Raw genomic sequence first — 72,089 nt, forward strand, 5'->3', positions numbered from 1 at the left:
CATACATGTTTTTACATGGTACTTATATTTTAAAAACACGTGCATGTAATTACATCTGTAATTACTTTCTGTAATTACATTTATAATTACACTGTTGACCCATCCCTTACACCTTACCCCTACCCTTAAACCTACCCATACCAGCAAAGCTTTCCCTAACCTTACCCGAGTCCCACCTCAATAGCAGCTAAAGTGTTTTGCAATTCAGTATGAACTCAATAAGTACATTGTACTTATTTTTTTATGTAAGTACATAGTAGTTAAGGCCATCTAATATAAAGTGAGACCAAACATTCATTGAATTTAAATCAACCCAGTAAATTTTAATTGTGGCCTGTTTGAAAAGGTGAGCTTTGACTCAACATTAAAAAATAATTGAGATAATCTCTATCATGTTCAAAACAGACTTACAATTTTGAAGTCTGTTGTTAAAAACAAGAAAAGTGCATGATATCAGTCAGTTTCTCTGTGAACATTGTTTTCTGTTGAGCTCACAGTGATGATGCTGTTTAAGCTGCTGTTGCTCAAAAACACACCAGATGGCGCAATTTACAAGTTGAATCAATATCATGCAACTTTCTGCTGAAAATAGAAAGGTGTAAATATCAATCAACAGTATTGGTAAAATTAATTATCAGATGATTTCTATTAATAATGACTCTGTGTCTTCATCTGTTCCAGATTCAGGTTCGTCTTCAGCTGCTGCAGCAGGAATAAGTGCTGTTGTTGTTGTTGTTCTGCTGTTTGTGACTAGCAGCTTCTGCTGTGATTAAATATTGCCACACCAACAAGATAAAATGGCAAGTATAACACACAGCTGATTATACAAAATATAAATATGAGATTTATTGTGCAAAAAGAATCTTTAGAAATATGTTACAGTATGTATTTGTTTTCTAATTTACCAAAATAAGTGTTTGTGTTTTCAAACAGGAACTGGGAAAACATGCAAGGATTGTCAGGTGAGATACTGTAACGAATCATCATTTAGGCTGGGATCCATTTGCACGCTTTTATTAAAAGAGAGTAGTCGTACAGGCAGGGTCAAACAGGAGCAGACAGGTATAACAGGGACAGGCAGTATCATGGTCAGATAACAGGCTAGAGGTCAAGACAGGCAGATATCACTTACAGAACAGAGTACCAGGCAAGGGTCAAAGGCAAAACAAGACTTCGCGATATACTACTTCTTCTTCTTCTGGAGTTAATGGCGGTTGGCAGACCAACTTAAATGATGCATTCCCGCCACCTACTGGATAGGAGTGTGGAGCGCATAATGGTTGGGAAGTTTGAAAACAATAATTAAAAAAAAAAAAAAAAAAAGAATAAATAAAACAGCTCCGAATATAACGTCACGTGTTGTTATCTCAAGATTCCGGTAAATACTATGTGACGTGAACGCAGCATGGGTATCAGCTGTAGCGGTAATCAGTCCAAGGCACGGGATTATGGGAAGTGTAGTGTGTATGCGAGTGTGTGAGTCAGTATTCGGGAGACGGCTCCCTCCGATGGCCAGAGGAGGGAACCACGGAGTTCGTCTCTGTGACAGATACTCTGTGCACTAAATCTATCTGCAAAAAATAAAAAATAAAAAAAATAAAAATAAATAAATAATTTACAGCAGACTGACAACTGTAGAACTGTTAAAGGCCTGCAAAATTTTAAAACAAATTGGTGTGACATTATTTCAAACAAAATCAGGCCAAAACAAAGTTTGTTTGGATTTCACCACAGCATTATTAACCCTTAAATGCATGACTGTTTCGAAATTATAGTCATATTTGATTGCGTTCAGTACTTGCTCTGCAGTAAATCGCTGAGCCATTTCATGTTTTCCTTATTATTTTGTTTTCTGTCTGAACGAGTCGTCACTTCAGCATTGTGTATCAGACATTGCCACCTTGTGGAATAAAGGTGAATTGCACTTATTCCGTCATCTAAGATTCAATTATTGTTGTGCAGAAAAAAATATATGTACACTCATACACACCTCGGGTCGTTTGCGACCCTATACAATTTTTACAAAAAATGAATACAAAAATAGGCATTCTTTTATAATTTTATGATTTTTTTCTTGTTATATTCTATATAATGAATTGATTGAGGAATACCAAGAAGGTTGATGTCTAACTTTAAAAAATGAACGAGGAGGAGGGTAGTGAATGACGTCCCGGGTCACTAAAGACCCGAGGTATGCATTTAAGGGTAAAATCTGTAATAATTGTAATATTTTGTATAAGCATAAGAGTATATTTTTAAACATTTGGTTTGACAAGGGCATCCTTTTGGTTAGACAGTTGTTGAATTATCAAGGGTATTTAATGTCTTATGATGTATCCCCTAAAGAATTTGCCTCTGTAATTGGCGCTATTTCTTCAGGTGCTGTTTCTTTATGTAGAGGTATTTCATACTCATGTATCTTTATTGCATCAGCTGATACTTTCTGTGACAAAGTTTGTTTTTCGACAAGCAAAAATAATAATAAGGCTATACATTCCCTATTTCAAAAAGAAGTAGCAAGTAAACCACGTCATTTCCTATTGGTCAAGGTTTATTGTAACTATTAATTGTCTGGCTGTTACCTAATAAATATATTATTACAAATAAAGTCAAGGAAATTTCATTCAAGATATTACATAAATGTTACCCTGCTAAACATTTTCTATCCAAGTTTAACAAAGACATAGATGTATATTGCTAATTTTGTTTAATGCAGCCAGAAACTGTACCTCATGTTTTTTGGCATTGTCATTATACAAAGAGTTTACGGTGGGAGGTTTCTAAATTATTAATGTCAAATTGATATGCAATTTTCATTTGTTATATGAACATGTCATATTTGTTTGTTTGTTTTTGTTTTTTTCAATTATGAAAAGAGTCTGGAAAATGAGGCATTTATTAATAATTTGGTGATTATATTTGTTAAGTTTCATATTTATGGATGCAAATTTAGTAATCAGCAACCTATTTTTCTGTGGTATTGAAAGAATTCAAAACCGTTAATTTATTTAATATATTTAAGATTTTGTGAAATATCAAAGCCTTTTATTGTTTTATTTTTTTATTGAGAGGAAAGCGTGCAGCACATATTTACATATTCATCTAAACTCCACTCTCAGCGGTGCAGACGGCGTCTGGGTGATTGCATCGTCTGTACAGTATTTATCCTTGAAGTGAAGAAGGAAAAAGAACTTCATGAGTATATCAGGACCTTAGGTGGTGTGTATCTGTTTGTGTTTTCTGTGTGAATGTATGTGTGGTTTCATTCAGAAATCATCACATAGAAACACCAATTTTAATTCACATATTTAAGAGATCTTGTGTTGTTTCACTTCAGAATGAAGAACAGGGATCTTTACATTAAGCAAATATCAGAGGGAAAAACTTATTTTTGTGTTTGTGTAACTCAATAATTAATCCTAAACGTTTGTTTTAACTTCTATGAATTTGTTCTCTTTTTTCAGGAGATCTGTGTCACAGCACAATTTTTTCCTACCAGTAGAAATGGCTGGTGGTCCTCCCTCCGACTGAGATGGCCTTCAATACTGGTGCAGGTGCAGGACTGTCAACAGCAAAAACAAAAATGACATTAAACAAAGAAAAGAGACTGAAAAAAAAAATATTTGTAAAGATAAATGCATAAAACCCAGTACTAGTATAGATGAGATGAGAATTGTGCTTTAAAGGGATTGTTCACCCAAAATAAAAATAGTCATTTACTCACACCCATTCCCGTAAGACTTTTGTTCATCTTTGAAATAGCCTACAAATAAATATACTTGCATTAAAACAAAGATTTGTCCATCTACAGACACCACACAGCTACCACTTTGATGCTTCAGAAAGTTCATAAAGAGATTGTAAAACGATTCCATGAATTTTAGCAGTTTAATCCAAATTTTCTGAAGAGACACAGCCACCTTATATGATGAACAGATTGACTTTAGGTTTTTATTCACAGTGATCAGCACAAATAGTTATTGTAGATGCTGCATAACACGAGAATGAACCTCACTGGTTCTTCTGCTTGCGTTCATAAATGTTTATATGTAAATAAAAAGAAAAAGTTAAATATGTTCATCAAATAATACAAGCCTCTACAGAAAATACAGAATAAACCACAATTCATATGGATTAGTTTTAGGATTTCTTTATGAACATCACAATGGTATTTGTATACTGTCAATGAAGGGACAAATATCTCAGATGTCATTAAAATATCTACATTTGTGTTTTGAAGATGATCAAAAGTCTTAAGGGTTAGGAATGTCATGAGGGCGAGTACAAATTAGATTTCAGTAAGTTAACTCTAAATCTGCACTCGGCACATTTTTATGTCCTTATTTAACACCTGATTCAGATCATAAGCTCATTCTCAGGGAGTTCCATGACTTGGACTGTGGCTCCCCAGGACCACGATTGAAAAGCACTGTGTTATGGTATTTACAACGACAATCATAATTTCAAAGTTCAAAATTACATTGCAGCAGTATTTTAACCTATGGAAGAGCACAAGTCTGTCTTATCGTAGTCTTCTTTCTCGTCACTGGATTGTTTTTCCAGGGTGTCATGGACAATCTGATTAAACACGACAACATTACGGGCTACAACTTGAGACTAGTAAAATGATGGAAGGTAATTACATACACTGTTGCCAACTATTTTCAAAGGAAAGTAGCTAAAGCCTGCCCAAAAATGCGTAAATTAGCATATTTATGACGTCATCACGTCAGCTGTATTCTGCCTGCCTAAAGTGTTTTCTCTCCTAATCCGTGCTCACATACTGTATTTTAATACAATATAATATAATATAGCCGAATGTCAAATAAAGCTGTTCTCATTTCCTATATATATAAATATAATTTATATATAGCCTATATACATTTTATTTTTTTTTTGTCTGGCAACAGAACGAGTATGATATAATGAATGACATTTTTATATATTTGTAAATTACATTAATTCACATAATATAATTCTTTAAATATAAAACAAAGGAGAATCAGAAATAGTCTTTAGTCCGTGGCAACACTGTGTGCTCGTGTGTAGCTCGCTCATTCACGTCTGTCAGATGCTGTGAACTCGTGCTGCTGCTTCTCTCAGCCACTCACTGAACAGAGAAAACGCCGAGAGAGGTTTGTCCAAAAAGTCGCTAGATTTGTCGCTAGGCGCTTTTTTGAAAAATAGTCGCTAAAGGGGTCTGAAAAATCGCTAAATCTAGCGACAAAGTCGCTTTTGTTTTATACATTTTTGCAATATTACTTGAAACTGTCTTTACTAACTGATAAAAGACTATTTATTAGGTGCACTGAAAGGAATAATATTAATATACATCATCTGTACACGAGGTAGGGCCTTAAAAACATCAGCCAATCGTTTGTGCGATCATCGAGTTTTGGGAGGCGTTCCTTCGAAGTGAGCTGTGAAGGAGGGGTTGTTCTTACGCATGCGCTCATTTCAAAAACTCAGTAACAGTCTTTGGATTCTCAGTCGACGAAAAGATCCTCTTTAGCACCTTTAAATTCATTATTTAATTAGTTTAATTCATTATTTCAATTTATTTTTTCATTATTTATTTTAGTTTGTTGATTCATGGTTTTATTTAAAAAGGGAAAAGAAAGAAAAAGAAATTTTGATGTGGATGTGAAGACATTAATAATTGATTTAGTAATGTTTTCATGTATTTTCAAATGTCTTATGCAGAGTTTATATATATATATATATATATATATATATATATATATATATATATATATATATATACACATATATATATTAGATGAAAAGTTGTCTTGTGCCTTGGCCCCTTTAAGGGAGCGTGTTAGGCAGCTGTTCATGTTATACAAATACTTCTGATTCTGATTAAAGAAACGTGAATTATCACCATTGTAATCCTGTGTTTTATTTATGATTATCCACGCCGAAGAGACCGGAGTGTTCACAGCAGAAAATAAGGGTCACACATACATACCTGTTTGCCATAACATCCAAGCTAAATCTGTTGCTGGCCCTTGCTTGCTGGTTTTGCATTGCTCTCTCTTTATGGTCAGACAAAGAATGAGTACATGTGCTGGAGGTTGAGGATCTTGTGTGTGACTAAGAGAGAAAAGCAAAACAATTTAATGTTTCATGTCTATAAAGGCTACAGATAAAACATTTACACCATTATTTTAGGGAGACCTTAAAATAATGCCTGAAGTGTTAATATATTTAAAGTCACTGGTAGTGTAAAATAGGCACATAATATCAAAACATTGTTATACCCCTGCATCGAATCGTATCGCATCGCAGAACTTGTTTGAGGTATCGGAAAATATCGTATCGCTGGCTATGAGAATCGATATTGTATCAAATCGTGATGAACTGTCCGATTTACACTCCTACTATAGTCATTATAGTGATTCAAAAGTTATCCAGGGATAATGTGATGGTGTATTGTGTGTTTAAATACAGTTGTTTAGTTATTTCTCTACCCAAAATCTGTGCGTGCCAGTCACCCTTTAGCTTCTCCCACGACACGCCTCCAGGCACTCGGCTGTTTTCGGAAAGACTCGGTACTGTGGGGGCAGTATCTAGGGCATTTTTTTTTTTTTTAACATTCATGTAACAAATGTTTTGTTACCTGTAACATTGTGCCTTTTGTGAAGCCTTTAAGATACTGTTATGTTTATGCATTTGTGTGTGTGTGTGTTTACGAAATGAGAAATGGTCTTTTTGTGTTACCTTACACACTCCTATGTTCATGAACAACCCTGTAGATTTATGTGAATTACATTCTGTAATGTGATTTTTCTTTAACTTAAAGTGAACTAATTTTACTCAGGCTAGCTAGATGTTCAAATCAATACATAGCAATATGATCACATGAGTCTAATCAACTGATTTTAAAAGGTATTTATTATGTGTATTTATTTTAGATGAAATTGATGGCTGTTCTTGAAAAGGTGAACTCTGTTCTGACACTGATGACACTCTAGTAAAGTATACATATTTGTCTGTCAGACACTCTTTGAAGAAGATGCCAAATGAAATTGATTTTTTCATATGAACAATAACTGTAGTAACTAGGGGGAATTATATGTAAACAGGTCAAAGTAATCAGAAAAGAAAATAGAAGTAAATGGATAGCTGTAATTCACAGACACTGGAATCCATGCACCGAAACATGGTCTTGCTAAACTAGCCTATGTTGTTAACTAGCCTGTATATGTATACCTTGGTCACTTTTTAAGTATTACTAATGATATTAACTTCATCAAAGCAAGTTTGCACGTTTTTATTTGACACTTAACCACAAAAATACACCCAAAATGTCAAGAAAAAAATTTATTTTTACAAGAATTTTACAAATCCGGCTTCTGAAATCTCATCACAATAATTCAGAAAAAAACATATAATTTTGTTTCATTCTTTTAGCAGTAAACAGAACTAATCAATCAAATCTGTACAAAAACTGGATGTCTTTATGCAATTAAATACAAATTCACATACTAGTCATGAACACAGCGATAGGCTTGGTAGCTATTGCTATTATTAATTATCATCATCAGAATGTCATGGGGAAAAGTGACAGGGGTGAAATACAGGAGGAGGTTCTAGCCAAGAATCTGTGTATTTATTCCCTTGTGTTTCAGTCATTGATTGGTGGTCATTAGTTGACATGTTTCCATCCAAAGTGCTTATTTAACTCGTGCATAATATTGTAATATCTCACAAAATATTTGCAAATAAAACATCCATTTCCATCCATTGAGTCTAGAAGAACAAAATTGTCACTTCCTGATGAACTGGCATTAAAGATCTCTAAGAAAATTAAGTATGAGTACCAGTGTGTATTATAATTTTTGTATATAATTTCTTGCATCTCAGAGTGCACAGAAGAAACACAATAAACATGGCCATGTTTTTTTACTCCCAGGGGCAGATGTCTGTTTTTTGGGAACACAGTTGTGTAAGACAGTTCTGGGAAGTAAATATACAGAAACAAACACTTTGATGACAGACTTTGCTCAGTCATTTCAAAATGACCAAAACATTTCAGATGTTGTGCAACAAGATCCATCCACAGGTTAGTCCAATTATGCCGTCCCATCATGCAATTCACAACTTTTTTTGATGCACATCGAGGAATTTATTTGGGTAAATGTGTTTCCATCAAGAATTTATGTCCATCTTGGTGTTTACATCCAGGGATTTTTTTTTTATGTGATATTCCAAAATGCACATAAAAAATAGGTGGATGGAGCTATTGTCCTTACACAACTTTGTAAAGCTGCTAAGATCCTCACTTTTCCTTATCTCTGCTATACCAGTGACACCAGGAAGAATAACAAATGTTCAGCGACAAACAAAGAGAACAAATTTAACAAATGAACATTTTTTTTTTTTCTGAGGTTTACGGTTAAAGTTTTTATTATTGAAAATAAATTTACATCTGCATTTTAAGCTCAAGCTTCTGCTACTGTCTCCATCTGTAAATGTTGCCACTACTCTCAAGTGTTACAGTCTGGAGCCCTGTTCTAAAAAAGAAGTGTGAGATCAAGAACAGTTCCTCTTAAAAACTCCTCTTGCCAGAGCTGAAAATAACTACTTAAACTAGCAGAGCTTATCTGCAGGATTATATGACGCCATGGACATGAAAGTGATGACAGATCTGATTGATCATCTTCTTATGGCAACCGGTGCATACTCCACCTGATCCTCCACCCGATCCTTCACCTGATCCTTCACCTGAATCTCCACCTGATCCTCCACCTGATTCTCCACCTGATCCTCCACCTGATCCTCCTCTTTATTATCCTGTATAAAAAAGAAAAAGAAAAAGAAAAGAGATGAAAATTCTAAAAATGAGAAGTGTGACCCTCTTAGAATGACCTCTTGTGACAGCATTTGACTTTCTGACTTCAGTGATTTGCATGAATATGAAATGTAGAAAAATAAATTACTTGATTTTTTCTTGAACTATGTTCTTTGGCAGAGCAACTTGAACTAGGAATCTTACCGAGTTCTGTGCTTTTCTCTTGTGGAAAGCTGGTTCAGCATAAGTGATCTCTTCTGCTTGAGTCTGAACTGTGTCTGCAAAAACAATAACAGATGCATTAACAATAAAACTAGACCGGTTTATTTTGCAACATGTTATTATTAGGGTTGTCAAAGATTATGCTTTAATGTATGCATTTAAATATTATGTTTAGACAGCATGAACACATTTAATTAACTTATCATACACAGTGGCCCAGTTTCACAGACAGGGTTTAGCCTAAACCAGGATTAAGTCTTAGTTGAATTAGGATATTTAATAAATGTACAGGTGCTGGTCATATAATTAGAATATCATCAAAAAGTTCATTCAAAAAGTGAAACTTGTATATTATATTCATTCATTACACACAGACTGATATATTTCAAATGTTTATTTCTTTTATTTTTGATGGTTATAACTGACAACTAAGGAAAATCCCAAATTCAGTATCTCAGAAAATTAGAATATTGTGAAAAGGTTCAATATTGAAGACACTTGGTGCCACACTCTAATCAGCTAATTAACTCAAAACACCCGCAAAGGCCTTTAAATGGTCTCTCAGTCTAGTTCTGTAGGCTACACAATCATGGGGAAGACTGCTGACTTGACAGTTGTCCAAAAGACGACCATTGACACCTTGCACAAGGAGGGCAAGACACAAAAGGTCATTGCAAAAGAGGCTGGCTGTTCACAGAGCTCTGTGTCCAAGCACATTAATAGAGAGGCGAAGGGAAGGAAAAGATGTGGTAGAAAAAAGTGTAAAAGCAACCAGCTGGAGTCAGTGCTTCAAGAACCACTACGCACAGACGTATGCAAGACATGGGTTTCAGCTGTCGCATTCCTTGTGTCAAGCCACTCTTGAACAACAGACAGCGTCAGAAGCATCTCGCCTGGGCTAAAGACAAAAAGGACTGGACTGCTGCTGAGTGGTCCAAAGTTATGTTCTCTGATTAAAGTAAATTTTGCATTTCCTTTGGAAATCAGGGTCCCAGAGTCTGGAGGAAGAGAGGAGAGGCACACAATCCACGTTGCTTGAGGTCCAGTGTAAAGTTTCCACAGTCAGTGATGGTTTGGGGTGCCATGTCATCTGCTGGTGTTGGTCCACTGTGTTTTCTGAGGTCCAAGGTCAACGTAGCCGTATACCAGGAAGTTTTAGAGCACTTCATGCTTCCTGCTGCTGACCAACTTTATGGAGATGCAGATTTCATTTTCCAACAGGACTTGGCACCTGCACACAGTGCCAAAGCTACAAGTACCTGGTTTAAAGACCATGGTATCCCTGTTCTTAATTTGCCAGCAAACTCGCTTGACCTTAACCCCATAGAAAACATATGGGGTATTGTGAAGAGGAAGATGCAATATGCCAGACCCAACAATGCAGAAGAGCTGAAGGACACTATCAGAGCAACCTCGGCTCTCATAACACCTGAGCAGTGCCACAGACTGATCGACTCCATGTCACGCCGCACTGCTGCAGTAATTCAGGCAAAAGGAGCCCCAACTAAGTATTGAGTGCTGTACATGCTCATACTTTTCATGTTCATACTTTTCAGTTGGCCAAGATTTCTAAAAATCCTTTCTTTGTATTGGTCTTAAGTAATATTCTAATTTTCTGAGATACTGAATTTGGGATTTTCCTTAGTTGTCAGTTATAATCATCAAAATTAAAAGAAATAAACATTTGAAATATATCAGTCTGTGTGTAATGAATGAATATAATATACAAGTTTCACTTTTTGAATGGAATTAGTGAAATAAATCAACTTTTTGATGATATTCTAATTATATGACCAGCACCTGTACACTAGAAGAATGCATTACTGCTGTGCATCTTGAGACAAAACAATGAAACTGACTATTTTAAGATCTGTCAGTACAAACTGCTTTCAATTAAAACAGACCAAACATGCATTTGGGATGTTTGGGACTAGTTTAAAGGATTAGTTCACTTTCAAATTGAAATTTCCTTATTTACTCACCTTTACATCATCCAAGATGTTCATGTCTTTCTTTCTTCAGTCGAAAAGAAATTAAGGTTTTTGATGAAAACATTCCAGGATTTTTCTCCATATAGTGGACTTCAATGGAGCCCAAATGGTTGAAGGTCAAAATTACAGTTTACAGCGATCCCAGTCAAGAAATAAGGGTCTTATCTAGAAACCATCACTCATTTTCTAAAAAAAATAATAAAATGTTTATACATTTTAATCATAAATGCTCATCTTGAACTAGCTCACTTCTTCTCTATTAGAATTCCGGCAGTGTAGAACGCTTTGAAGCTGCACTGAAACAGTAATTTTGACCTTCAACCGTTTGGCCTCAATTGAAGTCCACTATATGTAGAAAAATCCTGGAATGTTTTCATCAAAAACCTTAATTTCTTTTCGACTGAAGAAAGAAAGACATGAACATCTTGGATGACATGGGGGTGAGTAAATTATCAGGAAATTTTTATTTCAAAGTGAACTAATCCTTTAAGGCTTGTCTGTAAAACCAGTGGAGTAGGCTATGTCTTCATCATTAAACTTAAAGAAACATTACTTAAATATAATTTATAAATGAAATGCATACAGAATATTTATCACAGACATTAATTTTAGTTTCATTATCATGTTCAATCCAATTACTGCGTCGTAGTATTCATAAGATAACTGCGGTATTATACAAGAGGAAGTATCACTTCTGTTGTTTCTGTCTCTTTGCCTGTTGTTATTCAGAGACATGAGACAGAGGTGCTCATTTCCTCTATGTGACATGCCCAGAGCAGACGTTTTGGTGCAGGTGGTTTGTTTTGCTGTTGTCCACCAGCACAAATAGAAAATATGTTTGCATGAGATCTCATTACAGCAGGGAATTCAAATGACACAAAAGTGCTGCTCATTCACCTGTACCTGCTCTGTGTTCGGACACGCCAGTCATGTGTGTGTTTCCCTTAGCACAGTAGCACACGAGTGTTGTTTGTATTTTGCCAGAGCTGGAGTTTGACTACGAACATGGAAAATACGATCGTTAATATACACGTGGTGATCAGTTTCAGCGCGGAGCTCCGTGATGAGTTTAACAATGCTCGCCACGTGGATATACACACTCTCCTGCACCAAACATGAACCAGCACAGTGTATGCACACATATTTCATCATGTCTTTTTCAAATGAAATATATGTACAAATATGGACACTGATGGTGTATCTGAATGTGATGACACAGTTATTCTAATACGCGAAAGACAAATAATTTAGACTGAAAATTCAAAGAAGAATGGACAAAAAAAAAAAAAAACATTTCTTTATTCTTTGTGTAAAACTGACATAATTTATCATGAGACTGTAGTGCTCATAAACATAATGAAACATAATTAGACCTTATGATTGTTCTTCCGCATTTGTCCCTTGGAGTTAATTATTCTGTATAATGAGTGTGTTGTAGGTCTGTGTTTCGTTGGTTGTTCTCTCCCCTCTTTCCCTCTTCTACACTCCCACTTTTCCAGAGCTTTACACTCCCATTTTCTCAGACGTTGAGATGGTCCTCACTGCAGAACATGAGATCCAGGGGCGAGGTTGGATCCAGATCCAACTCTTCCCACTTACATATTGCTAACTTACCCGTCTCCACACCTTGATCCCTAAACTTACCCGTCTCCACACCCTGGATCTGGATCCTGGATCTCGTGTTTTGCATTGAGGAGCTACTGAACATTTCCAGCTCTGTGGTGTGAAGGACCAGGCAAAAAAAGTGGGGTTTCACAGTTTTTGACAGTAGATCCAGCAATAGCATATGAACTCTGACCAAATCAATAAATAAGACTAACAGAAGGATACAAATGAGCAACTACTTCCATGTTTTTCCCATTAAATTTTCTTGGGGACACACACTCACACACAGACAGAAACATACAAACAGAAACTTGTCAGCACTACCCCACAATTGATTTTTCTGATAAAATGTTTTGCAGCTGAAAAGCTATAGGTAACACTTACCTTCTTGATCAGTTTTTCTGCATTTCATGCTGATGCAGAAGATCCCAAAGACTGCAGCAACAATCAGCAGAGATCCAGAAGCAGCAGCAGCAGAGATCAACGCTAACAGAAAGACTGGACGATGAGAAAGAGAGTGTCTGTCCAGTGCTGTAATGGCACTAATATCAAGCTCTGTCATACCTGAACATGTGTGACAGAGGTGAGTGATGTCCAGATGTTGAGTCTGGTTGCTGATGGGATTGTTCAGCACACAGCTGTAGGTGTTTTTATCCTGATATTCCACCTCCAGAGGTAGAGAGAGACTGATGCTGAGATCAGACACACTGATGCTGGACAATAAACTGTTTCCTTTGTACCAGGAGAGAGTCACATGACCCACATTCACAGCTGAACACACCAATGAACAATTTGATGATGATGATGAAGAACAGTTGGAAGAGTTACTGCTGATGACAGGAACAGGCAGACGAACTGAAAAACATCAGAGAATAAACAGATATATGGATACATTTACACAGTTTTCAGTTCAGTGTGTTACGAGTGTTTGTACATTCTGTTACCTCAAACAATAAAATGATTCAATATGTTGATATAAAACAAGTTTACAGAATGTAAAGGACGAGACAAATGATCTCTACTCACCATAGACTGAAACATTAAATGTTTTTGTTGTCAGTTTCACTCCCCTAATATCTAGTTCATAAACTCCAGCATGTTCAGTTCTGGTGTTTGTGATGGTCAGAGATCCAGTTTGATTGTCCAGCTTCAGTCTGTCTCTGAATCTCTCATCAGTACCATTATATGTGTGGAAGGTTTGGTTCTTTTGCTTCATTATAGCTATGTGAGAGTTTTCAGCTCCATATTTCCACAGTATGTCATCTTCTTCATGTATTTCAGTGAGATCAGTGTATAAAGTGACAGAATCTCCCTCCATCACTGACACTGAATCACCAAACACACCTGGAGAACAGGAACAGGTTTTGTTGGTTTATAAATCCTGAAATCAGCTGTAGTTTTTATTATTTTCATGTGAGCTGAAGAACATTCACAACATCAGCAGAGACACAAAATGAAAGATAATATTGATGAACAGATGTTTGTGTGAACCTTTGATCTTTAATTTGTTTTAAAATCATCTGCTGAACAGTAAAATCAATGTGTAAAGTTATATAGTTTAATTGTGCTGGATATTTCATAAGACACAAACTCACTGTTTTATGACCATTTCATGCTCTCATGGTTACTGCACATTTTGAGTATTGTAGCTGTATTTATAAAATTTCATTTTTAGAAATTAAGGTTAAAAACGGCCTGATATTTGAAAGCAACTCCAAGGAAAGTTTTGGCTTTCTGAGCCTCCATAAACAGACATTTACATTCAATGGAGGTTTCCATTATTTCCCATGGCTTTTAACAATAATATTTTTATGACATTTCTAGACCTGGAAATTTCAGTGTCTTCAACAGAGACCTGAATTCAAACCAAGCAGATCTCACAATATTCATGACTCATTTGATACAGATATAGCCAATGAAAATATAATATGCAGCAGCTTTTTCACGAAATTAAACCATATATATATATATATCTTACCAATCAGTCTCCACCAGCACAAACAGAACAAAACGAACATGTGAAACATTTTCTTCCGTCTGATGAAACCATCTGCTAAAAACACTCATGCTGGTGTGAATCCTCCCACGACAGAGTCTGACCTTCCTAGTTTCACTTGCTCATTTGCATACGATAAAATGTCATAGCTCTGTTATTAATTTAACTGTTCTTAATGGATTCTTTATTAATATACATAAAACGGCGATAATGAAAACGACAGCTGTGGTTGCCAGCACTTTACTGTAAAAAAATACGGTAGCAACGTTTTAGGTTAAGGGGCAGCACTTAGTTTACTGTTTATTTTACAGTTCAAAGACATACCATTTAAAGGTTTATTTTGTAATAATTCATAAGTGTTTATTTCACACTGAAAAAAAATCTGTAAATTTACAGTAAAGAAAACTTATTTCATTAACTGATATAATGCTACTTTACCAACCTATTGAAATACGTATATCCGTTTTGTACCTTTGTAACCACCGAACGCAGTGGAGATGAGAGTCACATGATGAATTAAAGCTCATCACAAGCAGCTTTTCCACAAGCTGAGAATAATATTAATGTAAAGGAGACACAATTTCATTCACACAAACACTAAACACCATCATTGGTAACACATGAAATAAATGCAATAAACAATAATTTAACAACATTAGATGCACACTGTAAAAAATTACCGTGATTTTAATGGTAAAAGACTGTAAAAATGTTATGTTGAAAAACAGTTATTTGGTTCACAGACAGTTTCCATACTATATACGGTGAATAACTGTAATAGATCTAACGGTACATTTAATGTAATTTTACGGTAAAAAAACATTGAATTTACTGTTTTTTGAAGTTGAAAAATTATGTCATTGTATAATTTACACACCTATGATAATGATGATGAACATGCAGAGTCTCCACTGAAGACAGGAAACAGACCGCAGCAGGTTTCAGTTTGACTCAGAAGATGAACGGGTAAAACTGCTACTGTGAGATGGCAGACAGGTTATATTTATTTTTGTATACAACAAATTTGAAATCACTCGGTGTTGAATTATCATTTGTTTCCAGAACAGAATTACACATGAATCTACAGTGTTTTTAGGAGCATATGAGGGAACAGAGAGATCAATGCACAAAAAATGCATAAACTCAGCAGTAAAAACATGAATCAGCATCTTAAATGCTTCACAAAAGGCACAATGTTTCAGGTTACAATGTATTTGTTACAAGGAAGTACAAAGAAAAACATGGCTGTTGGTGCCCTAGGAGAGATTTTAGATAGCGGCCCATTAAATAAATATATAAATACTTATCTTTCATATACAGTATTAACTGTAAATTACTATAATATGAACTTAGTAAAAATGAAGTAAATAGCCATAAACAACTAACAACTCTGTTAAAAAAAATAAAAATAACAAGAATTAACGTGTAAGAATTATCATTTCCCTCCATCTCTTGGACTCGGATGTGTGTCATTTCTTACATTGCAGGAGTGCACACTAAGGTTTAAATGAAACGCACTAATCCCTTGATCACTTTGAATTCACTATGGAGCTGATTTATTATTTAAACTCCTTTTCTACTTATGAATTTGTGTTATGCACCTTTCTTGAGCAATGAGTGATATGACAATTTATTTGAAACATATTTGAAACATCAAAAAAAAAAAAAAAGTGTAATGAAAAAACAAACAAGAAATCTCCAGGAGCCTCCTCAAGTAAGCGTACCCTAAAAGAGAGACAGATTGACAGAAAGAGAATAAAAAGGGGAACAGACAATGGCATGTATGGTTAGTCAGATAGATCTCAGGAATATGATCACATGAATGGTAACTCTGGTAAATGTTAACATCTGCAACCTTTGGCAGATTTCGATTGCTTTCGGGCCTGGTTTTTTCATCCCCATCTCTGTCTGAAGTAGCTGCAGCCGTCTTTTGATGATCTTTTCAATCTCTCCATCTGATGCACTGGCAGTACTTGCATTTCTTTGCACTGATTTCACGAGTTCACACTTACAAATAAGTCAGGTTACTTAATTGGTAAACTTATTTGGCGTGCTGTCCGGGGAGAGGGCTCCGAGCTCGGTAATCGGCCCGAACACAGAGTACGGCTCATTTACACAGACTATTTAAAGCTCTTCATGTACATGTATTTACACCAAATAATGCATAATGTAAATAAACATCTCATTAGAGGGTGAAACTGCAATATCATCACAAAATCATTATTGTTGATTATTGCTCCTGATTTTGTGATAGTGATCATTACTGATGTTTCTGTAGTGGAAAAAGCATGTCATATTCTGACTACAGACAAAGCAATAAGAATAGTTTATGAATTTAGTAGAAAATTAAGACTTCACATTGGTTAGTTTAGTATCTGGTGTCCAGCAGATTTAGCTCAAACCAGCTCCAAAACGCCTGCCTGGAAGATTTCAGTAATCCTGAAGAGTTTGATTAGCTGATTCAGGTGTGTTTAATTAGGGTTGCTGTGTCCGAAATCGCCCCTTATACCCTTAAATACGGCAATATTTGAGGGCACAGCCATTTGTAGTGGTGCCCGAAACCATAGGTGGGCGATGTTGAGTGCACTCATTCAATCCCATGATGCACTGTGAGAATCGCGAGCTGAATGAGTTCCCGTGTCTCGCCAGGAGATGGCGCCCGCAGCTGAAACAATCATCCATTCAATTCCAAATCCGCGCTGGTCCAGCATAATTTCACAGGTATAAGGTCATTTTTAATTCATCATTATAATAATTTAATTAAGCTTGGTTTGTACATGCTATTTTTCATGGCAGAGTTCCACATAAATATTCATTAATACTGGACCTGCCAGATTGCTACGTTTCAAATTATTATTAAATGCAGCAGATAAGGGAAGACTAATATTACATGTATAGGAATTTATAAAAAAAGAACTGATAGGGAAAGGATATATTGTTTAAGTTTATGGGTCACTGCTCAACCTAAACTGGTCTGGCTTGGCCACATCTCACCTAAAATCAGACCAGCACTTGTGGGCCGTAATTGGGCCGAATGTGGCTTTAATGTGCCAAATCCGCACAACAAAGCCTAGCTAAATCTGGTAACCATTATTGGACCAGAGGCTGCCAGAACACAGTACACAGCCGACACTCAGCGCTAACAGCCTGGGCAGTGTTGCAACATTTAGGGAGTCACCCGGCTCGTCCCTACACAAACACCTGCGTCTCCAGTAAGGTAGAACAACACATTTATGGGAGGTGTTGAGTGTTGAAAATGAAGCTTCTCTTTAATTTGTTCGCGGTTATCTTGTGTTTACTCGACCAGGGTAAGATATTTATCTCTCTCTCAATCAACGATAAAAACAAACGACGAAAGTTTGCTCTAATCACTTTGTTTGATAGAAAATCGTTACGCGTAGGGTGTGATAAAATGTGGACATAACACTGATTTTTAAGGTTTTAGATGCATTTCTGAGGATACAATCGAGGTTTGCCAAAAACATAGTAAACCTAAGCAAATCAATAGAAACTATTGGCGCCAGAGATCTGTATGGTTTGCTTTGGAATTATAATTCTTTTGAGCGGTTTCAGTGATGTGAAAAGGTGGAAAAGCGAGGTAAAAATAATGTAAACGGGGTCCCTGTGAGCTAGTGTTCATGTCTAGATAAAAGTAATAAAGTAGTAGCTACCTTGTAGTAAAAGTATAGGCTACCTTGAATGTAATGTGTCACTTTGGATCTGGCATAAAATGTTTAAAAATGCGTTATTTAAATGGGATATTTAAATGGGATAGGTGTACAGTGAAAGTTTGTAAATCTCTTGCAGAATCTACAAAATGTTAATTATTTTAACAAAATAACAGGGATCATACAAAATACATTATTTAGTACTGTCCTGAATAATCTCTTTTACATAAAATGTTTACATAGTCCACAAGACATACAATATATATTAAATTATTAAATATTGTAAAAATAATTAACATTTTGATATATTCACAGTGCTGCTTGAAAGTTTGTGAACCCCTTGCAAAATCTGCAAAATTAATTATTTTAACTAATATATATATATTACAGTACAGTCCAAAAGTTTGGAACCACTACGATTTTTAATGTTTTTAAAAGAAGTTTCGTCTGCTCACCAAGGCTACATTTATTTAATTAAAAATACAGTAAAAACAGCAATATTGTGAAATATTATTACAATTTCAAATAACTGTTTTCTATTTGAATATATTTCACAAAGTAATTTATTCCTGTGATGGCAAAGCTGAATTTTCAGCATCATTACTCCAGTCTTCAGTGTCACATGATCCTTCAGAAATCATTTTAATATGCTGATCTGCTGCTCAAGAAACATTTAATGTGTACAATTGTACAAAATATTTGTGTACAATATTTTTTTTCAGGATTATTTGATGAATAGAAAGTTCAAAAGAACAGTGTTTATCTGAAATCTAATATTTTGTAACATTATAAATGTCTTTACTGCCACTTTTGATTGATTTAATGCATCCTTGCATTAAAGTATTCATTTCTTTAATTTCTTTTCAAAAAAATAAAAATAAAAATTCTTACTGACCCCAAACTTTTGAACGGTAGTGTATAATGCTACAGAAGCTTTGTATTTCAGATAAATGCTGTTCTTTTGAACTTTCTATTCATCAAGGAATCCTGAAAAAAAAATTACACAACTGTTTTCAACATTGAAAATAATCATAAATGTTTATTGAGCAGCAAATCAGCATATTAGAATGATTTCTGAAGGATCATGTGACACTGAAGACTGGAGTAATGATGCTGAAAATTCAGCTTTGCCATCACAGGAATAAATTACTTTGTGAAATATATTCAAATAGAAAACAGTTATTTGAAATTGTAATAATATTTCACAATATTGCTGTTTTTACTGTATTTTTAATTAAATAAATGTAGCCTTGGCGAGCAGACGACACTTCTTTTAAAAACATTAAAAATCTTAGTGGTTCCAAACTTTTGGACTGTACTGTAATATATATATATATATATATATATATATATATAAAAGTGAAAAACATGTTATGTCATGTTATGAAAAACATTACATTAATTTTTTGAGTCTATATTTTCACATACTTTTCTGAATTAATGTATCCCTGCTTATTAATGTTATCTGATCATTTAACAAGAACCATCTGAACATGAGAACAGAGAGAGGTCAGAGGTTTAGAAACAAAAAAATGCTATTGTTTTCATCATCAGCTGTTGGTTTGTGTTTCAGGTGTTACTGCTGCTGAGCTAGAACAAATCAAGAGAAAAAGTGGAGAAACTGGCACTTTATATACTGGTGTATTAAGAAAACCAAGTGATGTGATCATCTGGTATTTTAATGACAATGTTGTCATTGTAGTCACTCCCACGTATAGCTGTACAGATGTTCAGTGCAAAAATGGTGATTGGAGATTCAGAAACAGACTGGAGCTGGATAATCAGACTGGATCTTTGACCATCAGAGAGCTCACATTCAGTGACTCTGGAGTTTTTACACTAAAGATCAACAGCAGCGTCGAAAAGAGTTTCGAAGTTGATGTCAATCGTGAGTACCATTTAGTCATTGAGTGCTTTCTTTTGCAGTTTAAGCCCTGGGTATACTTTTTTAAAGCGTACACTAGTGTACATGCACGGTCGAACGCACAGCCTTGCAAAGTATACTTCATTTGACTCGTACACATACACAGATGGCAGTTTTGAGCAATCTCGCCATGAGTTACAACCCATGTAAACATCTTTGAATTTTTTCATGCTAGTTGTATAAATAAGAGTACTTTCTAACCTCTTCGCACAATCTCTCATCTATGTAGGCCTCAGTTGTCGCTGTAGCTTGCATGCGTTCCGGTCTGATCTGTTTATGCAGTTTTTCTTTGACTACCTTGTGAATCGACGCCCCCAGGGCACAGTTGCCACCTTGTGGATAAACTAATTAATGCAAAAACAATCAAACGCACATGTGCGATTTGCCTTTACAAGTACGCACGGTTACAAAATCTGGCGGTGCTCGTACAGTACACGAGTACTCCTCTGATGACGAATGAGGGTGTATTTTAATAATTTTATGCTTACACCGTGGCCTGTTTGACAAATTAAGTCATGACTCAGAATTAAAATAGAATTTAGATAATATTAATCATCATGCATGTAAAGTTGCATAATTTTCACAACAAATGTGCTGTTTTCAAGACTTTCAAGAAATTCTTAAAGGTACACTATGCAACTTTTTTTTGTTCAAAATTAACAAAATCTTAACAAAATTAAAGTTGGAAATATGGGTCTTTTATAAAGTGAATTTTACATAAAAAGCTGTTTTGTATAAAAATAAATATTTATATAATTTTAAAAAGATATGATAAATCCTCCAAAAACTGCACAAATGTGGAGTAAAAACATTAATAAACAGAGTAAAATTACATTTGTTTAATATATATATATATATATATATATATATATATATATATATATATATATATATATATATATATATATATATATATATATATATATATATAGACCCCAAAGACCCTGAGTGTACACCCCAAACAAACAGCGCCTAAGGGTTAACATTGACAAAGTAGAAAGGTCTAATTATCAGTAAAATCAGTTGTCAGTCAATCACTTGTAATAATGTCTGTCTGTCATTTCAGCTCCAGATCTGTCTTCAAGTACTGTAACACAAATATATGCTGGCATGTTTGGTGGTGTTGTTGTTTCTTATATTGTTGTCAGTATTTCTGTTATGCTGGTGGCTGTAATCATAACTGGTGGTGTGATTTACTGTTGCCACGGAAAAAGAGAGAATGGCAAGTATTACACAAGCAATATGTAATTTATTGTGCTAAAAGAGTTTAAGTAAAAATGTGTAGATTCTATATGCATTTTTATTCTAATTTACCAAAGTAATGTGTGTTTAATTGAGTTTTTTTTTTTTTTTTTAAACAGACATCAGGATACAGCGCAATAATTAGGTAAGATGTTATGAGCACTGACTGTTTGAAAACAGATTTAAGAGACAACACTTATTCAGACTTGACATTAACAAGAACTGACAGAGAACTGAACAGAACCAGGGATATATATACACGGGTAACAAGAGAACTCAATTAGACACAGGTGGCGATAATCAATAACTAAGGGAACACTGGCAATGCTGCGTTCCACTCCAGTTTTAGACACGATCGCGAACTTCCCTAAACACTTCCCCTCGGGGGAATGCCGCCATTTGAAGTGCGTCACCGTGAAGTGGACAAATTTATATGGACACGTTTTTTGAAAGCGAGTTTAGTCAAGTTACCCCACCACAAACAACTCTATGATATATTAATTGTTTTTTAAACATTTAAAACACACATATATACATATAGAATGCTGTATTAAACAATTTTGCAAGGGGAAAAAATAAATAATAAATCAGCTCCATTGCGGATTCCAAGTGATCAAGGGCTTAGGACGTTCCAGTTCAGCCCATTGCAAGGGTTCAGCCAGTAGTGGGCACTCGTTCAACATAAGCAATGACGTACATCTGAGTCAACGAGACCGAGTGAAGTTAGCGAGGGAAGGGGATTTAAAAACCGAACTGGAACGCAGCCTAGGAAACTAGGGGTTTGTCTCAATCAGCTCCCTAGTTCAGTAGTCAGGGCACTGATCAGGGAGTCAGCCATTTTAAGGACTGTCTCAATCGCAGAATCCTTGTAGGGCACTGAAACGTTCATTCCCTAAAGAGTCCCACAATGCACTATGAAAACCAGGGAGCATCGATGCTCACTATGCTCCCTTAAAGGAAGTTCTGAAGATTGAAACTTAAAGGGTTAGTTCACCCAAAAATGAAAATTCTGTCATTTATTACTTACCCTCATGCCGTTCCACACCCGTAAGACCTTTGCTAATCTTCGGAACACAAATTAACATATTTTTGTTGAAATCCTATGGCTCCGTGAGGCCTACATAAGGAGCAATGACATTTCCTTTCTCAAGATCCATAAAGGTACTAAAACATATTTAAATCAGTTCATGTGAGTACAGTGCAGGCCCGGCTCCACGGGGGGGCCAGGGTGGGCCTGGCCCACCCAATCAGAGGCTTGGCCCACCCAGAGCCATAGAGAGTACAGTATCCATATGACAGCGACTTCACGCACATCGCAGCCTCCTGTCACTCACTCAGCGCAGCGGCAGGCCTCGAGACTCTCGTTCGGTCCGGTTGAAGCGTTTTTGTTATGATAACAACTGATACGACAACTTTAGCATTCATTCATTCAGTGTTTCCCATTAATGACCCTGTGCGCCGCCACCGTTTCATAATGAACCGAAAATTTAAAACATAAATGGTCTCTACATTGTATTTTGCCAATTAACTAAAATCGAAACCGTAATGGCTTTGTGCCTTAATAAAGCACCAAAATATATACAGTGATTAAGTATTTACTATTTAGTCTGTTTGTGCTGCGTGTTTTAAAGAGAAGTGCGCACTTTGCTCACACGATTAGCTGGCGATTTGGTGATCAAAATTAAAGCTCAAGGATTAGAAATTGGCTACAAACTAGTATTTTAATTTTCCTATACGTTGTGTAAAGTAGCCTAACCAATATATATATATATATATATTAGATTGCATTTGTTACAATAGCCTATATGGATATTACTGTCATGTATGTATTATTATTTTATTGTTATAATTGTTTGGCATCCTAAAACACCTAAAACGATGTAGACTTTATATCACAACTAAAAAGATGTTTGAGCCCTCTTTAATGTCCAGGTACAAGTCAATGTTGTTTCTTTGGTCAATTTGCACACTGTACATGAGTTGAAGCTCTTAATTTTGAGCTTCCAAAGTGCACCAGATTGATGCATTTAACCTTAAAATGTACAAAATTTTCTTACGGGGGTGCATGCCCCCGGACCCCCCTAGAGGAGGTATTGGACAAAAGTTCTAATTTCGTACAGTATAAACAGCTCGTGCAAAACATTTTAAATAATAAATGTTGCAAATATTATTTGTGTTATCTCACATTATATTTTGTAATGTGATTTTTCAAAATAGTATAATAGTTTATAACAATAACAAACAACCCTAACAATTGCCTTATCTATATCAATAGACATGTGAGATTAAAGCATTAAAGCCCCCCACCAATCCGACCGGCCCACCTGGAATATCATTTGGCCCACCTTTCATCTCATATCTGGAGCCGGGCCTGGTACAGTGGCTCAATATTAATATTATAAAGCGACGAGAATATTTTTGTTGCACCAAAAAAAACTAAGTAACGACTTATATGGTGGCTGATTTCAGTACACTGCTTCAGGAAGCTTCGGAGCACAAATGAATCAGTGTGTCGAATCAGAATACAGTCACGTATTGTTTTTAAAACTCTCACATTAACATACAAAGCTATACATGGAACAGCCCCTTCTTATATTTGTGACCTAGTGACCCGTTACACGCCTTCTCGTTTCCTTCGGTCTGCTGATTCTCTTACTCTTCAACAGCCTCCCTCTAGATTAAAATCTATGGGAGAGAGAGCTTTCTCTGTTGCTGCACCCAGGTTATGGAATGTGCTTCCCGTTGCTGTTAGAGATGCTCACACACTAGCCAGTTTTAAGAAGCTGTTAAAAACTCATCTTATTAAAATTGCTTTTATGGACTGTCAGTAATATTTGGTGTTGTACTGTAATGATTATTTTAGGATTTAAAGTTTCTACTTTGTATTACATTTATTGTAGTTTTGTATTTTATTTGTTTGTAGCGCTTTGGGTTCTAGAAAAGCGCATTATAAATAAAATGTATTATTATTATTATTATTTAGCTATTCGGAGCGCCAAAGTCACATGATTTCAGCAGTTTGACGCGTGATCTGAATCATGATTCGACACGCTGATTCATTTATGCTCCGATGCTTCATGAAGCAGTGTTTTGAAATCAGCCATCACTAAATAAGTTTTTTTTTTTTTTTTTTTTTTTCAAAAATATTCTCATTGCTTTATAATATTAATATTGAACCACTGTACTCACATGAACTGATTTAAATATGTTTTTAGTACATTAATGGATCTTGAAAGAGGAAATGTCATTGCTCCCTATGCAGGCCTCACGGAGCCATCGGATTTCAACTAAAATATCTTAATTTGTGTTCCGAAGATGAACGAAGGGTCTTACGGGTGTGGAACGACATGAGGGTGAGTAATAAATGACAGAATTTTCATTGTTGGGTGAACTAACCCTTTAAGTTTCATGTGAGTCAACACACTACACATAACGAAGCTCAATAGTTTTAAAAATCAGCATAAACATACATCTTTAAACGGGTAATGAACATAATCTAGCCAACATTTATAATTTATTTACGGCTGAAAGGTTGCACGTATATGTAACAAGCAAATTATTTATCATAATGTACTTTAAATAATATTCAAGTAATGTCAAGATATCGGCTCTGTTGTTGTTCATAAATACCAGTAGTGATGTTGTACAATGAGGATGTTGTCACGTCACAGGGAATAGAGTCATAAGTGTCCCAATGTGTAGTGAACCAGCGTCCTTTACTGTCCTTAATAGTGCCCGATTTCGTGTACACGATATACTGATTCACGAGCTCGGGAGCTGATTGAGACGCACAACATGGGTCAGCTTACAATATCTGGGAACACAGGCAAACAGGAACAGGGAAAACGGAACCAAAAACACAGTGAATCTAAATAGACATTGAAATAACCCTGACAGGCATAAATGCATTTACACGGCACTTTGAACAGTATACCAGGGGTGAGGTGGGTCAGAGCAGGCATAATTTAGTCAGGCTTTTATGCGGCATTACATCTTTACACAGGATTGTGAGCAGGCGCAGATCAGCCCTAACTCAGCTGTGTAAATATGCCTTAAAGACATTGTGTAACAAAAATATATTTTTATGTTTGTCATCTCAAACATGTTTTCTTTCAGGGAAATTACATACAGTACAAGATTCACCTCCTGTCAGGATAAAGCTTTATTGATGACTTCTGCTAATGCGTCATCCCTTAATCAAACTGAGATTGTGACATCACTCGAACACTAAAAGAATAGATATAATAGAACTGACTGTGTTTACACAAATACCTGTGAAAGAGCAGCTGTCAATCAAATAACATGCAGGTACTGGTTTGAGTCTCCAATATAACACTGTTGTCATCACTGGTATTGTTACATTTACTGGAAGAGAGTGGTATAATGTTGCTAATGTACCTTCCATGCTCTTTTTTTTTTTTTCAAACTAATTTACCATTATACCCTCATTAGTAAATGGATGCATAAAGGATACGGGCTGTGTTAAATATTGTTACTACTTGTGATGTTTGTCAGGAGAAATGTTACAGCACACAAATTTGTATGTTCATCTGATATAGTGCATATGGTATTAAAGCAGACCTGATTCTCTCATAACTGTTCAAATGTGAGTTTGTTTGCCTCTAAATTATTTATTTATTTATTTTTACTTCATTATATTAGTGAACTAAGCTATATGATTGAGTCATCATTTGAGTGATTGTGTTTCTACATCTAAAATGTGATTTCAACACTCCTGCACTAAACTTTCGCCTTTGTTTTTGGAAAGAGCAGACATACGGCTTTATATATTTATGAATTAATTATTTGGCAACCCAGCGCTGCGTAAATATTGGACAGAACACATGCTTGGATATATACATGAACCCATTTGCTGGGTCAGTGCTGGATCAGTCAATTTGATACTGGTTTTTAATTTTAAATAATTAAATTGCACTCTAAAATCTCTATATACATATAGGACAGGAACAGTTTATATACAATATTTTTTTTATTCAATGGCAAGTCAGTCTTTTACAAGCATGAAATACTCCAAAACATTTAGTAAATGTTTTAGGACATGACAGGAGCAGAAACAGCAGCCAATGGGAAACTGGTGTTCCAATTCATTAAACGGCAATCTTATATATTCATTTTTGAAAAGTTACATAAAAAACAGCGTTACCTTGTGCCATCTCATCTGTCATGGTGCATTAACACTTCTCATTTACTTTGAATGGGTGACGTCATGCATTGCCGAACTGAATTGTGGGTTCTGTCGCATGACTTCGCTCGTGTTGCTCGCGGCAGAAGTTGAAGACTTCTCAACTTTTCATGCACCAATGCAGGTGTCAGCCAATCAAATCACAGGACGCCAATTGTCGGTGCGTTCCAAATGGGATATGGGCACTTCGGAGTGAAAATAATCATGGCCGCCATATTGAAGGGTCGTTCCAAACCAAAGTGCTCAAAACTGGCCACTTCAAAGGGCCCTTCGGAATGAAAGATTTCGAAGGGTACAACTGATGGACACTTCGGGCCCCCATGATCCTTTGCACAGGGAAGTTCTTTGACGTCACAGAATGGGTTATAGGAGTTTGATTTTACCTATAAATGTATATATAGTATTTTTCTATACTACTGTAATATTTATACGAGTTAGATTTAGTACGTTATTATGGTCAAAACGACATTGCACTTCAACAAAAATACTTTACAGCTCCCTTTATCAGTCCATTCAAATGTTTAAAATACATAGACACAATATAGCCTACATGCGATAAACCTAAAATAAATAAATAAACTAATGTTAAACAAAGGGCGCAGCTTGCACAGTTTACTCCTCTTTGATTGTCTCGTTAAGATGACGCTGAAGTGCGTTCCAAAAGAAGAGTTTTGTTGACCCCTACACCCTTCATCCCTTCGAAGCTCTCACTCCGGAGGGTAGAAGGGATTAGGGCATAGGGATCAGCCCTTCCGAATGGAACGCAGGGTGTGTTAATGCAACACCAGAAAGTAATGTGATTGGTTATTGTCACTATGATGGTCGTGTCAGCACATGCTTCAAACGCCCTCTGTCAAGAGTTGACACCAACACCCCGTGTGAATGCACAGTCAGGCATTTAAGTTTCAACCGTCAAATGCATAGTGCAATCACAGCTGCAACGCTAGCACACTAGATTATCAGCGCTCCTATTACATATTATCATCAGCTTGCCATAACACATGACAGCGATATCACATCGTTTTTCAGCCCTGGTTGCGCATTCGTTTGACAGCCATGAAACTTCCATGGTGGCGCCGCCACATTGTTCGCTTTGAGTGTATGCTGCGTTTGTAGAAGGCAGCATTCCAAGCACACTGCGGTGTACGGTACATAAACAAAAAAGGTAAAATGTGAGACTAATGACATTTTCCTCTTTGTACAGTAATAATTTAATAGGAATACAATGTACTACAAACCTTAATTTCATTCAGGAATTTTTCTCTCAGAAAAGAAAACAAAATGGCCATTAAGTTCAAGTTTTAACTGCTTTGGCACAGAATACCCAGCACTTGGTTAGTATGTGAGGGGGTTCATTGACATTAAATATGACCCAGCAGCTGAGATACAGAAAAACTACCCAGCACTTTGGTAACAATATTAACAATACCCAATAAAATTACCTAGCAGGCTGAACCCAAAATTTGGGTTAAAAAAAATGGTTAAAAATTTACTTTTTTAGAGTGTGTATTTTACTGAAAACATATGTAAACCCTCCTGTTCAAACCACCCACTCTAAGCAGGACTCAAACCTGGGTCCACTAGCATGGCAGTCGGGCGCTCTATAAGGCAACAAGGATCTAAAGGCCGCAGTCTCTAGCGTCAGTTGCTAGAGCGCCTCTTGTGATCAGGAGTTAGGTTTACACACATAGCTCTTACCAGCCTATGTCCACTACACATGCACCAATTTGACAGAGCTGCACTACTTTAATTCTCCTGAAGAGGTCGCAAAAAGCCTGTGATAAATAACTCAAACCCGGGGTTGTTATGCCTGATCCAGGATCTGGGTAAAACAAAAACTACTCAAACACTGAAAAAAAAAAAAAAAGCTCAACCCAGGACTTGGGTAGAAAAAATAACCCAAGATTTTTTTAGAGTGTAGGTATGATTAAAAGTCAAAATGGCTTGCCATATGAACACAACTGTAGGTAAATGGCACTGTGATTAACTCAGCATCATAAAAAGATTCATTGCTACTTTCACTGCGTATCATTTAGTTATTCAATGCAGTTTCCTTTGCCGTTTTTGAATGTAGATCTATGTGGCCTATTTGAAAATTTCAGCATTTCACAACAAATATGTTCTGCTTTCAAGACTGATGATATTAACGTGAACAATGCATAATATTAGTCATAGTGTTCTCATGAACACTGATTTCCTGTTTCCCATTTGTCAGTTGATCTCTAGTAAAGCCTGCCTGTCATTATCTGTCTTCAGGTACTATGGGAGGATTATATGCTGCTGCTGTTGAGTTATTGCTAGTTTTCTTGTTGGCGACTGGAGGTGTAACTGCATGTGTGATTTACTGTTGCCACGTCAGATCTATATATCTTATCATCTTTATATCTTAAAGGTTCTCTAAGTGATCCTGGGTGGAGTAACTTCCTGTTGACGTTCGAAGTGTTGTCAAACAAAACAGAGGCTAGCTAGACCCTCCCTCCTCCTCCTCCTCCTCCCCCTCCCCTCCGTGCTTCATGAAACAGTCATGAACGCGCATTTAAAATCATTCTTGTCGGTTATTGGCTGGAGCATGTTTATTACGTTTCGTGGTCCAGGCTGCACCAGTTTGTTTTTATTGCCGTTTTTGGAGCTTGTGGCGACTACAGAGGCCGCGTTTTTTACAGTGTGTTCAGGGGACAGGCAGCTAGCGGATAGTGAGGAGATGTTTGCTGTATGTGACAAAAAATGTTTTGGCCTAAAAACGCGTGACATTGCTTAGAGCACCTTTAATGCTTCAGACTACATATGGCATGTATTACTATCAGAAGATGACAGCACAATTTGGTTTCGTCAGGCTGAAGAATTATTAACATTACACATTGTTAAAAATGTATTTTTTGTGTATTAATGTGTAACTTAAACATGTTTTCTTTTAGGGGAGTCACGTAGAAGACTCCTCCCCTAATCAGAATGACACTTTATTAATGACTGCTAAATGCAACGTGCCCTAATCGCACTGAGATTGAGACTGAGACATCACTGTAACATTATTATTATTATAAAACTTCCACTGAAAGGGAAAGTGAAGAAAAAATGAACAAGCTATCAAGATATCAGTGAACCACGCACATCACACTCACAGAGCATGTGCATGAATATGCAAATGAGCATTTGAAGGCAGCTGTCAGTCAAACAACATTCAGGTACTTCAGGTTATGTTACTGTTGCTTTTACTGGTGTTCTTATGTTGCTAACATACCAGCCTTTTTAACTAATTTTCCAGCACACCTTCCTTGGTCACTCACCAACCAGCTAGGATATTAATTGATTTATTGATCAAGTTGATGAAACAATGGTGTTAAGCTACTGAAAATACTTTCTGTGATGTTTGTCAGGAGGAATGTTACAGTACAGTTTGGAAGTTTATATATATATATATATATATATATATATATATATATATATATATATATATATATTGCATTTTTTCTGTAAACATACAGTGTGTGCAGAATTATTAGGCAAGTTGATTTTCTGATCATATTTTTTTCCCAAGCACATTTTACCAATTCCAATCCACATCAATCTTAATAACTACTATTAATATTGTTTTTAATCATTTATAAGTGATATATAATTGTTCATGAAGGCTGGAAATGAAAAATGCCTTATATTCAGGTGTGCAGAATTATTAGGCAGGTTTGCTTTTACAGGCAAAATGAGCCAAAAAAGAGATTTAACTCAGGAGAAGGACGCAATACTAATGCAATATTAGAAATTGCAAAGTTAAAGCATGACCAAGGGACAGCAAAATGCTCATTGGGTCAGCGGGGTCAGACAAAATCAGGTGGAAAAGAAAAGACACATGTTAACTGCAAAATAATTAAGAATTAAGTTGAAGAATTAAGTGTGAAACCATCAGGAACCCTTTAGTCTCCAGCGCCACCATTTTCCAGAGCTGCAACCTACCTGGAGTCTCCAGAAGTGCAAGGTCTCACGATCTCAGAGACTTAGGTTAGCTAAAGAATCCTAAAAAATGACCCGCACTTGATAAGAATCACAAGCTGAAGTGTTATAAAATACATGAAGACTGGGTTTTTATAGGCCTTATAGACAGACAGCTTGAGAATGACTCCTGATGGACCAGCACCACATCCTCTTGTACCACTGTTTGAAGAATTTATCTTCCAGAATCTGGCAGTAAGATGTGGGAGTTCACTTTTAGTCCATCTCTTATCCTGAAATGTCTGTCTTGCAGAGATGGACTAAAAATGATCTTCCAAAACTTACTGCCAGATTCTGGAAGATAAATTCTTCAAACAGTGGTACAAGAGGATGTGGTGCTGGTCCTTCAGGAGTCACTCTCAAGCTGTCTGTTTATAAGGCCTATAAAAACCCAGTCTTCATGTATTTTATAACACTTCAGCTTGTGATTCTTATCAAGAGCGGGTCATTTTTTAGGATTCTTTAGCTAACCTAAGTCTCTGAGATCCTAACACCTTGCACTTCTGGAGACTCCAGGTAGGTTGCAGTTCTGGAAAATGGTGGCGCTGGAGACTAAAGGGTTCCTGATGGTTTCACACTTAATTCTTAATTATTTTGCAGTTAACATGTGTCTTTTCTTTTCCACCTGTTTCTGTCTGACCCCGCTGACCCAATGAGCATTTTGCTGTCCCTTGGTCATGCTTTAACTTTGCAATTTCTAGTATTGCATTAGTATTGCGTCCTTCTCATGAGTATTTAATAATTTTTGACTTTTCAGTCTGAGTTAAATCTCTTTTTTGGCTCATTTTGCCTGTAAAAGAAAACCTGCCTAATAATTCTGCACACCTGAATATAAGGCATTTTTCATTTCCAGCCTTCATGAACAATTATATATCACTTATAAATGATTAAAAACAATATTAATAGTAGTTATTAAGATTGATGTGGATTGGAATTGGTAAAATGTGCTTGGAAAAAAAAATATGATCAGAAAATCAACTTGCCTAATAATTCTGTACACAGTGTATACAGTTTCATCTTGATTGAAATGTACAATAATGAGTCACAACACAGGAGCATTAAATAAGATCTGATTCTCAACGCCTCGAGTCATGATTTAAATGATCATTATGTATTTCTGTACATTCTCAAATGTGATTTCAACACTAATTTTTACCTTTAACAATAAAACAGTAAATAGGTATTACAGGCAAACAGTAAAAGTTATTATAGTGACAGATACTACAGTTAAACCAAAATGAAATAATATTTTCTTTTAATAAAATGAGGGTAGTGGTAAGTCTTAACAAGTCACTGAGTCATTCATTCAAATCAATTTGCTGTAAAATAATAAAAAAAAAAAAAACTGTAATTGTTACATTAAAGAGCTATATTTCTACCCAATCTGACCCTTAAATTTAGTTTTGTTGATGTAACATAATATACTTGGGTTGATTCAGAAATGTTAAATAATATTTTTTATTTGAATAAAAGTAGTTAATTTAGATTTTACAGATGAAGACACAGATGAAAGGTGTTTTAACACAAAGTTTACTCTTAGTATCCACACTCAAGAGGTAAACACACATGACTGTTAGTGAGACCGGACCACTGACAACTAAAGTGTAGCAACCTAAATACAACAGATAATGGGGTAAACACAGCTGAACCAAATGAACTATTCAACATGGTAACCTAGGAGACAAATGAGTGGCGGGAATAACCAAGACATGTGATGAATGAAAACAAACTGAAAGTTCATAAAACTAACACAAACTGAACATAACTGTGACAGTTACCACATGAAGTACATATTTTTAGGTTACCATTTTTCTAGCCTACACATTCAGGAATGAAACAAAACTAGTATAGCCTGTGTGCTACTCGAGGATGCTAGATGCTGATGTAGCTTTGTAACTAAAGGAGCAAAAACAGACAATATTCATCTTAAATGTAAGTAATAACTTTGTGTTTGCCAAATTGTTTTATAAAAGCAATATCACAAATAAATAAAACAGCAATTTTGCTAGTGTGATAAATAATGCTTAATTATATCATAAGTGACAAAAATAAAAATCAGGAGCTCATTATTGGGGCACTTTTTCATAACTTAAATTTTGTGGGCAATTTGGTAATTTTGAAGTTTGGGGCATTTCTGAAATCATACAGCGTGTTTTGAAATTCTTGAAAATAATAAGCTTGCTCTCTCTCTCGCTCTCTACAAATCTCTACAAAGTAAATCACCCGTGTAAAATGTCCCTCAGTATGTGTTATTTGTTTGTTTGTTTGTAATTCCTCTCTCTGTCAGTCAGTCAGTCAGAAATGAAGCTTGACAAACTTTGAGACTCAAGGAACGGAGCACTTCAATAACTTTGTCCCCGACTGTCGTTCACAGCTTGCATCAGTATGAAGATCCATTTTTTACTGTGGCTTTTCCTATTATTTGTGAATGGTAAGTATTACGTTTTTCATAATGCTTTCGGTTTCAGTTTACAGCAATTTTTAGTGGACTTCCCTTCAAGCTCCAATGTTTTTGCTACCTGATCAATGAGTGCAGAAAGTCACTTGTTTATTAGGCAAGACTCAGGGGCTTCTGAGTGTTATATGTATTTAATCCCTATTTTTCGCTGTGTTCTGCAGGTGTGTCTGGTGTAGAGACAGATGTTGCGGAGTCTGTATCAGTGATTGTGGGAGATTCTGTCACACTACATACAGGTGTTACTCAAATACAGAGAGATGATGTGTTACAGTGGAGGTTTGGAGAAGATCTCATTGCTAGAATCACTAGTGAGTCCGGTAAGATCACAGTACTTGTTACTGCTAATGAGAAATTCAAAGACAGACTTAAGCTGAATGATCAGACTGGAGATCTCAAGATCAGAAACATCAAAACCACAGACTCTGGACTTTATAAATTTGAGACCACCGGCACCCGTGGGTTAAAGACATTCGATGTCAATGGTGAGTATGTGAGTTATTTAATAATTATTTTTCTCAGATGAATGTGTTTGCTGACAGTGTTATAGAACTCAAAACTGATAGAAACGTTACCTGTGTATGTAGGTGTGACTGATACGGTGTCAGATGGAGTAAAGGTTGTGTCCATGATGGAAAGAGATTCTGTCGTTCTGAACACTGGTGTTACTAAAATACAGAGAGGTGATCAGATAACCTGGAGGTTTATAGAAAAAGACACACTTGTAGCTAAAATAGATACAACAGCTGGAATATTCTCTACATATGATCACATTCTTGATGGGAGATTCAAAGACAGACTGCAACTGAACCATCAGACTGGATCTCTGACCATTATTAACGTCAGGCCCAACACCTCTGGACATTATGAAGTGAATATCACCATGAGCGGCAGCAGTTACACCACACACAAGACATTCAGTGTGATTGCAATTGGTAAGTCACTTGAAAACTGAAATAAATGTTATTTTAACAGTAAAAACGCTACGGGAAAAAAAAAAAAGTAAATAGGTTAACAGTACGTTCCCGTATTATATACAGGGAAAAACTGTAAAAGGTCTTACCAGACATTTATGCAATTTTCACAGTAAAATGCTGTAAATTTCACAATTTTTATAAGTAAAAAAGACAAAACCAATGTATAATTTAGTCAAAATCTGTAAACTGATGTTCCCACAATTCCCTGTGTGACACTCCACATTTGAAAGTATTTGGTTCAAATAATCGTTTCTTAATAGTTTTTGTTAACAGTTATGGACATTAGGGTTTTATGTTACATCTTCTGTTGTTTATGAATGTTTATTGCATTATGCAAGTGTTGTGGGTTACACAACAAAAAAATGTAATATTTTTGCAGTAAAATATCAAAAACCACTAGGCCAGTGTTATATATTTTGTTCACTTGAGTACTTACAATATCCCAAATATTTCCAACTATTTGTAAATCGTGAGAAAATTGCAATTTTAACCAAGGAGTAGCCTGTCAATTGCGTCATACCCGCGTTACCCTCGGTTTCCGGTTTTATTTGGTAGAAACCATGGAAACACCAAAGACGCTTTAAAATAATACATGTTTTAATAGACAAGGGAACAACTGTTTTGATATATTTATAGACAAAAACTAATTATTGTTATATAGCTCAACACATTTGATCTTATTGTTTAAATCAATTTTCTTGATTTTTTTGCGAGTACCATGCTTTACCATGCCTCAGAGAAAAACACTATTTTGTGAAGTAGCTAACATAGCATAACCGATGCAGTTTTATTTTTAGTAACAGTAATACAGTATTTTCTCCTTTATACAATATGTTTTAAAATTAGTTGTATGCCATTTATCAACACAAGCCATCCAGCATTTAATATGATAATCTAAAATCGATCTATCCTACTGCAGAGTGTCTCAAACAAGTGTTTCACAGTAGCCGCCGAGCGAACACACAGATTAACCTTATAACATCATTTTTGACACTCAAATGTATCTAATATGATAAACAGAGCTGTGTTACCTCAAACTCATGACCAGAAAAGTGGAAGCGGTGCCGGTGACTTTGTCATAATAAAAGTCCCGCTGCTCGTGAGGCGTGTGTTGATCAATCGCTCCAGCTCCTCATTCAGCTCCACAACACTCGGTCCTGCTCTGCTGCATACTACAATAACGTTAATAATCGCATCCATGAACATGATTTCTTTCCGACTCCAATCCCTATTCTTTTGCACCGTCCGTTGAGGTGGAGACCACATGTCCCAAGATTCCACTCTAAAACTTGCCGTCATCAAGCTACGCCTTTGTTTTGAATAGGCTTCTAGCGACCTCTAGTGGACCAAATTATTACATACTGCACCTTTAACCTAAGTGTTTGGTCCTACCTCTTTGAGGTATTCTGACCAATCAGGTATTGTTTATGTTTCTTTCCAGGTGGCTTTCTCCTCCCCTGATCATAAAGTAAATGTCATCTCCTGGTCTCTTATCTTTCCCACTCTCACCACAGAATACAGAGAGTACAGTTTAGACATGATTTCTCTAAAAATAATATGATACATTTTACACATTTTTCATTCATGCCAAATTATGAATAGAGAATTAAATTCATTCCAAACAAGGCACACTTTCAATCAACCATTCAAACAGTTATAACAATTACATGAATTGTGAGTGTTCTAAGCATAGTCATATGTATAATGTGTAGACATGATATAGAATTATGCTGTTGAATGATGTTTGATAAGTTTTAAATTTCAACTGTGTCACTCAGAGGTCATTCAGAAGAAACAGGCATTCCTGTCTCAGGAGATCAAAAGACTCTGGTGTTATCTTCTTGTGGCTCAAGTTGTGTTGTCTCTCAACTATTTTGTCTTTTACAAATTGCTTTTAAGTTCAACACCTCTTTCCTCAGGCAGGAAGCATGCATGGCCATAAAATACTAAGCAGGGGGTTGTTGATAGCCTGAATGGAGCCGAAAATGAGTGTCTCTGAGTTTGGATCCTGCGTGTTGATTTGTGATCTTCAGTGCTGGGATAAGACTTGTATAGAGTTATGTTTAAAAGAATCATCTGAAAGATTAATGGTTCATTCTCAATTCCTAAAGAAACACAATGCACCTATAGACTGAACATGTAATGCGGATGCGCATGACTACACTGTTCCCTTTCATGGGAACATCGACGCTGCATAGTCGCTTTGGGAACGCCTCTGCGTGTTTTGTCATGAAACACTCATGAAATCGAACCAATAGTGTGACGGGACGTCAGAGCGGGTGACGTCACGGACCAGGAAACTATAAAGCACCCCTGAGAACGCCAGCTTCTGAAGTCTTCAGCAGCGCTCTGTGTTATTGTGTGTCTTATTTGGTGTTGTCTGCCCTTATATACAGCAAACAAAATATCTCTTCATATTTTAGTCACCAAGCATATATCGAGTTATTTATATATATATATATATATATATATATATATATATATATATATATATATATAGCTTAAGACACTTTTCTATGGCGAATACAAGCAAGCAACAGTTTATCAAGTGTGTTCCTCCCTGCCCTCGCTTCATCAGGGGCGGGGATACACACGAGATGTGTGTCGCTTGTTTGGGAGTGGAGCATGCACAGGCAGCTCTCGAGGGAGCTGTCTGTGTACATTGTGAAAAACTGACGCTCCATACACTCCGCTCACGCGAGGCGTTCTTTGAAAAAAGAGAGAAAGAAGGCGCCGCGGCGAGTGTTCCCCAGGGATCGGGTCCCGCTGCTGCCGAGGCACAGCGGAAACTTCATTCGTGAGGTTCACAGATGGATCTGGCGGAGGGGTTAGAGACGGGTCCTGCCCTATCTCGACCTCCACCAGCCAGATCCAGTGCCTCTACTCTGGCTGCGGAAGCATGCTTCCCCCAGGGTGGAGCTGGCTCAATTCCGTGTTTATAATCCGCAATCGACTCTATAAAGTATTATACCAGGAGGTAAAGAACACGGTTATGGGGCGATGCCTCAGGTCGAAGAGACGCTCGCGAGCTATCTCTCGCCTGAATCAGCATCGTCCCTGAAATCCCCGACTTTGCCCACTAATCTATCCGATATTAAGGAGAGAGAGATAAGGCAGTGCTGTTAGATGCACCTGTTTCCTCCCAGGGCCTCTTTTTCCAGGAGGCAAAAAGACAGTCGGCAGCCTTCCAAAAATTCCTCCCTCGCCGCTCTGCCGAGGCTGCTGAGCGGGAGCAGCCTCAGCCATCTACAAGCTCCTCGACAGCGCATAGTGTTGCCACCCGTGCTCCCGCGCAAAGATCTTGGGGACCAGGGAGGGCAACGCAAGCAAAGCCTTCCAAGGGTAAGACAGATCTGCGGACTGTCTTTATCACGAGGAAGGCTTCAAAGACGTCCTGACGCCAGGGGTTCAGGACTTCTGAGGGCAGCCCCCTCCTGAGAGGGTCCTGTAAAATTAAAATCTATAATATTAACCCCTCTTCGGTGCCCTCAGGGGGCCGTTCTGCCAACCCCGCCGTCTCGTGCGTTTCGGGGTGCAGCGGTCCCCACCGACCCTCTGAGGAGGGCCAGTCAGCGCTTGATTCGACTGCTCCCTGCCGGTGCGCCGCTTCAGGGGCGTCGAGCCAAGTGCTCAAAAAACACCAGAGACCAGCCTCGAGAGGCTGAGTAAGTGGGTGGTCGAGGCTATCTCGCTTGCTTATGAGTCCTCCGGGCAGCCTTCTCCTTTGGCTGTCCGGGCACATTCCACCAGGGGTATGGCTGCCTCAAAAAAGGCATTGATGTTGGGGGTTCCCCTCAATGACATATGTGATGCTGCTGGGTGGTCATCTCAGCATACCTTTATTAGGTTCTATATCCTTGATTTGGGCTCCACTCCAGGATCCTCAGTACTGGCGTCCTGAAAGATAACAGACAGGCATTTGGTCTTATGGCCTAGTTGGGATAGCGTTCCCAAAGCGACTATGCAGCGTCGATGTTCCCATGAAAGGGAACGTCTCGGGTTACGTCTGTAACCCTGGTTCCCTGAATAAGGGAACGAGACGCTGCGTAGCTTAGCCATACTCCCTGCATGCCTGTGAGCGTCTGCTTCATCCTTATCAGAAGCTGGCGTTCTTTGTTCTCAGGGATGCTTTATAGTTTCCTGGTCCGTGACATCACCTGCTCTGACGTCCCGTCACACTATTGGTTCGATTTCACGAGTGCTTCAAGATGAAATACGCAGAGGCGTTCCTAAAGCGACTATGCAGTGTCTTGTTCCCTTATTCAGGGAACCAGGGTTACAGACGTAACCCGAGACGTTTTCACAAATTTGTGTGTGTGTTTTTTTTAGTTTTTTTTTTAGTTTACACAGAGTTTACATTTTGGTTTGTGGCTTATTTACTGTATGTTAATCTCTGTGAATGTTTTCCTGTCTTTTATGTTGAGACAGATGGAGAGAGTATGCTGTCAGTGATGGAGGGAAAGGTTGTCACTCTACGCACTAATCTTACTGAAATACAGAGAGATGACATCTTACTGTGGAGGTTTGAACATGGAGACTCTGACATAGCAAAAATCAACCCAAAGGATAAAATCTTCTCCGTATTTGATGGTGCTGATGGAATATTCAAAGACAGACTGGAGCTGGACCATCAGACTGGATCTCTGACCATCTCAAACACCAGAACTGAAGACACTGGATTTTATCATCTTGATATCACTAGCAGCAGACGGACCATATTAAAGAGAATCATTCTTTCTGTCTTTCGTGAGTATTTGAAGTCTTCTAACATAACTGTGATCATAATTAGATCAGCGCAAACAAAACTCAAGCTTACAGTAAATGGAAGTGATTGATATTAGTTAAAATATAGGTGGAAGGATTACTCAGAAGGTATAATAATGCTAATAATTACTTGAGTAAGAGTAAAAAAGTATCCAATGGAAAGACTAAAGTAGTGAGTTCCTTTTCAGACGGCCACTCTCGACTTCACATTGGAGATAGACAGATGGATCTCGCTTGAGAGACCAATCTACTTTGATTGTAACTAAAATAAGCCAGTGGTCATTGGCATGCAAGATTTGCATCAGCTGCGCCACCCGGGTATTTAAAGGGTTAGTTCACCCAAAAAATAAAAATAATGTCATTAATTACTCACGCTCATGTTGTTCCACACCCGTAAGACCTTTGTTCATCTTCGGAACACAAATTAAGATATTTTAGTTGAAATCCGATGGCTCAGTGAGGCCTGCATAGCCAGCAATGACATTTCCTCTCTCAAGATCCATTAATGTACTAAAAACATATTTAAATCAGTTCATGTGAATACAGTGGTTATCAAAAACAAGCAAGTCCAGCCCACATGACACGGCATGAGGGTGAGTAATAAATGACAGAATTTTCATTTTTGGGTGAACTAACCCTTTAATGGGCAGCAGGTGCATTGCAGTCAAGCGGTTTGTTTGTTCCTTTAATCTGTAAGCAGTGTTTTCTAAAAAAAGAGTTAGTTCTTTTGGATAGAAGCTTTCTTTCTCTTTAGTGTTAGTGTTACAGCACTGCATTACTAAGTTACTTTTTTATGGAAGGTAATGTGTTACATTAATTTTGTGTTACTTTTTTGTCATGTGGGCTGGACTTGCTTGTTTTTGATAACAAAAAAAACAAAAAAAAAGTTGTAAAGGTCCTTTCAAACCAATAAATGTATTACTCCAAAATAATGGTAAAATTTATGTTAAAATTAGTTACAAAAATGACTGTTTCTCTTTATCTGTTCCAGATTCAGGTTTGTCTTCAGCTGCTGCAACAGGAATAAGAGTTACTGTTGTTGCTGTTGTTCTGCTGGCCATTGTTGCAGCTTTGGTTTACTGTTACCGCAAGGCTATCAACTATCGACCAGCAAATGAAACTGGTAACTATTACAGCTGATATAATGAGAGGAATGTATGAGATTTACTATTTAATAAAGACTTTGAATAACTTTTTTTTACATAGTCAAAACATTTTCTTATTAACAAGGATTTTGTGTTTAATGGAGTCAGTAGTTTTAAATAGACAATGTTAGACTGTCAGGAAAAGAACACAGACAGAGGATCCAACTGTAAGTATAACAATATTTATTGACAGAATTAGCTGTACAATAACTTCACTCTAAATGGACAGTCGATGCAGAGACTGAAGCGTGCAGAGTCAGTGGCGTGCAGAGTGATCTGAGCAGGGTGACGCAGGGCTACAGCGGGTATCAGAGACCAGAGATAATCCAACCCAGAAAGCAGGGCACACGACGACAATCCAGTAATCCATGAACCGTGACATAGAGTAAGTTAAAATGTCAAATCAGCATATTAGAAGTTATCATGAAGGATCATGTGACAGCTTTGATCACAGTAATAAATGACATTTTAAAATGAAATACAGTTATTTTGAATTGTAATAATACTTCACTGTTTTTACCACAGTTAATGGCTGTCCTTAAGCATAATGTGGTAAAATCACTGTAACACACAGGGCTTTGTGGCTTATTGCTCTTGTGGCAACCTCAGATTTAAACATGCAATAGTTAAAGATATAGTTAAATTCATAGAAAGTAATTTATTTTACTGACCCAATTATAGAATGTCTATGGTTGATAAACAATTTGATGCATTAATAATCAGATCAGAGGTCAAAGGTTGATAAATATTTAGTCAGTTGTTACAGACTGAATTACTCATTAAACATGAAACGTTTCAAATAGAATTTATTCACTGTTTTCACTGTTTTTGTGTCACATCCTTCAGTGAATCTTATACAGGCATTTTTTTACAGGATATTAATGACACAGACAAATCTAATAATCAGATATTGATGGAGGGCGATGAAGAGGAGAAGAATGATCAGAAAGTCACTCAAGTTTTGATTTAATGATGATGTCATGAATTACTCAGCTGGAATCTCTTGTTTCGTGTGCTTTATACCTTTTCTTCCATTTTCTTCATTTTTAAGTCTTGCGAATATCCAAAAAAGGGAAACACAGTAGAGAAAGTAACTTGATTTTATGTCGAAATGAAAGAAATATTTGTAAGATTTATGATCAAGCATTGACATTTTGTGCAGGACTCAGAAATTTCGGCCTGGCTTTTTATGTCTCTTTTGGATCAACATTGTACTCATATACATGCATTTGTGTATACCTAACAAACTTTGTGGCATTTGGTTAAATAACGTAGCTATGGTTTTGTTAGGTTTGGGCAAAATTGTTAGAATGACTCGTAGAATCAAAAACAATGGGTTGACATGCATTGAAAATGTGTTTATATAATTTTTGTGTTCGTAAGTTTCCTTTATAATTGTAATAACTGTATAATTTCCAGCTTTTTTATATTAGTATTATATTTTTATTTAGTATTATATTAAATCTAATTTATATCAATATTGTCACTGTTTCTCCTGCATGTTCTGTTTTCTAAGATTTTCTGTTTCCATTGTTCCCTGGGTTAATTTCCTGTGTTTAGTTCCTGTTGTTGTTTTTATAGTTTCTATAGTTTGCTATATGCTTATTGATTACTCGCACCTGTGTCTTGTTAGCCTGTTATTATTCTGTGTGTATACATACCCCTGTTTTTTAAAAGTCTGTTGTAGGTTGTTGTCTTTAAATGTGTTTTGTAAAGCTTTTGTGTTCCTGCTTCCTGTTTAGATTTATGTTTCTCTTGTTGGATTATCTTATTGTTGTCCTCATCTCCACCGGGATTATCTTTGTTTTAATAAACTGCTGCAATCAGATCCCCGTCTCTCCTCTTCCCTGCTCAACTGCAACAAATATACTGTATTGAATCGTGTGTATATATCTGATAAAACGGGTCATGATTCCCAGGAATCTGAAACAGTATGTGAGAAAAGATGTCCGTTAAAGAGTTGGCAAAACATACCAGACAATCTACTTCAAGATTTTAAAGCGTGCATATGATGGACAGTACTATCCCATGAGGCCACGGGAGAGAATTTATGAATGGCAGTGAAGCGACGCAATTGGTGCTGGTAGGTCACATGATAATGACAACATGTGGATGTATGTCCAGATTACATTCAAAGACTAATAATATATAGAACATATTGTGTAACTGTTATGAAGTAATTGCTTTTTCAGAATTATACCTGCTCAAGAGAGTATGTGATTTTGGCTGCAGCCAAGAGGCTTGTTCGACTTGAAGCACCGATCAGTTAATGGCATCAAAATGCCACAAGAGTGATTCAAAAGCATACGGTATTGATGTCATACACTGATAGGTCTGCTTAAGTCGAACAAGCCTGCCTAAAGTCTATATCTACATCTAGTGCCGCCATGTTCGCCTGATGTCAAATACACTTGGCTACATCGAAGTATTGGATTTCCAACATAAATTGTAAATGTGGTATTTTTCACTTTTCTCAGTAAAAGTTGGAGACTCAGATAGTTTAACTGAACACAGAAGAACTTTTTTTTTTTTTAACACAGATTACCATTATCAGAGAAATGTGATCTTTAGTTTTCCTGTTTAATGACTGCTTTTGACATACTTTTGTGACCTTCAGATAACCTACTGTTATAATTACTCCATTCATCTCCCAAAGAAAGAGCATCATTTAAATGTATATTTATCTCATATTGTTTCTACTAAAACTTGATCCTTGAAACATTATTTCTTTAGAACAGATCGTTTTTAATGATTATCTCTCTCCATTGCCGCAGCTTTGTTGCTATTCTGACCATTTTTGTTTGTTTGTTTGTTTCAGCGGTGACCCATTTATCTTTTTTTTTTACTTTTACTTAATTGTTCCTTAAAACAGATGAGAACTAAACAGTGAACTGCATGATACCATCAATTTTGCAATGTTTTTTTTTTCTCTTCTAGCACAAGGTCCTCTTCAGGATGTGGGATAGGTGTGAAAGCAAAGATTATTTCTACGAAATTTGATAAGTTCCACTGAAACATCGCACTGCAAGATCAAGGTCAATCTAAGTCCAAAGTATACAGAGCTTCATATCAGCAGGAATAAGGCCAGACAGACACGATCTTCACACCTACACTCATCCTCAAACACACAACCACTAATGCACAAGCTGTTTGTCCAACACAATCTACAGTTCATCAAACCACATATCTCTTTCCAGATCAGCAAGTTTTATTTTGACGGCCAAACACAATTCAATTGTTGAATGCATTCTGTAAATCGGTAAAGGAAAAAACACATTTTGACATGATTTTATTGGCTTTATTATCACAGTAAAATGAAAACTTTTTTATGCATTTTGGCCGCTAATTTACACAAAAACAGCATTCTGAAGGCCTGAAAACACAAACTTTTGAAATTGATACCATTATTGTCTACACTCTAAAAAATGCTGGGTTAAAAACAACCCAAGTTGGGTTGAAAATGGACAACCTGCTGGGTAGTTTTATTTAACTCAACTATTGTTTAAAAATTACTGTATTGCTTAATTAAAATTAACCCAAAGTATGTTGGAAATGAACATTTATTAATGTTCAATGAATAATTATTAAACAATAAACATTTATTAAATTGCTTATTAATAAATGTATATTAATAAACTATTAAACTATTAAATTTATATTAATAAAATATTAAAGCTTATTAATAAACATTCACCTTTTGTCTATTATTGTTGCCTCTAATTGCATCTGGTTTTTAATTTCCCAACTATTTTGGGTTCATTTTAAGATAGCCATATAGCAATTTTTAAACAATAGTTGGTTTAAATAAAACTACCCAGCAGGTTGGGCAAACATTTAACCCAACCGCTGGGTTTGTCCATTTTCAACCCAACTTGGGTTGTTTTTAACCCAGCATTTTTTTAGAGTGTATCATTAACATGTAAACTACAAAAACATGTTCAGTCTTTATGCACATATTTAATTATTGTGTGTTTTGTTACTTAATAAAGCATTAAAAAAAAGAAAGAAAGAAAAAAAGTCTATATACGTGCAGTTTCTTTACAAATTTACATTGCCAACTACTGGCCTGGCTGCAGAATACAGTGTTTTTAGTTATTTTACATGAAAATGCAAAGGAAAAACTTTTCAGTTTTTTGTTAGCTTGTTAGTAATTTGTTAGTTTCCCTACTCTTAGTTTTATTAAACTGCAGCTTTTATTGTAAAAACAACAAGAAGAATTATTTCAGTGTAAAAGAAATCGCACTGTTATCATGACAACCAGCAGTTGTCCTGTTATCTGTAGGCTCACAAGCATCAACAGTCTACGTTTAAAAACATGGCGCATTGTTTAGCAGGACTGAGACCCATGCAAATGCACCTCAGACATCTTAAACAGTCTGAAGGAAACATGTCCATTTGTGGGGTTTGCACAAATGGCTTCATTGAATTTATAGTGAAATATTCACCCAGGTTGTTTTTTTAGCAGGAAACTCTCTTTCTTGTCAGTCATTTTGCATGATCAGGTTTTCTGTCGTATCTGTGGAGGGAGGAGAGAGAAGGCGAGCAGCGAAGGAGATCAGACTTGTTATCATTGAGTGCAAACCACAGCGCTTTGAGCTTGAGCACCTCGAGTGATGCTATTTCAGAGCCCTGAACTGATCAATACTGTTGAAGAAAATGTTCGAAAGATTAGTTTTGTTCTGTTTGTGCTGTTGCCGTCTGATTGGTGAGTAACATATGAAGATGTGGCTCTAAGATCTGCCAAAAGGATCTCATTTGAAAGCCAAAATTTGACTTTCCGGAGTTTGTAATTGTTCAAAACTACTAGAAATTTCAGTTAAAGCTTAATTTAACCTTAATCAGCACATTTTTTTCCTATGTTCACCAGGTGTGTTTGCTGATTCAGATGCAGTGAAGTCAGTGTCAGTGATGGAGGGAGATTCAGTCACTCTACAGATTAATGTTACTGAAATACAGACAGATGATCTGATCTTGTGGAACTTTAAAACGAAAGGGCCTCTTATTGCGAAAATCAACCGCGCGACCAACGACAGCTCAATTTATTATAAAGTTCTTGGTGGGAGATTCAGAGACAGACTGAAGGTGGATCATCAAACAGGATCTCTGACCATCACAAACACCAGAATCACAGACTCTGAAGTCTATCAAATAACCATCAGCCGCAGTAAAGAAAAAACCATACATAGATTCAGTGTCGCTGTCTATGGTGAGTTGAGATTTACAGTTGCTGTTTTTGCTATGAATAGTTGCAGGAAAGCTACATTTCTCTTTATTATCTCATGTTTTCAAGCTCGTCTGCCCGTTCCAGTCATTATCAGTGAATTCCCAGAAAATTCATCATCAGTGTCCAGATGTGTGCAGCTGTGTTCAGCTGTGAATGTGAGTCATGTGACTCTCTCCTGGTACAAAGGCAACCGTTTATTCTCCAGCATCAGTGTGTCTGATCTCAACAGAAGCCTTTCTTTACACCTGGAGTGTCTGGATGATTCGTACAGCTGTGTGCTGAACAACTCCATCAGCAACCAGACTACATATGTTAACATCACTGAGCTCTGTCAGCCATGTTCAGGTGTGTTATTGACATAAGCATGTGATGGTGCCTGATTTGTTTTGTACTTTATGTTGTTGGTCTTTCACCAGTGTGTATCGTGTTGTTTCATGTTGTTTTTTTTTATTTCCTCAGATTGTGCTTTCTGTTGTCATGCTTCTGAAGTTGTCATCCGATTGGTCGCCTCTGTTCTGGTGGGCGTGGCTACTGTTTTTGTTTTAGTTTATGACATCATCACATCCAGGAAAGGTTCACTGATGATTGCAGAGCAAAAGGTACAAACCAAAGCTTAGTTTAGGGTCCAATTCTCCCCGTCATTTCACAGTCTAGGTTAACTACAGACTCAATATAGTCTGGCTATGAGTAACCCACATCTAACCTTGAATTCGGTTACGTGACATTTTTGCCAAAATAACTTGTGAGATGTATGAAACGTAAGCGAAGTCGACAGTGATTATAAGGTGTTTGGTTTCATTTCTTTGACATGTTCTGTGTAGTCTGTGTGTCTATTCTTGGGCTATGGTTAGACGTCCAAATTGGCTTGTTTTAGCCTAGACATCCTAATCTAAAGTGTGACTGAATTTCTTTCTTAGTTCACCACAAGAAAAGACTTAAGTTTTTCTTTTAGTACATCCATTAGGATTTATTTTATATTCATTTTGTTGGTTAAGAAATTGAGAAGAATCAACTTGCTTTAAACTGCTAGCATTTTTTTTTTTTATATTAGTTTGTTTGTTTTTAATCCATATTTAATTTTCTGAGTTTTTTTGAGTTGACAACTTACAGCCTTGTGTCAACCTATTTTAGGCTGAATTAACAAGTGTATTTGCAAATTTAATTGAAATCTGAATATGTATACTTTTGCATTTGATTCTGCATAATCACTAATATCACAATGTCTTTAGTTCTGCCCACTCAGAGTTGAACTAAATCTGAATAAATCTTATGTGTTACAAACATGTGTTTTACCATTTTCTATAAGATTTAGCAAACGTTTTCTTTTACAGATGATTATTGCTTTGAAATGTATTATTTATTGTTTTAAATATATTTTATTAGTTGAGAAAATGATTCACATGAGACCAACGTTTAATATTATTGACAATTTAAAAAAAAAAAAAAAAAACAGGTTAATATTATTTTAAGTTTTGGCCACTTCCAAAAGCGTTTTTCTCTTCAGTAACATAAATCAAAAGTTTTTCATAAATATATTATCACTTTAAAATAAACTCTATGATGTCGACAACAGCGGCATCTGTTGGCTAATAGCATTTAAAAGAATCCTGGAAACTGGAAACAGTGTCGTGCACCGGGGACAGGGGTGGGTGGTGGTGCCCCTTTGGTCGTGAATGTGCCCTTTGCGGTCGCATCGCGCTTCCCCCGCCTTACTTGCCCCGACCCCGGGAAACGAATTCGCCCCTGCCCTGTGGCGCGGACTCCGTGCCGAAATCAAGCGTTCGAACGACCGACCGATCGATCGAACGTCACACCGAACGTCTATCCGAACGTCTGGTGACCCACGTGACGACAGCGTCATGAAATTAACTGGTTTTTAACCATGTAAGGAGTCAGCTGATGTGTAAAGACAATAAATGGACATTACAGGCACTAAATACAGATATTTTATACCTAAATACTAAATACTGAATCCTGTTCTTGAAAGTATGTGTTTTACTAAGAGCATATAACTGTACAGACATTCCATAGTCTTAATTTGACGTATAATCATGTTAACTGTTAACTTCATTGCCTACAATATACCAGTCCATCAGACATCAGACCAGTCTCTTTATCCTACTTCCCAGGAAATGCCAATCAGCTGATGTGCTTCAGGAGAGCCTTTAGCGCGGGCTCTGCTGGGCGTGTCCCTGCAGGAACTGAATTGAATAGCCTTGCTTTATACACCTTTTTCACCAGTTACTTTAAAAAAGTAATTAGTTATAGTAACTAGTTACTTCTCAAAAATAGTAACTGAGTTAGTAACTGTTACTTCATTATAAAAAGTAACTAATTACCAGGGAAAGTAACTATTGTATTACTTTTTAATTTTCTTTTTTCTAATATGTCAAATAACTTGGATGCCCCCAATATTAAATATGTTAAATGAATGCAATGGACACTAAATAGAAAAAAATATATTATTATAAAACATTGTACACTAATCTACACAATTTTAATGTTGCTGTGAGACACCTATCAAATTCAATATATTATTGTAAATATTATCATTACTATGGAACAATAAAACACAATAGATGGTTTACTTTCACTTTCACTTTCTCGAAAAGGAGAGTTCCTGATTAGGTCACTAGATGGCGCTCTAGTACACACTTTTAATGAAATATCAGGCAATTTATAACAAGGACACAATATGAGGCTGATTTATTAATATTATTATTATTATTATTATTATTATTATTATTATAGTTTACTATAAATAGTTTATAGTACATTTAGTTTACTATAAAATAAATCCACTTGTTTAGGATTTATTTTATATTCATTTTGTTTATTGTGAACAAATCAAGAATAACCTGTTTGCTGCTGGCTTGTTTACCATTTGCTCCTCACTGAAATTTTTTATGTATTCACTAATATTTTGCATTTAATACAACTGTCAAACCAATCATAGCAAAGATTTCAACAGTGCTCTATAACTGCCATAAAGCAGTAATTATTTCAAACATATTTAAAATATAGTTTTTGGCCCCCTGCTGTCTGGGATGTTAACAATTTGGGTGAAATATAGTTTTTTTTTATTAATTTTAATTCAGTTTCTTTATGTGGCATTTGATTAAAAAAACAAAACAAAAACCATCAGGAGAATATATATATATATATATATATATATATATATATATATATATATATATATATATATATCTCCTGATGGTTTTAAACATCAAAAGTATTGTTTTACCAAAATAAATACTGCATATTTGTCAAACTACCCAAATAAATGTCAACATTCTTTTATTTTGTCCATTTTATAATTACATTGTAAAACAGCTGTTAATATTGCAATTTTTTAATCTATACAAAAAAAAAAAACATAACAGATATGTAAATATATATATATATATATATATATATATATATATATATATATATATACATATCTGTTATGTTTTTTTTTATCAAATGGCAAATTAAATAAATCATTTTAAAAGATACAAAGAGGCAATATATAGATTAAAAAATTGCAATATTAACAGCTGTTTTACAATGTAATTATAAAATGGACAAAATAAAAGAATGTTGACATTTATTTGGGTAGTTTGACAAATATGCAGTATTTATTTTGGTAAAACAATACTTTTGATGAAAAAAATACATACGTAGTGTGAAGTCTGCTGTTTGAGAAAATATATAAGGGGTCACTAACTTTGTCAATTATTTCACTGTTTTTTTTTTTATCATTTTTACTGAAATGTGTCCTATGGTGTGGCATAGAAACAGTTAAGAATATAGACGTGCCACACACTTGGGTAAAGTTGGTTTTATATTCGCACATTCGGACATCCGTATTCAATAGCCTTGTTAATCACACTACATTGGACATTCAGTGGACATTCACAAGTAAATATGCCATTAAAACAATACTTGCCTATTTTGATCGACTGTGAAAAATGTTGTAAGTTGACAATCGTTGGTTGTCAATATCATGTCCCTGCTTAAAATTCGCAAACATTAATTTATTGCACATTTATTGGAAAGTCGGAATATATCAGAAGTCCGAATGTGCGAATATAAAATCAGCTTTACCCAAGTGTGTCACACCAGAGGACAACAAAACTTAACACTTTAATGATTCCAAAAAGTTAAATATTTGAACAATTCTGAGACAAAAATAAATGAACATGTGCACATGTCATTGGCTTCACAGGGGGCTTCAGCAACATGGGGTCCTTCAACTAATTAAAATTGTCAGTGGAATTGTCTGATTTAAAATCAGGATATGGTGTCACACCAGAGGACATGGTTTTCAGTGACAAAATGTTGCCTGAGGTATTTATTAACAAATTAATGTTTTTCTTTTTAATTTATAAAAGTTGTAATTTATTGAACCATGCTTGAGACAGTCACACCATTGGACAATTTTGAGATTTGACTCAAAAAATTAATCTAATAACAAAGCAGTTTTTATATCACCAGGTTAATGTGACAGAGAAATGTTTAACCATTTACTGCATTTTAAATGATGACAATACTAATTATATTCATTTTTATCCTGTGTGAATGTAAAAAAAAAAAAAAAACTGACCTCACATCAACAACCCATTTGCATAAATGTGCTTTTTGTGTAGACAAGTTACAATCATCATTTTTTTCCACTCAGATTGTATCAACTTATTTTAGGCTGAATTATCAAGTGTATTTGCCAGATTAAATGAAATGGTTAATCTGTTGAATTCTGCATAAACATTTGGATTTTTTTCCTGCATATAATCACTAATATTACAGTGTTAATGCCCACTCAAAGTTGAACTAAATCTCAATAAATCTTGTTTTGACAAAGATGTGTTTAGCATAAATAGGCTACAATGTTTAGCAAAATTTCAGAATAAATCACTCTATGGATGGAGAAATGAAGCCTCATGAAAGTCTGTAGCTTTGCTCAACAGCGCCATCTGTTGGCTATAATTTATATATTATCAACTGAGAACATGGAGGAACTTTTCCTATCTGACGTCATTCTTGCAGAAGAATGACACCTTTATCGCCCCCTCACTGAACACCAAACTTAAGCAACATGCTGCTTAGAATGCATTCAAAGTAAACTAGATTCGACCGGTTTTTATTGGAGTCGAGTTTCGTATATTTCTTTATGTTTATCACGTGACTTTCTGGAAAAAAATCCGTGCCTCGAAAGGGGCTTCAATGCTGGATCCATGCTGGAGCCTCGTGTCACCAGACTCAACCTGGCTTCAGTATGAAGAGCCATGTGTTAATCCTTCTTTTCTCATTATTTGTGAACGGTAAGTGTTTTTGTTTTTATTTGCTAGTGAAAACGTGTTTTAGGAAGCTGTTCCCTCGTCATATTCTATACACTACCATTAAAAAGTTGTAGATCAGTGAGATATTTTACGTTTTAAAGGAATTATCTGCTGCTCACCAAAGCTGCATTTATTTGTACTTAAAAATACAGGAAAATCAGTAATAGTGTGTATAATTTTCAGCATTATTATTCCAGTCTTCTTCAGCATCACATAAACTTTCAGAAATAATTATAATATGCTGATTGCTGCTCAAGAAACATTTTATTATTATCAATGTTGGGGAAAAAAATCAGGATAAATAGAAAGTTCAAAAGAACAGAATTTATCTGAAATTGAAATTTTACTGTCAGTTTTGATAATAGTAATTTTAAATCAATATTTTTTTCCATAAAAAATCTTGACCTCCAATCCTTTAACTGGTAGTTTATAATGTTACAAATCTGTTTCATCTCCTTTCTAGTGCTTCTCATTTCTCTGAATCGTCTTTGAGACAATAATTGGAGTAAATCTATTGTAACATTGTTTAGGCTTTGGGTGATTTTATTTCTGCTTTCGTATTTAATGTGAATTTTAACGTTAACTGTTTCTGTATGTTCTGCAGGTGCGTCTGGTGTAGAGACAGATGTTGTGGAGTCTGTATCAGTGATTGTGGGAGATTCTTTCACTCTTCATACAGATGTTACTCAAAGAGACGGCGTGATTGAGTGGAGGTTCGGAGAAGATCTCATTGCTAGAATCAATAGTGAGTCCAATAATATCAAAATACTTGTTAATGATAATGAGTTCGGAGACAGAGTGCAGCTGGACGATCAGACGGGAGATCTCAAGATCAGCAACATCAAAAATCAATGACTTTGGACTTTATAAACTTGAGGTCAACAGCGGCAGTGGGTTATTATCAAAGACATTCAATGTCAGTGGTGAGTATGTCAGGTATTTAGGTGAGGTTTGAGACTCAAGGTGAAAGTGTTTGCTGGCTCACAGAAATGTTTCTCTGTTCATTAGGTGTGAGTAATCTGGCGTCAGATGGAGTGAAGCTCGTGCCGGTGCTGGAGAGAGACTCTGTCATTCTACACTCTGGACTTACTGAGATACAGAGAGATGATCAGATAACCTGGAAGTTTGAAGAGACACTCATAAGTCAACTAAACAATCAAACAGCTGAAATCTTTGCTGATGTTCTTGATGGGAGATTCAAAGACAGACTGAAGCTGAACCAAATGAATGGATCTCTCATCATTACTGACATCAGACCCAACACCTCTGGACTTTATGTGGTAGAAATCACCAAGAGAAAAAGCAGCTACACCACACACAAGACATTCAGAGTCACTATCATTGGTGAGTCACTTTAATATTGAAATGCTTTAAGGATCTCTGGGTCATTAACAAATCTAGATGCAAATGCATGTGCCAAGTTCTCAGAAATGTTATATTTATATCAAAGAACTTTTATACCAATTTTCATTGTTTTCAGGAGAATACCACACTTTTCTCTTTTTTTTTTTTAAATGTGTCTCATGATCTGTACCACACTAAAATGATTGACCTTATGCTTCAAAAAATAATAGGAATAATTGAATTCAGCAACAGAAGGGTCATATTCAAGTCTAAAGGTGATGATACACGGGGCTAGTTTTTGAGCAATGTTGTCGGGTAATTTTGCCAAGCAATGTTTCTTGGGCACTTTCCCTTTGACAATAGGCAACAATTGTCGATCTAAAGTATCCAGATAGAAACTTGTTGCCTATTCTCATTGTGAAAGTGCCCATTGATCAGCAAAATTTCCCAGCAACATTGCTCAAAAAGTTTCCCCATGTATCATCACCTAAGTATTCGTCAGTGCAGTCATCATGTTTGAATGTGATTATTATGAGTTTGAGTTTGTTTGAATCATAGATGCTTAAAGGTGCCCTCGAATGAAAAATTGAATTTATCTTGGCATAGTTAAATAACAAGAGTTCAGTACATGGAAATGGCATACAGTGAGTCTCAAACTCCATTGTTTCCTCCTTCTTATATAAATCTCATTTGTTTAAACGACCTCCGAAGAACAGGCGAATCTCAACATAACACCGACTATTACGTAACAGTCGGGGTGTACGCCCCAATATTTGCATATGCCAGCCCACGTTTCCAAACATTATAAAAGGCATTAGACAAGGGCAGCCAGTATTAACGTCTGGATGTGCACAACCAAATCATCAGACTAGGTAAGCAAGCAAGAACAATAGCGAAAAATGGCAGATGGAGCAATAATAACTGACATGATCCATGATAACATGATATTTTTAGTGATATTTGTAAACTGTCTTTCTAAATGTATCGTTAACATGTTGCTAATGTACTGTTAAATGTGGTTAAAGTTACCATCGTTTCTTACTGTATTCACGGAGACAAGAGCCGTCGCTATTTTCATTTTTAAACACTTGCAGTCTGTATAATGCATAAACACAACTTCATTCTTCATAAATCTCTCCAACAGTGTAGCATTAGCCGTTAGCCACGGAGCACCATCAAACTCATTCAAAATCAGAAGTAAACAATATAACAGTATACAATACTCACCTAATCCGACGCATGCATGCCGCATGCATGACAAACACTTTGTAAAGATCCATTTTGAGGGTTATATTAGCTGTGTAAACTTTGTTAAGGCACTGTTTAAGGCAAGCGCGAGCTCTGTGGGCAGAGAGCATGGGATTTAAAGGGGCCGCAGCATAAAATCGGCGCGTTTATAATGATGCCCCAAAATAGGCAGTTAAAAAAATTAATAAAAAAAAATCTATGGGGTATTTTGAGCTGAAACATCACAGACACATTCAGGGGACACCTTAGACTTATATTACATCTTTTAAAAACATAATCTAGGGCACCTTTAATTTCTTTTTTCCACAGTTGAGACATATTATGGTTTTCTCATGAGTTAATTTTTGAACACCATTTGCAATGTGATAAGATTCCAGGGATAAGCATTTTTTTTCCTGTCAACACCATACGCAACAACATCAATTACAAATTGCAAGCACGATGCTGTCACGCACTTGTAACTACATTATCAGATTTATGAATATAAAACAATTTTGACATCATTCAAAATACATAATTCACAGCTAATACCTAAAAAAATCCAGCATAAACCACCATGAATTCAATGCTGGTCCATGCGGGTTTATGCTAAAATAGTGCTTGTCTAACTGGTGGACCAGGATAGTCATGCTGTTTGTAAGCAAAAGAGAGCTGGTGAAGTTGGTTCACCCGCACGGCCTTGCAAGCAGAGTTTTGGGGACTTGTTTTTACTTGTATATTTCTATTTTTAACACATTAATGATATAAAGGAAAAACAACGGCTCAAAACTCAAACTCCAATCCTTGCTACCCTACTCCAAGTCGGTCTCGAACCCCAGCCCAACCACTGCTGACATGCGAAGCAGATGCACTACCAATGTCACTAAACACTCATTCTCCAGCGGTCGTCAGTGTGCAGTAGTTTAACTGCAAACCTCTCACTATCTGACCACTGTTACACACACAATGCGAGTGGATGTCTGTTTATCACAGCTGACGTGCATCAAAATAATGCTTCACAAAAAATAAAGCACAGATGAAGAATGAAGAACAAGGAAGCACACAAAATGAATGTACTGTACACCAGAGTAAATATAAATAAGTGTTCATGTTAGTCACCAACAGCACAGCAGCTCCAGACCCAGTGTTACTCACATGTGAAGTGGGATCAAAGCAGCCTCCACATTTGTTTTCAGGCCTTCCCACTTATCTCTCTCCAGCGCTGGAAAGCTTTTCTAATATAAACGCTGGTCCTAAAGCGCTTGCCCAGCCATAAACCTTTATTCCAGTGATATTCTTTTGAGCTTTTGTGTTGTGTCTCATCTCTTGTTCTGCAGTTGTTGTTTTTTTTCTTATTTTCAAATCTCCCTCTTGCTCGTTCTCTCTCCTCGACCGTCATATGTCCCTAATGCTGATTGGTTAGAAAGAATTGAAAGTTGCTGTTTTAAAGACTTTAATGGTCATTTGAGAACTCCTATGTCAAAATCAAGCTGTCAGTCACTGATCCCAAGTTATGTTTTTGCAGTCAGGAGCACGAAATATTGTAGTCAATTGCTAAAAGAGAATTAATTCAGCCAAAGTCAAGGGCCAAATGGCCAACTAAAAGTCACATAATGAAACACTGATCACCATAATGGTGACCCCAAACAGACTTCAACAAATGTTAACACATACACAAGTTTTGCTGTGGTCTTGCTGGAATCCTATCAGCATCCAAAAGACAACATATGCTCCTCCAGCATCCCAAGCTTGTCCCAGCATGCAAAACATACCTTATGCTGGACCACCAGCACACGCGCTTCTCATGATGGGAAAGATCAGAGACCATTCCTTCATGCAAAATCTCTATAGATCCTTCAGATTCCCAGCTCCATGTTGGTGCTTCTTCTCTTCAGTTCACTCCACTCATTCTCTTTAGGGTTCAGGTCAGGGGCTGGGAAGGTTGTGTTCAGTGACACATTTTTGTGTTGGTTTTGATGTTTGTTTTGGATCATTGTCCTGATGGAAGATCCAACCACGGCCCATTATTGGATTTCTAGCAGAAGCGGTCAGGTTTTGATTTTTTATCTGTTGATATTTGGTAGAATCCATGATACCATGTATCTGAGCAAGATGTCCAGGACTTCCAGCAGAAAAATAGGCCCACAACATTAAAGATCCAGCAGTATATTTAACCGTGGGCATGGGGTACTTTTTATCCATGTGTGCACCAAACCCATCTGGTGAGTTTGCTGCCAAAAAGCTCTTATTTTAGTTTCATCTGACCATAGAAGCCGGTCCCGTTTGAAGTTCCAGTCTTGTCTGACAACTGAATATACTGGAGATTGTTTCTGGATGAGAGCAGAGGATTTTTCTTGAAACCCTCCCAAACAACTTTTGTGGGGATGTTGGTGCTGTTTGATCATTTTTTTAGGCTTTCTGAGACTCAAGACTCAACTAATCTCTGCAATTCTCCAGCTGTGATCCTCGGAGAGTCTTTGTCCACTCAAACATTCCTCCTCACCGCGCATTAGGACGATTTAGACACACGTCCTCTTCCAGGCAGATTTGTAACATCTTTAGTTGATTGGAACTTCTTAATTATTGCCCTGATAGTGGAAATGGGGATTTTCAATGATTTAGCTATTTTCTTACAGCCATTTTCTATTTTGTGAAGCTCAACAATCTTTTGCTGCACATCAGAACTATATTATTTGGTTTTATTCATTGTGATGAATGATTACAGGAATTTGGCCTTTGTGTTTCCTCATGTTTATACTCCTGTGGAACAGGAAGTCACGGCTGGACAATTTCATGTTAATGATCACCCTGGTGTGCTAAAAAATGTAAATATGAATGGGAATATACTTCAGAGATATTTTACTCATACACAATTCTAGGAGTGCCAATAATTGTGGCCAATGTGTTTAAGATAAAAACATTTATTTCATAATGTGATTTTTTTCCCCTACTTTCAATTCTTTTCCTTCAATGAAAGGTTAGATTTTTGCAAATTTTATGAATTAAATATCAAAAGGATAAACAATGCATAATTATTTTTATTGTCATCTTTGATCATATTTACCAAGGGTGCCAATAATTCTGAGCACCACTGTATGTTCATGGTTTGAACATTCTTGTTTCCTTTATTAATCAAAATGGTTTTGAGATCAATTATCCATTGCTGCTTATATGAGAGGCATGCAGAAATGTCAGCTACAGTGTTGCAGAAGTAAAAATCAAGATTGGTTCACTTGACGTTGCATTAGTAGCTGACACTATGGAGAAACATATTTCTCCTGGAATACTGAAGCCCAATTGCATAGGACAATGACGATCAAGCACACATGTGATGGGCAGAGCCATGTTCTATATAACATGGCACTGACCATCATTGCCTCAGAATCTTTCTCCTTCAGGTTATTGGAATATGTCTCTTGCCATAGATTTATGCTTTCAAGAGGACAACACTCTCCTCACAGATCCCCTTCAGCATTCCAGCGAAAAAGAGGATGGACCTGAAGGAATGGAACATGTGCAGGGCCCCGAATCTGCTCCTGCATCTTTTGCATCTTAGAGTGTTTGACAGGCCGGGCTGTCGAGATGACAGTTGGGGAGCTGCTGTCGTGTTGAGTGCTGTCTCTGGTGCCCCTCCGCTTCCTCTTCCTGCCGCCATTGATACATGGGACAGGAAGCAGCGTCAGCCACGCTCACGATGGCCCAACCCATGCGTGTTCCACAATCAGTGGATCCTCCGCTCTCCTATGCTGAGGACAGTCTTCACCGCTCCAATGGAAAGCCAGTCCGTAGCCGTGGACAGTCCCACTTTGGATAGACTTGTTGGAAAGTGTTTGTGAATTGGTGTGAGAGGCATAATGAGGGCCCTGTCATGCACCATCTACACTTAAAACGTATGTCTGCTATCACATCGTTTCATGCCCATGTAAACCATTGCTCAGTTGGGAGGCATAAGTTGGTGACAGTTTTTTTGAATGGAGTGAGGCAGCTAAACCCTCCTCGCCCTTCTATGGTTCCCCAGATAGCAAGCAATGATCAAAACAATGTTAAATCAGTGTTAATGTGTCAGTGTTACCCGCACTGAATCAATATCACTTTTGCACCCTCAATTAATGTTGAAAAAATGTTGAAATTTCAACAAAAAATCAATGGTAATGGCATTGAATCAATGTTACAACGTGATGTTGGTTCAACATGTTTGCACTCTCAGAAAATGAAATCTCTCAAGATCTCAGCAGAAGTTCTTTTTGAGAATTAACAGGTTTAGATGTTGATGTTTTATTGAAAATGTTTGGTCACCATTTTGGTGATCAGTGTTTCCTTTAGTTGGGCATTTCGACTCTTGGCTTTTTGTGTGAGTTTGTGTTCTTTGTAACAGTGTTTAACAAAACACATCATTTGTTGAAAAGAAAACCAGAAACAATAATGATCTGGAGCCGTATTCACAAAACATCTTAAGGCTAAAAGTAGCTCCTAACTTGCCAATTTAGGAGAAACTCTTAAAAATAATGGGTGTGTCAGTCCTAATTTTAGGAGTCCTAAATTTTTGCTCTAAGAGTATTTCACAAAGCATTTTAGCGCTACAACTAGCTCCTAAGTCTGTGAAACGTTAGGAGTAGTCAAGAGGACTCCTAAGTCACTAAGACAAAATCACAAACAGTCCTAATCCACCCAAAGACACTCTACACCATTGAGGGAATAGAGGATAGAGCCTTAGATGCTGAACTTTTTCTTCATAAATGCAATACATTTTGATTTATAGATTTAAATCTACGATTAGATGCCAAAAACAAATCTTTAACAAATAAATAAATATTGTCCGATTACCTGTGGCAGTGGTTTTCATGAGTTCACATTTACAAATGATTGAATAGAGTAAAAAAAATGAAAAAGTAAGCGTATTTGGTGTGCTGTCTGAGGGTATTGAGGGCTCCGAGATGCAGACATCCAAGAGGCGGTCCACAATTCACTGTATATAGTAGTTTAATTAGTGACACTTTAATTAGTGACACTACATTTTAAAACCTTTATTTGAATATGGCAACATTTTTATTAAAAATATTTATTTGAATAGGGCAACATTTGTATTTTAAAACCTTTATTTTAATATGGAAACATGGAAACCTCATTCTACAATATTTCTATGATTAAATCACTGACTCCTCCCCCATCAGCCAATCACTGTGTGTTTACTCCATAGCAACGAGGTCAACCCTGCCCTTACTCTTAGCTTAAGACTTCAGTCTATTCCTAAGTTTGTCTCAGCAGATTTGTGAATGGGTTTTAAGAGAAAACTCTTAGCTAAAAACTTTTACTGCTATTTAGGAGAACTCTTAGTGGTACGATAAAATGTTTTGTGAATACAGCCCCTGGTGATATAGTTTTCAGCCTCATAAAAGAAAATCATTTACTAGTTGTACTCCTGACCAAAAGTGCCATATTTGTTTTTAATAGGTTACCTTCACCAACAATACTTCATGACCACATGAAAAAAAACATATTACGTGTATTGTTAAACACTGTTACAGAAGACCACAAACTCACACAAAAAGCCAATAGTCAAACTGCCCAACTAAAGGAAACACTGATCACCAAAATGGTGACCAAACGAATAAAACATCTAAACCTCTGTTCAATTCTCAAAAAGAGCTTCTGCTGAGATCTTGAGAGATTTATTGTCTTCTTTTATCTTCAGTTGATTTCAGGCTGTGTGGCTTTAAGTCAGTTGTAGTTGTGTTTCATTTTCTTGAGAGTTCAAGCATGATGTTGAACCAACTTCACATTGTAACATTGATTCAATGACCATTACCATTGATTTTTTTCAACATTAATTGCAGGTGCAAAAGTGATATTGAAGTATCAAGTATGGTTAACGTTGACACATTAACACTGATTTAACATTATTTCGACCATTGCTTGCTATCTGGGACCTGCCTGTGATTTGGCATTAGTTCTAAAAGCGCTTCCTGAACCAACGTTTGAGCCGCTTTGCTCTATTTAGCTGCGACTGTGAGTGATCTCATTTAAGTCATTCAAGTTTGGATTGGATAGGGGTGTGGTTAGGCTGCCATTTACTCTAGAGGGGTTTAGTAGCGGTTAACAGATGCCACTAATGCTTCGCTGATGTGTCCTGTGCGCTCATTGCATGTTTACATTGAATGCTCAAGCTAATTTCAGTGGATTGGTTACATGCTTTTATTTGCTGTTGGCTGAATGCTGAGGATGTATTGTGTGATGTATTTCTCTTGAGTTTGATTGCTATTGGCATATTTGAGCCTGTCCCTGTTGAAAAAAACAGCATATGTTGTTGCAAGCTGATGTTTTGGCTTCTATTGTGACTTATGTAGCATATGCCAAATGCATAAATGTTTTACTGTATGCTTAATCTCTGTCCGTGAAAGTTCTCCTGTGTTTTACTGTATGTCGAGACAGATGGAGGGAACAGGCTGTCGGTGATGGAGGGAACTTCTGTCACTCTAGAGTCTGGTGTTCCTAAAATCCACAGATATGATGTGATAATATGGAGGTGTGAACATGGAGACTCTGTCATAGCAAAAATGACCTTTGGGATCTTTCGCTACATTTGATGGAGCTGATGGGAGATTCAGAGGCACACTGGAGCTGAACTACAAGACCGGGTCTCTGACCATCAGGAACATCAGAACTAAACACGCTGGACTTTATCATCTCGATATCACCGGCAATATCACCCTGTTCAAGAGAATCAATATTTCTGTCTATTGTGAGTATTTTGAGTCTTTTAATGGAACAACAGCAATCATATTAAAATCAGCATGTTTTCATATGAACTGAGGTTAATCATCTATAGTATAACTGACAGCAAAAAAGAAAAAAGGCACAAATGTCAGTCAGAAATTATGGTCATATTGCTGATTTGTTGATCTCTTTATCATTACAGCACAGGATAGGTCTCTGTGTGTTATAGCAGTAATTGGTGTTGCTTTTCTTCTGCTGGTCGCGGCTGTAGCTATTGCTTTGCTTTGCTGTCGAAACAGGGGCTCACGTCAAACAGGAACTGGTAAGTATTACAAACAGCTCATATAACAAGTGACACACTGAGATTTACTGTGTAAAAGACACTTTAACAGACATAAAACCTGTTTTTATCATCAAAACATGTTGAATCTGTGTTTAATGTTTTTAAAACAGGCACCTGGAAGAATCCCGAACATCAGGTAAGTTTTTGTGGTATTTAACTTTATTTTGTGGCTTTTTTATTGTCTAAACTGGTGCCGTCCTCTGTGCTCAGTCAGCTTGTCAGTTTGAAAAAAGCATGTAACATGCAAAATGTAACAGGAAACTTTTGGGACAAATAATACCAGTCTTATTTTTTAGCAAAATTTAGTTGTTGTTTTTTTTATTTATTTATTTTTTTATTGGCTGGATAAATAGTTAAACATCACATAATTATTTTAGTTCACACAGTGAAAGACTCTGAGCTTATCTCTTATATCTGTGTTTCAGTTAACATCTGTAATATGAGAATGCTGTTTTGCTGTTTTGCATTTTTGCGTGGCGTGATCAGATATGTGCAATCGCACTGGAGTTAATGTACTGGAATAAAGTTGGAAATGAAATTGTCAAAAATATTCAAGCCTCAGGCAGATTGAGCTTCAGTTACTAGTGTAACTGGTTGTTGTCGGTGTGTTTTGTGGAGTTAAACACGGCAGGTGGCACTTTCACTGGATCTTTTATTCCTCTCCTGATATAAAGAACACATTAGCCGCCTCTTTGAGTGAATTGTTCTTAACCTTTTCTCTCCCATTCAGGATATCCTGCTTCATAGCATCACACCACACAATGGGGAAATCACTGAAATACCATTCACGCAGCTTCATTCGGTATATGTTATGATTTTTAAACCTGATTAAATTATAATTGTATATTAAAAAAGCTAATGTTTGCTGTCAATTCTAACCTCTCTCTTATTAAATCTCTCCTTCTGTGCTTTAAGGAACGCACATACTCTGAGCGTATGATCTCCCCTGCTCTCACAGAGATGGTGGTTCAGTTCAGCGGGATACGGAGACGCACACGAAATAACTCTCACTGAATCATTTAAGACTCTCACCTTTAACATTTCAGGTCCTGATCTAAGGTGTGTGGCTTCAAGAGAGTAAACGTACATGTGTTGTTACTTCATGTATGCTGTTTTGTCTTTTTGTATTGCTTTTTATATTTTTGCTCATTTCATTTTATATGATGTTATACTGTTCTGTTACTGTCAAATCTGCTGTTGTGCGCTGCGTTATCTTCTCAAGTGAGTTAGAGATAAGGGAAGTGTTCATTTCAACACATGTTTTCACTATTATATAATAAAACTTGTTGCATCTGGTCAGAGTCTGTATGTGTATATAAGGCAAGTTTGACATTTCATCTTATTTTCTTATATAATTACTATAAATACATTGCAGCTTCTTTTTCTGAAACAATGAAATTAACTTAAAAGGTATGTGTTCATGTGATAAATGCCAATAAAAACACATCTGATTTTCCCATGACTGGTATCTGTCCATTTGAATCAGAAACTCAAGTGACTCAGTCTAAATGTAATTTTATTATTATTATTATTATTATTATTGTTATTGTTATTATTATTATTACAATGGTGGTGTTAATCTTGGAATGGTGAATTCCTGGTAAGGACACTAGATGGCGCTCTAGTAGAAAATACTGCTTGTAGTACTATTTATAAACAAGTTACAAGTTCAGAGAAACAAAAAAAAAAAAAGCACACTGTGTTGGCTGTTCCCAATCCAAGGGACAATCTTTCACTCTGAACATCTCATTCAATTATGATTTCAAGGTGAAAACTGTATTTTCAGTAACTTTTTGGGGTGAAACTGTTGTTACTATGGTAAATTGCTTTATGGGTTATCAGTGCGTAATTTTCTTTGGGGTAAACAGTTTTCAATAATACTAATATACACAATTTAGTGAACTGTTCCCTAAGCAAATAACACATTACAAGTGTGAATTTACCGGTATTCTGTAAGAATATATGACCCATCCCTCTAGTGGTCAAATGCTGTTATAGTTTCATTTCTAAGAGTGTTTATATCTGTAGCACATATGAAGGCAGTGAGGAGGTATATATATATATATATATATATATATATATATATATATATATATATATATATATATATATATAGGTCCCAATTTATATTAAGTGGCCTTAACTACTATGTACTTACATTTAAATTAATCATTTGATACAATGCACTTATTGTGTACATACATGTTTTTACATTGTACTTATATTTTAAAATTACCTACATGTAATTAGATCTGTAATTATTTTCTGTAATTACATTTATAATTACACTGTTGACCCATCCCTTAACCCTTACCACTACGCTTAAACCTACCCACACCACCAAAGCTTTCCCTAACCTTACCTGTATTCCACCTCAATAGCAGCAAAAGTGTTTTGCAATTCAATATGAACCCGATAAGTACATTGTACTTATTTTTTTATGTAAGTACATAGTAGTTAAGGCCACTTAATATAAAGTGGGACTGTTATCTGAGTTATGTACTGAGAGAATCTTTGAGATGGACATGCAGGAGTTTATATGTTTACAAAACACAAGGGTCTTGAATAATGAGCTGATGATCTGAATCAGATGTGTTTGATTAAGGAGACATGGAAAAACATGCAGTGTTGGCGAGGCTCCAGGTAATGTGTTTAGGGGTCCTCCTGCACTAGGACACTTTACACATAAATGAATATGAATGATATGCAAGCTCTCTAACCCTAATCAAACCCACCTGAACCAGCTTATTAAGGTCTTCAGCAACACTTGATAGTTGTGCAAACAGGTGTGTTGGAGCTGAAATATGCAGAAAGGATGATCTTTAACAACAGGATTGTGCACCTCTGTGAAAGGTCAGTGCTGTGTTGTCAATTTACAAATGTATTATTGGGCCTTTTGCTGTTCTATTGTGAGATTTGTTTATACCACACTGTCAATCAAATGTAGAGCTGTTACTGTTCTGGTGTGACGATTTTGAACACTAGATGGAGCTCTATGCACAGGTTTTTCTGAATGAAATTCCAAAGGATCAAGGTTTGTCTGATTAATATGGTCTGTTAGCCCCTGCTCCTTTTGATAAAAGCTGCTTAAGTCAGTATCAAACTAAAACAGAATCAAAAAAGCTACAAAGTAGCTTAATTTTCTTTCAAATGAGACCATTTTCACATTTCTGTGAGCTTTCATTCGTAAATCAACTGTTTTGCTGCGGATGTGCAGAACAGGAAATGCACTCTCGAAGAAACACGCAATCTCCAAACCATCGATCAAAGCATGCTAACGTTTTCTGAAGACATGTCTATGGTATATAAATCATGCCTGTAAGTTAGCGTTCGTGCGGACATGTCAATCAAGCCAACCGTCCATTCAGAAACCGAGAAATTTGACACAGGCTGATCTCTCACATTCAGTTCCGGTTGACGCTTGAGCTGGCTTGACTGAAGTATTTGTGAGGTTTTTTTGAGGATTTATAGTTTATGGACAGTTTTGATTTCGATAATCACATCTAGCAACGGAAAAGCATCAATGGCATCGATAAATGAGATCTTTGAAAGCAAAACTAAAGTGAATGGGGAGGACGCACGAGAGGAGAGGACTCTTGTGTTTGGTATGTATAAACTGTATTACTGCACTACAAACTCGAATAATAAATCTACATTTTGATATTGTGAAATGGGTATTATTACAGTGAAAAAAATCAGGAGGCAGACGGGTGATGCTGAGGTGATGCTCAACACAAATGACAAACAATTATGCACATATAAGGAATTATACAAATCTGGAGGATGTTCTAGATTGTAATAGAGTCTTGTGTCCTGAAAGAATAAAACTGATCAAAATCATAAAACGCCTCTTTTTTGTTTGTTTATTATAGCACAGACAAAATATACTATAATATACATCACTTTCAGCAGTGTTTATGTATTTTCAAAGGGTTTTCTGTAAAATAACACTGCTATATTGGATTTATACCACTGTAAATGGTATGGCGAGACTTTTTATTTAGGTATACTATATACAATATATACTATCATTTTTTTTTTTTTTTTTTTTTTTTCATTATCACTTTTAGGAGTGTTTAATGTAAATTCAAAGGACTTCCTGTAAAATGACACCAAGATTTTGTATTTAGAGCACTGTATGAGGGTATGGAAAGCTTTTCAATTTGAGTATGCCAAATCCAGCCGGAAATCCCCAAAATGGTCCCAGTGCTTAGGAGGTTAATGATCAGGCAGGTTTAATATATGATGATGGTCCGATATCTGGAAATCTAATCTTACTATCTGGGCTTTTGCTTACAGTTTGGTCCCCCACTTTGAAAATGTCTCCTGGACCCCTGGAAGAAGTATTACTGTCTGTCATGGGATGCTTCTCATTTCTTATTTGTGCATCCTTGCTTCCTTTCCTCACGTCTAAACTCCACCCTCCATAGGATGTGAGGGGAGGATGCAAGGAAAGAAAATGAGGACAGATGAATCGAAATGTTCTTTGTATATTGGAATATTCTTGATCACTCGAGTGTCACTTCAAAGTGTCATCAGCTGCGCTTGAGGGATCTGCCTACATGTTGTTAAAGTTTTGGTTATTTAAAAAAATAAATCAAAATAAATATTAATAATGCAAGATGCCCCATTGAAATATGTGATTTAAACTACAACAGAAAAACATACATTTAAATTATTGTGACAGATGTAATGAGGGAGGAGAATTAAAGCCTGGAGGATGTAGCAAGGAAATGAGGAAGCATCAATTTGAGTATCGAGAAGCACCCATGGAACATCCTCACTTACTTGCTAGTAAGCTAAAATATTAAGGGGCAAGCAGCACACAACCTTTTTTCCTTCCTGATATTTTAGCTCCTTCTTCCAAGAATATGAGGAAGGGAGGATGGAGGAATCAAAGGCAACAGAATATCCTTTATCACTCAAGCATTGCTTTACAGAGGAGCGAGGAAACTGGGATGAACAATAGACCATTTGGGTGTTTGGAAACAGTGATGATGTGTTTTGTGGGCAGAGCCTACCTGGTGGCAGTCTGTCAGAAAATAACAGTTTTGCAGTAGCAGTCTATGGAAGCCACAGAATCAGAAACTGTTATAAACCTTTGAGTTATAAAGTCTAAATGTGGGGTATATAAACTAGCAGTTGCAAGAAAAAGATTAAAATGTTGTATGTAAAATGTTATATGTCTGAAAATTGTTTAATGCTGCATACAGTGTGTGTGACGCGAATTTCATAGAAGTGTCTGCGCACCACTGGATTTTTGTAACTTCTCTTTTTTTGTTTGTATGTGCAGGTTGCACATGTGCATTTGATTGTTTTTGCAGTAATTAGTTTATCCACAAGGTGGCAACTGTGCCCTAGGGGCATCAATTCACAAGGTAGTCAAAGAAAAACTGCATAAACAGAACAGACAGGAACACATGCAAGCTACAGCGACAACTGAGGCCTACATAGATGAGAGATTGTGTGAAGAGATTAGAAATGACCCTCATTTGTACAACTCTAGCATGAAAGAACACAAAGATGTCTACATGGTTTGTAACTTGCATATGTGTTAAATGTCTGTGTTCGCGTACGAGTCGAGTGAAGAATACTTTGCAAGGCTGTGTTCGACTGTGCACGTACAGTAGTGAACACCAGGGCTATAGATGTATACAAGTTAAATTCTGCAATGATTTATTGGCATGACAAATATTTTTACATTAGTATTTGTGGGGTTGCTGCATGAAATCATCATTTTGGCCACCAGATTTGGATAATGTACCTTTTCTGACCCAACTCAGAGGAAAGCATTGGTAAGCAAAGCTTTGTTCTGCATCACTAAACAATTAGACCAGACAATTTTTATTGTTACAGATTAAAACTCCAATATAAGTCACAATATTTATAATATCTGTTCTGTTTTCTCCTGTTAACTTCTTGTAGATCTGACATCATTGACCAGAAGAACAGCAGCAGCTGCAGCAGCCACGCCCATCAGAGCAGTGACGACCAATCGGAGCACAGCTTCAACAGAATCACAACAATGGCCATGGGCTTCTGAAAAAACAAACAATGATAAAATAGAATTGAGATTTTCAACAAGATGATTTTTGCTGTAACAAACTCAAAATGTTGTGCTCAAAAGAAGAAAACAAATCAAACCTGTTTAGAAAGACATGAGTGAATGATGACAGAAGGTCTTTTTTTTTTTTTTTTTTTTTTTGGCATCTTAATTTATCAGTCAATGTAAAATCAAAGTAATTCACCGCTGTACCTGCACATGTGTGACAGAGGTGAGTGATGTCCAGATGTTGAGTCTGGTTGCTGATGGGATTGTTCAGCACACAGCTGTAGGTGTTTTTATCCTGATATTCCACCTCCAGAGGTAGAGAGAGACTGATGCTGAGATCAGACACACTGATGCTGGACAATAAACTGTTTCCTTTGTACCAGGAGAGAGTCACATGACTCACATTCACAGCTGAACACACCAATGAACATGATGATGATGATGATGATGATGAAGAACATTGTGAAGAGTTACTGCTGATGACGGGAACAGGCAGACGAGCTGAAAAACATCAGAGGAGATCAAGCTATCTGATGAGTTTGTGATTTTCAGATTTATAAAAAAAAGTAGAGATGCCAGTATCAGAATAATTTCATTTTCTAAAAAAGAAAACTGTTCATGAGGTTTGAAAAGGGAACATCAAAAATTATTGTGTATCTTAGAATTGACCATTTTAACATTGAAAAATCATAATTTAGGATATGTCTACTTCAAAGCAATTAACAAATAAAGAAAACCATATTAAACTCACAATAGACAGTAAGATTGAAACTCTTTCTTATATTTTTGATCATCTGTAGTTCATAACATCCACTGTGTTCAGTTGTGATGTTCATGATGGTCAGAGATCCAGTTTGATTGTTCAGTTTCAGTCTGTTTCTGAATTTCCCATCAAGAACATCATCATATACAGTGATAGTGTCGGCCTGTACATCTATTTCAGCTATTAAAGTGTTTTTCATCCCAAACCTCCACAGAATCAGATCATCATCCATTATTTCAGTAAGATCAGAGTTTAGAGTGACTGAATCTCCCTCCATCACTGACACTGAATCACCAAACACACCTGGAGAACAGACAGAGTTTGTCAGATTAAAAGGTAAACGTTTTTTCAATAACACTCGTGACCTTTGCAGTTTACAATAACAGATTCTGATGGTTCTAAAATGTTTGATCACTGATTTTGCTAAACATACACAAACATCTAAAACAAAATAATGTTGAATAATTTTCTACCTTGAGACAAACTCAGCTATATTATTCACTATATTAAACTATATTATCTTCACATATTTTAATGTGATATTCTCACAGGTCAATTTTTTTTATGGATTTGATGAGCTTATTAACAGCTGACTGAATCTGTCTCTAATGTGATCTGTAATGACAGAACTGAATCCAAAACATCATAAATCTAACATATTACCTTGTATAAAAACCAAAGCATCAACTCAATAAAAACATTACTACATAAACACACTAAACATGTAACTTACCATGAAGTTGCGTGAAACACAAGCAGAACAAAATGCCAACATGGACCATTTTCTCTGAGCACTGTAACATCATGATGAAAATCTCTGAAAGCTGTCTGTTCAGATTTGACAGAAGTGATATTAATATATTGTGTGTGTGGATCCTCCCCCAGCAGGACTCGACCACCCTTCACTGAACACACACTGGAGTTTCACTGTAAAATCACACTACAGTCGCATTTATTAAGACTCAATGCTGGCAGAAAACATTCTATACCACAGACAGCTGTTAAATGATATTGGAAGCTTATTATTTTAGTATTTTGTTAATTTGTGGCAATGTGTAGGAAGAATTAATGTCATAGAATGAAAGAATAATTCATTTATAATGTGTGCATTATTTGTCTTTTAGTCTATAAGTGTCTATAAGTGATGAATGATGCGTAAGAATAATGTGTTACCTTTGACTCTTATTTGACTGTTTCTGAAACATCAGTGTCTGTAAAGCATGTTTTCGTGAAAAGGAAGTCTGACCGTGAGGTTCTTATTGACAGGAGAGGAAATGAAGACACTCTTTACCTACAAACTACTGACACATGCATCAACTTGTGTCCAATACACACAGGTTTTCCATCCATCAGGTCACAATACTTTTTCTTTGTGAATAAATGAGACCACAGAAGTTTCACTTTGACAGTTTCTGGCGTCACATTCAGTGAACTGCGTTCATTCTCTGCACTAGAATAAAACATGTTCTGTGGTCTTTTTATGGGTCTGTGGTTAAAAATAATCTTGTCAATGTTTTAATGCAACCAGTCTTGTTTATCTTGCATTAACTCTTCTAATTTCAAATTGACGTATTTGGCCTATTTGCAATTCAAGTATTTCTCATTGAAGCATTGACACATGTAGCAGAAAACAAAGAAAGCAAAATTCAAGATTCAATTCAATTGATAAAAAGGGGAGGCAATTTTGTGCTCAATCTGTTTTTCTTGTTGATGGTAATTCACAGGATAAAGTTACTCCATGAATTGCATCCTAATTCAGTTCATTCCAGTGCAGAGCAAATGGGTGGAGCTTATGTGCAGCTCGAATGTTATTTGCTCCTATAGTGGGTGTAATATCCACCCACACCCTAACCCTACCCACAACGCTATCCCTCTGCAGTCCCTACATATAAAAAAAGACTCTGCAGTGAGTACCACGTGGTTAAAGTATTTTTTCATGGTTTTTTTTGGCGAGCTTCCCGTGACAGAGAATCAGTCAGCACTTCCTTTGTTCTGTCTTACACCCACTAGTTTCAGCAAAACATACACTGTGAAAAAAAAAAAAAAAAAAAACAGCTAATTTTTTTTGGGTGCCAAAAAATGTCTGTTTGAAAACAGAAAAATACTGTCAGAAAAAAAAAACACAGATAATAATTACACAAAACTAACAGTTGACACACTCAAATCCATCTGATCAGAACTTCTCTTATAAGTTTTGCTTTAACAAGCATTTGAGAAACACAGTTACAGCAGCCAGAGAAAACCCAATGTCAATCAAGAGCCCAGCTAAAGCAAACGCTCACCTCCTTAACAGTCACAAACTTTATTATTTTCAATAAAACATCAACATCTAAACCTCTGTTAAGTCTCATTAAGAAGTTTTCTATGAAAGAAATAAAGTTCAGAGACGGTCACGATATGGAGGTCTTTTAAGGGTTGGGGGACGTTATTTGGTGAACCTTCAGGGATCATTCAGGAGGTTCTGGGACTATTACTATACACTGTAAAAAATTACCGTGATTTTAACGGTAAAAGACTGTAAAAATGCTACGGTGAAAAACAGTTAATTGGTTAAAAGAAAGTTTCCATACAATATACGGTGAATAACTGTAATAGATCTAATGGTACATGTAATTTTACGGTAAAATACTGTTAAAATTAGTTTTTGGAAGTGAAAAATAACAGGTCATTGTATAATTTACAGTGAAAAAACATAAATTGACATTCCCACAATTCCCTGCATGACACTTCACATTTGATGTATTTTCGTTGAAATTTCGTTGTTTCTTAGTTTTTTCTAATCCGTTATGCACTTTAGAGTTTAGTGTTACATCTAATGTTGTTAAATTAATGTTTATTGCATTTTTAAAATGTCATGTGTGTTACCATAATGGTGTTTGTGTGAATGACACTGTGTTTCCTATATATTAGTATTGTTTTTCTCAGAAAAGCTGCTTGTGATGAGCTTTGATTCATCATGTGACTCTCATCACCACTGTGTTATTGGTGGTTGTCTGTATTACAAAGCTACAAAACACGTATTATTACTTCAAAAAGGTTGGTAAAGTAACATTATATCAGTTAATGAAATACGTTTTTTACCATACATTTAACAGATTTTCTTTTTTACATTGCTACCACATCTGCTGGTTTTTTACCGTAAATTTTACAGGAATTTTTTTTGCAGTATAGGACATTCTGTTAACTTTTCAAATATCCTCTTTGTAACATTTTTGCGCAACCATAAAATAACCTAAATAGAACGTCACCCTAAACTCACATCGGGAACGTTATTAAATGACCATCAGAGGACCGTGTGGGAACGTTCTGTTAATGTCCCAAATGTCCTCTTTGTAACGTTCTTATGTGACCATAAAACATCAAAATATAACGTCCACCTAAAGTCATATCAGGAACCTTGAACTGCAGCACTTTCATTACCAAAAGAGGACATTTTAGGAACGTCCCGAATGTTCTGTAATGGTTACAAAAGGTTCAGTGGGACGCTGCACATGCAGCGCAAGGAAACCATACCCTGCAAACAAGCTTGCAAAGTGGGCCTTTTCGGGCTGACTTAGGGCTGCCATCACAGGACCAAAAGTTCAGCAAAAGTTGTGAAAAGAAAAACTGATCAGATGATTATGGGCCAGCGTTTTGCCAGTGAGCAAATTCTCCTGCGCTGGCAGCCCTAAGTGGGCCTGTAAAGGGACAGTGCAGGGTTCTTGAGAATTTGCTCACTGGTAAAATGTTGGTAAAATGTCAGTTTGATAAGTAATATTCAGTTTTCTGTTCAATTCCACAATGATTTATTGGTGTGACAAATATTTTTACATTTGCAATTGTGGGGTTGCTGCATATAATTATAAAACAAAATAAAAATACCAACATCACATAAATTAAGCAAAACTGAAAACGGTATAATTAACAGCGAAATGTAAAATGGAAGGTATTAGAATAAAATGAAATATTGCAGAATATCCATTGTTTTGGCCACCAGATGGCCCCAATACACCAGATTCAGGTAAAGAAGATTTTACGATCCAGTTCAGAAGAAAGCAAAGCTTTGTTTAGCATCAATAAACAATTAGACACATATTTTTTCATATTTTCTAATTAAAACTCCAATATATGCCACAATATTTATAATATCTGTTCTGTTTTCTCCTGTTAACCTCTCGTAGATCTGACGTCATTGACCAGAAGAACAGCAGCAGCTGCAGCAGCCACGCCCATCAGAGCAGTGACGACCAATCGGAGTACAGCTTCAGTAGAATCACAACAATGGGCGTGTGCTTCTGAAAAAAACAAACAATGATAAAACAGAATTGACATTTTCAACAAGCTGATTTTTGCTGTCACAAACTCAGTTATTAAAAAAAATCAGCATAGTAATTCAGTGTATAAATCAGGGGTGTCCAAACTTTTTTAAAAGGGGGCCAGATTCGATGTCGTGGACACATCTGGGGGCCGGTATTGTATATATATATATATATATATATATATATATATATATATATATATATTTTTTTTTTTATTTTATTTTTTTTTAGGCCTACATGTTTTGTTTCTTGAAATCATAACATATTTGACAAAAGCTTGAGCTGACAGTAGAGTAGTTTGAGTTAAGACACAGATGCAAATTTAAAACACAAACTATATCTATAAAACTTAACCTCGTTTTTAAAGGGTGAAATTTAAATGTTATTACTGAGTTAGAACTGAGTTAGAACCACACATGTCACTTAACTACATGGTAAAAAGTACAAATATTGTTTCTATATCTAGAAAGGCTTTAAGGTATTTGGTCTATAAATACATTTAATATAAATACGAATGCACAGAACTGCAAGTTTATGACAGAAATAGTCCGTAATATGGCCTTATTGGCATTTAATACAAGTCTACATTAAAAATGAAATAAAATAAGATATTAACTTAAATTTCTGACAATATACCATGGTTACAGTTAGTGTTACCACAGTAAATCCATGGTGAATTGTTGTTTTAAAAGTATTCTAACTGGATCGGCTCAATGTTTCTCCTGATTTGCACGTTAGTGTTGTTGATAGTCAGCGCTGTTTCAACTGGCTTTAAACTGAATTAAATCACAGAGAGATTTGCAGCTTGTACCTGAGACCTCTACGCCGAA

At 36.2% G+C, this 72,089-nt stretch overlaps 4 protein-coding genes across 4 annotated transcripts; 3 read left to right on the forward strand and 1 right to left on the reverse strand.

Moving 5' to 3' along the window:
- Positions 1-7,311: 7,311 nt before the first annotated feature.
- On the reverse strand, positions 7,312-13,234 carry LOC125262792 (superkiller protein 3-like). Its single transcript, XM_048181671.1, has 4 exons — positions 13,180-13,234; positions 13,000-13,101; positions 9,002-9,075; positions 7,312-8,799 (listed from the first exon to the last, which is right to left on the reverse strand). Exons 2-4 carry the CDS (start codon positions 13,025-13,027, stop codon positions 8,662-8,664), a joined length of 240 nt encoding a protein of 79 aa, XP_048037628.1. The 5' UTR covers positions 13,028-13,101; positions 13,180-13,234; the 3' UTR covers positions 7,312-8,661.
- A 19,064-nt stretch (positions 13,235-32,298) lies between these two features.
- Positions 32,299-41,801, forward strand: LOC125262794. Its single transcript, XM_048181672.1, has 8 exons — positions 32,299-32,564; positions 33,007-33,063; positions 33,252-33,572; positions 33,675-34,022; positions 38,493-38,810; positions 39,820-39,951; positions 40,203-40,358; positions 40,848-41,801. Exons 2-7 carry the CDS (start codon positions 33,018-33,020, stop codon positions 40,343-40,345), a joined length of 1,308 nt encoding a protein of 435 aa, XP_048037629.1. The 5' UTR covers positions 32,299-32,564; positions 33,007-33,017; the 3' UTR covers positions 40,346-40,358; positions 40,848-41,801.
- Positions 41,802-44,485: 2,684 nt separating this feature from the next.
- LOC125262795 lies at positions 44,486-46,429 on the forward strand. Its single transcript, XM_048181673.1, has 4 exons — positions 44,486-44,678; positions 44,841-45,179; positions 45,264-45,542; positions 45,657-46,429. Exons 1-4 carry the CDS (start codon positions 44,630-44,632, stop codon positions 45,812-45,814), a joined length of 825 nt encoding a protein of 274 aa, XP_048037630.1. The 5' UTR covers positions 44,486-44,629; the 3' UTR covers positions 45,815-46,429.
- A 3,494-nt stretch (positions 46,430-49,923) lies between these two features.
- LOC125263133 lies at positions 49,924-59,658 on the forward strand (the record flags this gene model as incomplete). Its single annotated transcript, XM_048182040.1, has 4 exons — positions 49,924-50,500; positions 51,123-51,263; positions 51,527-51,862; positions 59,519-59,658. Coding segments are annotated over exons 1-4 (663 nt in total), but the record flags the coding sequence as incomplete, so codon positions are not given.
- Positions 59,659-72,089: the final 12,431 nt, after the last annotated feature.

This window comes from Megalobrama amblycephala, linkage group LG2 (assembly GCF_018812025.1).
Source record: "Megalobrama amblycephala isolate DHTTF-2021 linkage group LG2, ASM1881202v1, whole genome shotgun sequence".
NCBI lineage: Eukaryota > Metazoa > Chordata > Actinopteri > Cypriniformes > Xenocyprididae > Megalobrama > Megalobrama amblycephala.

Excerpts from the sequence above, each read along its gene's own strand:
- LOC125262792 (XM_048181671.1), bottom strand. The coding sequence starts at position 13,027 with ATGAAATGCAGAAAAACTGATCAAGAAG. Across the intron at positions 9,076-12,999 it reads CAGAAAAACTGATCAAGAAG|ACACAGTTCAGACTCAAGCA; the intron begins GTAAGTGTTACC and ends TTGTTTTTGCAG. Across the intron at positions 8,800-9,001 it reads AGAGAAAAGCACAGAACTCG|GATAATAAAGAGGAGGATCA; the intron begins GTAAGATTCCTA and ends TTTTTTATACAG.
- LOC125262794 (XM_048181672.1), top strand. The coding sequence starts at position 33,018 with ATGAAGATCCATTTTTTACTGTGGCTTTTCCTATTATTTGTGAATG. Across the intron at positions 33,064-33,251 it reads TTTCCTATTATTTGTGAATG|GTGTGTCTGGTGTAGAGACA; the intron begins GTAAGTATTACG and ends TGTGTTCTGCAG. Across the intron at positions 34,023-38,492 it reads ATTCAGTGTGATTGCAATTG|ATGGAGAGAGTATGCTGTCA; the intron begins GTAAGTCACTTG and ends ATGTTGAGACAG.
- LOC125262795 (XM_048181673.1), top strand. The coding sequence starts at position 44,630 with ATGTTCGAAAGATTAGTTTTGTTCTGTTTGTGCTGTTGCCGTCTGATT. Across the intron at positions 44,679-44,840 it reads GTGCTGTTGCCGTCTGATTG|GTGTGTTTGCTGATTCAGAT; the intron begins GTGAGTAACATA and ends TATGTTCACCAG. Across the intron at positions 45,543-45,656 it reads GCTCTGTCAGCCATGTTCAG|ATTGTGCTTTCTGTTGTCAT; the intron begins GTGTGTTATTGA and ends TTATTTCCTCAG.